The following is a 72,089-nucleotide window of genomic DNA, read 5'->3' as shown; positions in this document are numbered from 1 at the left end:
ATTTGTTAGTTTTTTACTATGTGTACCTTTAGACTTGTTCACTAACTTTACTGTATTAGGGATGATGTGGAAAGATTTTTCTTTTGTATAAATAGCCTTGTAGTAGCTATCATTTATTAACAACTTTATTCTCTGTCATTAATCTTTTGCGCCATTATTCTTTTGTCATCATCTTTATTCTTTGTGCACCAACACAACTCAATGAGAACGATTGTTCATAGACAGAGAAAGATGAGTTGCATTTAGGACTGATTCACCAGCAAGAAAACTTGAAGAATATGACTCGCATTTTTTTTAAGTCAAGAAGATGAGTTGCTTTTTTTTTTGAAGTTAAGAAGATGAGTGGCTTTAAATAGAAGAACTTGAGTTATTTTGTGGAAAAATTCATAATTGTTTTTTTAAAATTGAGTTTTTTGTTATTTGTAAAATTAATTTTAAACGCTTGTAATTAATATATATATATATATATATATATATATATATATATATATATATATATATATATATATATATATATATATATATATATATATATATATATATATATATATATATATATATATATATATATATATATATATATATATATATATATATGAGGAGGGATCAACTTACACTCGAAGAATTACACCACGAGTTACACTCGCTCATAACTTCATTTCGAATAAATATTTTTTAAAATAAACCATTGGATTAAAATATATTATCATATAGATCACACCTATAAAGTTTTAAGATTAATATATAATGATTTACTATACCATCAAGATATCCAAAGATTAACGTCAAAATGAACTTTAATATAACGTTAATTTTGATGTAATTCTTTGACATAGTAAATCATTATAGATTAATCTCAAATTTTATAAGTATGATCTATATGATAGTATGTTTCAATCCAACGGTTAATCTAAAAAAATATTTATTCAAAATGAAGTTACGAGCGAGTGTAACTCTATGGGTGTAATTTGATCCCTCCTCATATATATATATATATATATATATATATATATATATATATATATATATATATATATATATATATATATATATATATATATATATATATATATATATATATATATATATATATATATATATAAAAGAAGGGATATTCTTACTCAAAGAGTAAATTATTACAACTTACTCCACATCTTCACTATTAATTCTTTTTAATTCATTGGTTAAAAAAATAAGTAATTAAATATGGAGAGATAAAACTATTACTTATTATTTTTAACCATTAGATTGAGAAGAATTAATGGTGAGAATGTGGAGTAAGTTATAATAATTTACTTTTTGGTGAAGATATTCTTACTCCATGAGTAAGTTATTATAACTTACTATACATCCTCACCATTAATTATTTTGATTATCTATTGGTTAAAAATAATAAGTAATGATTTTCTCTCTCCATATTTAGTTACTTATTATTTTTTTATCAAAATAATTAACGGTGAAGATGTGAAGTAAGTTGTAATAACTTACTATTGGAGTAAGAATATCCTCCTCTATAAGGAATATTCTTACTCCAAGAGTAAATTATTATAACTTACTCCACATTCTCACCATTAATTCTTCTCAATCTAGTGACTTAAGCATAACCTTTAATTTTTCTCCAAGAGTATATTAGTGGAAGATTGTTTGAATAAAACTTAATAACCTATCAACGTAGTGTATGTATGTTGTGTGATAAGATGGTCGTTTCTCATAGGTCATGGATATGAGATGTCAAGTCTTCACATATGAATAAATATTAAGAATAATATTTATACTAGATGATAACACGAAAATGTATCGTATATTTGACACAATTTATATGAATTATGTCCTTATTTTATTTTAATTAAGATACTCTTTATTCGTATTATGCCGGTATTTTCTATGTTTTCAGATTTTTATCATTTACAAGGTATGTATGAAGAAAGTCGCAAAAATGAAGAAGAATCGAGTTTAAAACCACAAATAATGAAGAAATGAAAATAATATATATATATATATATATATATATATATATATATATATATATATATATATATATATATATATATATAATATGTGACATATATATAGTGACGTGAGTCACTTATATATTGGTGAAACATGGAGACGCCCATTTCCCTTTTTTACGGTGCCACGTCTCCTAGTGGGGACGCCCGTCTCCCCAATTTTCTCAACTACTACACGTTTTCAGTCTCCTCTGCGCAGCGAAGTAGTGTACCTATAATTACGGAGAAAAAAAGGGACCAGCTAGAACGAGCAGTTACCACAAAGAGCACTATATAAAGAACCAGATATTCACGTAAAAGGGGTTGGACCATGCTTTGTCTCGGCCATAGCTTTTAGTATTATTTTCATTCCAGCATTTTACTTTTCTAGTAATTGTTTTTAATTCTTGTTCATCTTTTCTCAAAATAATTTCTACACCGGAAATTGTTATGAACCTTTAACGGATCTAACCTTACGTTAGATTCAATTTTTATTTCCTTGTTTTAATTCCTGTTGAATAATAATATTTGAAGAACAATCCAACCAACCTGTGGTGGAAGTTCAAGTACTCGAAGATTTCAAGCTTTAATTAATTCAGATTTATATTATTCAGGTTTCTATTTACCACTTTAATTATTATTATTATTGGATGATATATTATATGCCAATTAATATGCCTAATATTATGAACCGAATTTATTTATGCATGTTTAACCATATTAATATGTCTGGCTAATTTATTTAGATGTCGGTATGTAAAGTAATTTAACCGTAGGGATCCGAAATAAATTGGCTTAATTATGGTTTATTAAAAATCACTCATTTATGGTTTTGTGTCTAATTTAATTTGATAAAGTTATAAAACCAACAGAGCGAGAGTTTGAGGTTTTAGAACTAATAAAGGTTAAGGTCAACAGAGCGAGAATTTGAGATCTTTAACTAGATAGTAGACATAGGACATTAGTTTTAAGGATGGCGAAAGCGCATTAAAACTGATTAGAATTTATTTACTTTCAAAAAGTATTTTTAAACCCGACACGGGATGGCGAGAGCGTACGTTAGGGAATACTAGCATGATCCGAGTCAACAGAGCGAGAGTTTGAGACTAGGAGATTTAAGTAGGTAACGTCTTCATGAAGCGAGCATTTTATTAATTATGATGTTTTCAAAAAGCATTTCTAAATCTGGTGGAATGACGAGAGCGTACATTATGAGTTAGGATCGTAGTCTGAATCAATAGAGCGAGAGTTTGAGAGGAGGACTTTTAAATAACATAGTTAGTAAAGATCTTTGATTTAATTAGAATCTGGCCAATGGAACTTCGGATCACCTAAGTTAGATGAAATACATACTGATATCTTTTTGTTATTATATTTTACCTAGATTTAAGATTTTAGTTTCCCCTTATTAACAACCTAAATATCATTAGCCTTAGCTTTACATAGTAACTTTAGATAACGGTAGGTCGATTTATAGTCCCTGTGGATTCGATATCTTTTAAAACTACACGACACGACTGTGCATTTGCAGTTATCCCAACTAATAGACACGTAAAGAGTCGATCAAGTTTTTGGCTCCGTTGCCGGGGACTATTCAAGTCGATATCGTAACTCGCTGTTACACCATAGAGACTAAGGCATTATTTTTTTTCATTTACTACTATGTATCACCCAAACTTTTTCTACAACTCCCAACAACAGTATTTCGAGGGATACCAAGAATCCCATAAATCCGACCTCGAAATACTATTGGAAAATTTCAATGCGTCACAAACTCATTCTCACCCGAATTACTTCTCCAATTACCAATTCCAACATTCCGAGGAGTCGCAAGAATTTTATAACTCCAACCAAACTTATCCTCAACCAAATTTCCTCTACGATCACCACAATCAATATTTTGAGGAACCACAAGAATTCTACAATCCAAACCTCGAAACATTAATTGGGGATTACAATTCGACACTAACTTATCCTCAACTAAATTCCCTCTACAATCACCAATCCCAACATTTTGAGGAGACACAAGAATTTTATAATTCCAACCAAACCTACCATCAACCAAATTTCCTCTATGATCACCACGCCCAACATTTTGAGGAGCCACAAGATTATCATAAATCCAACCTCGAAATCTGAATGGAGGATTTTATTGAAGAACAAAGTCTCTCTAGGGTAGAATCTATGATGACAAAGCACTTTGAGGAAACGCAAAACGCAACCCTAACTCCCTTTGAAGAACCTCAAGAATCCCATAATTTTAACTTCGAAACATCAATGGAGGATTCCGACGAGACGCTAACTCACTCTAAATTAGAAGCCATGATGAAACACTTTGTAGAGACACAAACCTTCAAAAACCAAGAGTTTATCAAACAAAATCTTCAAAATAATGAAACCCTTAGGCAACTGACCACTATGGTTGAGTCCCTCGCGATTCACAACATGGCATTAGAGACTCAAATCTCCCAACTTGAACAAAATTCGCTAGGACACTTACTTGAGGAGTATATGGAAACAACCATTAGTGAAGAACAAATTGAAATTCCTGAGGAGAGTGATAATGAGATTGGGGAGAGTGATTATGAGATTGAGGAGAGTGATAATGTGGTTGAAGAGATTTCTAGTGAGAAAAGAGTGGAGATTGAGAAAAATCCACCAACACTGTCGCCCTCGGTTTCTTATATCTCGTGAGATACGAACTGACTCTTCTTTTATTTGAGTTTTGAAAATCAGAGAGTCGCCACCGACTTTTATTTTATCCAATTAAGGAAAGGTTTATAAAAGAAACAGAAAAAGACCTTTAAGAGATTTTGAGTTTGGGGGTAGGTTATACAAAGGGAAGGTATTAGCACCCCTTTGTATCCATGGTTATCCATGGGCTCTTAATTGCTTAGCTCATTTGTTTTGAATCATTTGTCTTGCCTTGAAATGCTTGTATGTGGTTTTAAAATACCTTTGTAAATTGGCTTTGTAATGATCCTTGTGCGGATGTATACAAAGTGTTTTATCTTTAGAAAAGATGTTAAAAAAAAGATCTTTAACTTCGTAATGATCCTTGTTTGGATATATACCAAGTATCGTCTTTTTTGAAAGTTTTGTTTTGAAAAACAATGAATATGTGAGACATTTGTTGTTTTGATTTGAGCAAGCAATTAAGAGATCTACCCTAAATTTATAAGGTCTTTTCCTATTTCTTTTAGAAAATTCTCCTTTGACCGGATGTAAACAAAAGTTTGGATTTTGTATTTGAAACTGTAGATTTTGATTTTTGAAAAAAAGTAACAGAGGGGTTACCCTAAGAGGTGCAAGTGTGATTGTGTTTTGATTCAGATATTTTTATCTTTGAAGTTAGTGACCTAACACTTCAGTTATTATCTTCGACAGACACGCAGTTTAATATGTACAGAATTTAAAGTGCGGGAATGTAAAATGCGGAAAGTAAATCTACGCTATTACATCGATTGTGCGGGAAATGTAAACTACGCTATTTACATGATTTTGACAACCTATACACTTTATCTAGGAATTTAAATTGCAATAAGATAAAAAGAAATATTTTTGGATTTTTTGTATGGTTGGTTTTAATCAGAATTAATGCATAATTAATTTAATTAAAATGAGAAAAAAAGGTAGAAATAAAATTTAAACCTAAAAATTAAGTCTAAAATATGTTCATATTGCCTTTAAAATAAAAACTAATTTTTTTGGATTTTTTTGAAGTTGTTTTGGAAATTTATTAAGCTAATTAACATATAATTATATAAACAATTATACAAATAATTAAAACTTAAAGAGAAAAATATTCTAAATATGTACAAAATTAGTCTATAATATATAAACTAAATTTAATAAAAAGAACAAATTTTTTCTGATTTTTTTTTATAGGTTGAAATAATTAAAAAGCAAATATATAAATATATACTAATTAATTAAACAAAATATTTTAATTATTAAGAAAAATAATATATTTTTGTGTAAAAAATTAATAGATTATTTTATAAACCTAAAAATATTTTTATTATATTTTTTTGATTTTTAAAACTATTTTAAATTAATTTTAGAAGTTAAATCAAATAAAAATAGAAAATATTTAAATCTGTGATCCTGTGTGGTAGAGGACTGAGTGTCCATGGTGAACCTGCATGTTTGAGAGCGTTGGTTGAAACAATAATATGATCTGATGGCTGTAAGAAAGAGGGAGCATGATATGATGGTGGATGGTGTGCACCGAATTCAAGGAGAATTCATTATTCTGGCTGGGTCCCACGCGCGCAAGGTGGACCAATGGAAAAGCAGAGACTGGCCACGCAGGCAGTCAACTTTTCAACCTTACTATTCATCTTCTTCTTCATATTACCTGCGGATTTTGCTGCAGATTTACCTGCGGATTTTCCTACGCATTTTTCCTTCAAATTTTCAATCTTTTGAACGACCTACAAAATGAAAATAAAAAGAACAAGGGCCACCCAGATCACCTAATTTGACCCTTCTAAACATGATAGCGGTGTTAGTTTTTTCATTTGGAGCTTGCATCATGGAGAACGAAACCTTTACGTCTTTCAAGCTCAAAAATGGTAGAGCTTCAAAACTACGTTAGAGCTTGCATGTGATCACTCAAATCTACTCTATATCATGCCATGAGTCCATTCAAATGATTAGTTTGTATTATAGTTAAGTACACATAGGAAAACGAAAGCTACATGGTTATAAGTAGGAAGATGATTATGCATGTGTTTGAGGTTGTTTCTATCACATGCTATAGTTCAAACCTTACCTATGATGTTATACAAGAGTGATAGAATGATTATTTTGTATTGATAGTGGCTGGAAATATGAAAACGAAAATTACATATATTTGATATTTTTTTGACAATTTTATGAATTTCTTTGCTATTCTCTTGGTAGAATTTCGTGTGTGTGTTGTTGATGAAGTATCCTACTTCATTTATAAGCAAAGAAGTGCTGCAAATTGAAGCTAAGAAGCATTGATTGCTTGTTTGAACTTTTGATTTTTTTATATTAAAAATCTTTGAATTTTTGACCATGGCTTGATCTTCTTGGTCTCTCTTGCTCTAGGCCTGCTTTGTACCTTCATGCTGCAGAGTATTGATCAACTTTGGTGGCTTTAGCTTAAGAATGAAGCATGGTATCATTATCCTTCACCATTTCTTCTTTAATTTAACTTTAAATGTAATAAAATTAAACCAAAAAAGAAATAAAAATGTCATGGGCCTTAGGTTGGTCGTGGGAGGCCCTTAACGTTGTTAGAATCATGTTTGGATCATGAAGAATTGGCCCCTTTTGAAAAAAAAAACATTTTTGATCAATGTTGGTTTCATGTATTTTCCCAAAAAATAGCCAACTTCAACAAGGCATAAATCCCTCAATTTTGATCATATGAAGGAGTTCTTGTACTTTTTAGAAACCTTAAGATGTCCTCTACAAGCTACTTTGTAAACTTTTTCTTCATTTGGAGAAGTTATCTTGATGTTATGGCCTTTGACAAAAAACTACTTTTTGTTGACTTTGAAAATGACCTGTAATGTCTAAGCTCATATTTTTCAAATGGTGAAACCAATGACCATGGGATCAATTTCATTTCAAAGATAATTGAATTTCCTTCAAAACAAGCTTTGGTTGGAATTTTTTGAATGAACGAGGAGAGAGTTATGGCCGGTCAAAGTTTAGTTGACTTTTTAGGAGAAAACCCTAATTTTGAAACTTAGGGTTTTGTTGATTTATGATCTTTCCTTGATGAATTATGATCAACCAATGATCAAATGATGAATCTTTTGACAAAATATGGATGTTGACAAAAAATTTCATTTTTGACTGTCTGTTGACATTTCGGTCAAACTGGTCGTCTGTTGACTGTTTGAGCTGCTGACTGTGCGTCTGAGCGAATTGAAGTTTGAAAATTTGTATGGTGGTACTTTGAGACATATGGAGGTCCATGAAATCCATTTGAGGTCTCAAAAACTTGTTCTCCTGAAAAAAAACAAAAACCCTAGTTAGGGACTGTTTGTGTAGAAGAGAGTTAAGCGTACCTGATTTTTGTGCAGTGCTGAGTCTCTGCTGATCGTGTGATTATCAGAAGACTTCTAGAACAAAAAATCTTGGAATTTTGAAATTCAAAAGGTTGATTTGATTGATGGTACAAAACACGGAGAATTGCACTGTCAACGGGTTTGACTGTCAACTGACTGTTCAGGCATTAACGTAATAGTTAAAGTGAAAATTCAACGGTTAAAGTTAATTTTTTTTCTTTTTGTTTTTTTGTTTTGTTAATGGTGAAAATTTATTTACATGAGTTGTTAGAAAAACACAAACATAATAAATAAATAAAATATACTGTACGTGAACGAAATTACCGATAATAACCTTGAAAAATATTTAATGCACAGAAAAATAAATATTTAACTGGCAGAAAACACACAAAATATTATCTGGATAATTAAACTACAGTACGACAGATAGTACGACATTTAATACTGACAGTACAAATATTACATTATATAATGAACAGTACGACAAATAAACGGTACATTATTTGAAAGCAAAAGATACGACAAACTTTAAAAATGACGATTAAGAACCCATGCTATAAATAACAACATATAGATGATCGGGAGTGTAAGCAACCCAGGTCCGCATTTTTCAGGACTATGCAGACAGAAAAAGGACATGATCACCACCAAGACGGTGATGACCATAAGAAAACACGTATCCATCCACTTCGCCATTTTTGCCGGGGAAGAAGAGAAAATAAATATGAGGTAGAAATTTGAGAGATGAGTTGAAATTTGATGTGAGAATTTATGGAAAAAATAAGAGGTATTTATAGAGTGAAAAGAAGGATAGAGACGTTGGAGAATGAAGTGATTCCGTACAAAAAAGGAAAATTTGAGTGGTAGTAGAATTTGAAAGAAAGTGTATGGTAGGGTTTGAAAAGAGAGATGTATAGAATAAAGTTAGGATTTGATTTTGAAAGAAAGAGATTTGAAAAGAAAGGAAAGGATTTTGAAAATAATAGAATATAGTACAAAAATTAGTGGGAAACAAAAAAACTAATAATAATTTAATTGTTACCAGTACAGTCTGAATCCCGGACTCTGCGCCTGAAAAAAATTTAATTCTGTACCAATTGCGTCAGTACTATTTATCTGCAAATAAATCTCAAATAAACAGCGTGTGTGAAGTGATAAACAGTAATTGGCGTTTGTGTAAGAATAAATTCAACAGCGAACCAAAATAACGTATAATAAAAATTCTAAAAACCGAGTATTCATAAAATCAGGATATTTATGGAATAAAATCCAAGATTATATGAAACTCCCAATTTTTAGACAGAAGTCTGTTGCCTTCTTTCTGAAAAAGATGCGGGCAAATTTTGGGGTATAACAAACACCATCTGAATGGGAGGTTGTAGAAGAGGTAAAGAGGGAAACACCTATTGTTATTCCTTTTCCCTATACCCCACCGATTCTTTTCCCGCAAATTTTTGTGGAAGCTAAGGTAGACTTCAAATCCATAATGTATGTGAAGGTATTGGAAAATATCCACACTAATGCACCCTTATTTGAAGTCTTGCATAAAAAGAGAAATTTAGACGACCATGAAACTAAGTATATCATTAGTGATAAGAGGGTAAGGTTAACCTTTGAGGTGGTGGATAATATCATTGAGCCCGAACTCGAAAAACTGATACTTAGGATAGATCCAGAACCGCCACCACGATTTCAAATGAATGAACCACCCCACAGAAGAAAGAAAAGAAAAGGTGAGGGATATGTAAGATGGCTTGAGAAGTGGCCATGGAAAACGAGGTTTCCTTAAAGTTCAACCAAGGAGTCATTATCGAGAGAACCACCTTGAGTGCTTGCACTCTTAAGCCGTCGAGCTATCGACGTTAAGCGCTGCGTGGGAGGCAACCCACGAGCTTTCTCTTTAATGTTTTCCTTTTATTGTTTGAACTTGCAGAAAATAAAAATATGGATCTCTTGTTACATCTCAACCATATCTAGGTGAAAGATCTTTAGACGGTCGTCTCAAAGATGAGCAGGTCTCCGCGCACATTCCTACGAGTGTTGCTGCTGGTGGTGACACAATTGATGAGTTTGATAGGAGAAGGTATTTCCTCCGGACGCGGAGCAGATTTGGTTGTGATGGAACGCCTGTAGCATCCATATAGGTTATGTCTTTCCTTTTCCACCTTATATCAAAACATTGAGGACAATGTTTGGTTTAAGTGTGGGGGAGGAACTTTACAGTTCTCATTTGTTGCTTTATTATTTTCTAGTTATATTGTCGAGTCTTTATACGTGATTTTCTGTTGCTATTGAATTTCCCCGAAATTTTAAAATTTTAACCACCAACAAAAATTATTTGCTTCTTGATACATGGCATGCACACTCTGAAAGTATATAGGTTGTCACACTTTAGGCATTGTTAGAAAGACTTGGAGATGTTTCAACAACATTGATACCGTCCTGACACCCTAAACCCCCTCATTATGTGATATCAATTTGGATGCCCATTATGTCGAGACCTTAGGCTCAAGTTTTCAAAGTAGCTCGTAAGTAGTTTATATTAGCAGTCGGCACCATCTTAAGCACAAACTACGTAGGGAGTCGATGAATATAAGTGAATGATTATGTTTTTAATAAATAAATGATTTAATTGAAAAATAACCTTCTAAGTTAGGTGACCCTCACCCGGTCATTTAGCCCAACAGTTGTTATGCTTATAAGGATTTAATAATTAGCACCCACTGTTGGTTGGCCCAGAGGTCACTGGTACTGGACTTGGTAGGGCGGACTACGTTCCGATCCCCCGCACCAGCAGTTAGGAAAAATGGGGATGCACCAATTAAGAACCAGAACCCCGTGCTAAAGAAAAAGGATCATAGTCGCTAACCGATTTCCCCTACTATGTGAGTGTACGGATATCGGGCTTAATGTGATTGCGCTTGAATGAAAAGGAGCGAAAGAGAAACGAGAGATATAGGTTGAGTTATAATGGCATAATTTGAACTGGTTTGCATAAAGAGGGAGTCTCTGAAGCATTGTGTCATTACGGTATCCTTGGTGTTGATATCTAGTACCTATCGATGTAACATTAGCCTAGCAGCCGAATATGACTAAGAGTCGTGTCGTGCCTTTGTTTCAAAAACCATGCTTAATCATTTTATTTTACCGTGACGGTTGATTGCTTGAGGACAAGCAATGATTTAAGTGTGGGGGAATTTCATAACACGAAAATGTATCGTATATTTGACTCAATTTATATGAATTATGTCCTTATTTTATTTTAATTAAGATACTCTTTATTCGTATTATGCCGGTATTTTCTATGTTTTCAAATTTTTATCATTTACAAGGCATGTATGAAGAAAGTCGCAAAAATGGAGAAGAATCGAGCTTAAAACCACAAATAATGAAGAAATGAAAATAATATATATATATATATATATATATATATATATATATATATATATATAATGTGACATGTATATAGTGATGTGAGTCACTTATATATTGGTGAAACATGGAGACGCTCGTTTCCCTTTTTTACGGTGCCACGTCTCCTAGAGGAGACGCCCGTCTCCCCACTTTTCTCAACTACTACACGTTTTCAGTCTCCTCTGCGCAGCGAAGTAGTGTACCTATAATTACGGAGAAAAAAGGGACAAGCTAGAACGAGCAGTTACTACAAAGAGCACTATATAAAGAACCAGATATTCACGTAAAAGGGGTTGGACCATGCTTTGTCCCAGCCATAGCTTTTAGTATTATTTTCATCCATCATTTTACTCTTCCAATAATTGTTTTTAATTCTTTTTCATCTTTTCTCACAATAATTTCTACACCGGAAATTGTTGTGAACCTCTAACGGATCTAACCTTACGTTAGATTCAGTTTTTATTTCCTTGTTTTAATTCCTGCTGAATAATATTTGAAGAACAATCCAACCAACCTGTGGTGGAAGTTCAAGTACTCGAAGATTTCAAGCTTTAATTAATTCAGATTTATATTATCCAGGTTTCTATTTACCGCTTTAATTATTATTATTATTGCATGATATATTATATGCCAATTAATATGTCTAATATTATGAACCGAATTTATTTATGCATGTTTAACCATATTAATATGTCTGGCTAATTTATTTAGATGTCGGTATGTAAAGTAATTTAACCGTAGGGATTCGAAATAAATTGTCTTAATTATGGTTTATTAAAAATCACTCATTTCTGGTTTTGTGTCTAATTTAATTTGATAAAGTTATAAAACCAACATAGCGAGAGTTTGAGGTTTTAGAACTAATAAAGGTTAAGGTCAACAGAGCGAGAGTTTGAGATCTTTAACTGGATAGTAGACATAGGACATTAGTTTTAAGGATGGCGAAAGCGCATTAAAACTGATTAGAATTTATTTACTTTCAAAAAGTATTTTTAAACCCGACACGGGATGGCGAGAGCGTACGTTAGGGAATACTAGCATGATCCGAGTCAATAGAGCGAGAGTTTGAGACTAGGAGATTTAAGTAGGTAACGTCTTCATGAAGCGAGCATTTTATTAATTATGATGTTTTCAAAAAGCGTTTCTAAATCTGGTGGGATGACGAGAGCGTACATTATAAGTTAGGATCGTAGTCTGAATCAATAGAGCGAGAGTTTGAGAGGAGAACTTTTAAATAACATAGTTAGTAAAGATCTTTGATTTAATTAGAATCTGGCCAATGGAACTTCGGATCACCTAAGTTAGATGAAATACATACTGATATCTGTTTGTTATTATATTTTACCTAGATTTAAGATTTTAGTTTCCCCTTATTAACAACCCAAATATCATTAGCCTTAGCTTTACATAGTAACTTTAGATAACGGTAGGTCGATTTATAGTCTCTGTGGATTCGATATCTTTTAAAACTACACGACACGACTGTGCACTTGCAGTTATCCCAACTAATAGACACGTAAAGTCGCGATCACTAGACTGACCCACTATAAGGATACTAAATAGTATGTTATGTTATTCTCACATGAATAGTGGTGTATGTCAGCATTCAACCTGAAATCATTATGGACCCTAGATGTGGAGTCGAGTACTTTTTTTCCTTTCAAATGTTGTACATAACATAATAACCTCAAAGTTGGTATTGGATACACCACAAGTAATATTTAGAGATATGTGTGACCTAAACGACATTTTCCCCATCTACCTATATAAGAGTAATATCTACGGATCTCATGATTAAGTATGACTGTAAAATACATAATTATGCTCAAATAAGCAAATATGATATATTTTGCTTATTTGTTATTCACAAGTATTCTCGTGATATCAAGGAATATAATATTCATATAATATTTTATTTATGAACTTACAAGGTCACACCCATAGAGTATTGATGGCGGAACAAATGATTAAATTAAATAAGATTTAATTTTATTATGTGTTAATTGTATTTAAATTATTTAACACATTAACATAAATAATTTATGTAATTAAATGTGATTTAATCAAAAAAATTAGAACGGACGATTAATTAATTTAACTATCATTTTATTTTATTTTATTTTATTTAGTTAAAAGAGTTTAATTAAGTATTTCGAACCTGAGACCTTGGGTTCTGAGAGTGTGCTCCTCTCAAGATTTCAGGTTCGAAACCCGCTAGATACAAATTGTTTATTAAAAAAGTATAAATATTAATGCGGTTATTTTGAAAAAGTCCAAAATAAAAGAATTAGGGTTTTAGCACATATCTCTATAAATAGATGAGTTATTTTCCCTTTAAATCCAAAATTGACATATTTTCTTAGAAAACAATTAACATTACGTTCCATTTTGTACTCACAAGAACTTTTTAGAGACGAAAGTAATTTTCACATTTGTTATCAAAGTTAAAGCTTTCTTCAAGAGGTATTCCGAGAATAATTTTATGATAAAAGCACTTTCGAAAAGGAAGTGGAAGATAAAAGCATATCTATTCTATTGCGTGGAAATGGTATGTTGGTACTATCTCTTGTGATTTTTCTGAGTGGATTGTTAACCTTATTCTATATTTGAGCAAATATTGGTTTGAGAGTATTGACTTGCTATTTTGATTGTTGGGATCTTCAAAACAAAGTCTGAGTTGAGAGATAATTTCTTCGCATTGAAGCTGTAGATTTGAGTATTTTTTTCAGCTTCTTGTTTCTTATTTGTACGCTAGTTTGCTTTGGGATTTTGTTAATGCTAGATCTAGTTTGTAGATCACTTTGAGGCTCTCTTATACCCTTATTTAGTTATAGTGGATCTATTTCTTTGGTCTGGACGACCCATGGGTTTTTACTTCGCATTGCGGGTTTTACATTTTATAATATCGATGTTCTCGTGTGCATTTATTTGTTCTATTAGCTATCATATATTTCTTGTTGATTCTCGTAGGTTTTTACAAGTTTGGGAAATTTTATATCTACTGCGTATTGGTTTATTATTGTGTGTTAATTTCCCATCACCGCCCGTAACACCTTAATTTCCTCGACTCTTTACTTAAACAAAATCATACGATTACTTTAATTCAAAAGGGTACATACATTCTCATCAATCGTTTTTATCATCAAACAATTATTAGGCACCAGAATAAACTTCAAAAATCTCAAATAAGTCATTAATTTAACTCAACTTCAAAACTCAATGACAATAGCTCAAAATATCTCATATCATAGAATGTAACAAAATTAACTTGTATCTAGTGTTATATATTAGAGCGACGTTCTCCAAAACTAATTTAACACGAAAAATGATAAAATAAATTAATAAAAGCCTCAATGTTATCTTCTAACTCACAATACTTACTGTTCCTCCTAAGTATTTGTAGCATAGCGTACAAGACACCACAAAACAAACAAAAGAGGAGTGAGAATTCATTCATATAAGTTATTGGCGCATAAACATTGAGCATAGTACAATCAAACATGAAAATTCACTCATAACAATCATCCACAAGACATTATACACAATCCAACATCACTAAAAAATCATAGACACTATGGTATCCAAGAATGAATGCAATGTACTCTCACTTCTACTTCAATTATATATGTGGTACCAAAGTTTTTGGAAGTCAAAGATATGTTACTGAACTATCCACTCGTCATTGAACCAACGTCATACTCGTCACTAGACTGAAGTCCTACCTATCTCACTCTAGATGATGTATGAATGTAAGACAAGACATACAATATACATCTTCATTTTCATCGTCATTTCTCATCACTGGTTCCTCTTGAACCTAATACTTAGCATAATGGTCGCCAATATAAGGCTACAACACATGATTTCACCAAACCAAACCAATCACACTGTAACTCAACATAGTCATCATAATCATACAGTTTCTCATTAAGACTCGTCATTATAACACTCATATAGCCTCTATAATAACTCACCATTGCAACTCAATACATATTGACCCCAATTCATAATTACATACTTATCCCATAATCATCCATTAGATTTTCACAATTAAAACATTTCATTTGTATTTTCATGTACAAGTTTAAACTCTAAAATATTATTATAAGGAAGTATTATGCGCTAGCTACCCAATACTTCGAACCTCGTCTCAAATAGAGTCACAGAACTAAAGTTATGCACGAAAATACAGTGCTTGGTACAAAATCCAGGGAGATGCTATAATCGCTCGTAGCAACTGCTACGGCCTGTAGTGGACCCACACGCCAAACCCCCTTTGGGCACGCCTGTGGTACAAAAACCAGAGGGCTGCTATGACATGTAGCAGTGTCCAATAAACCCAAATATTTGTTTCGTGATTTTGTGTAATTGCTCATGTTTTCCAACCCTGTATGGGACCCCAAACCTCAATTTTTCACATCAAACAACTCCAAAACATATCACACATCTAGGTACACGAAAATTATGAGATTCATCATTTTCCAACATCAAAACAACATTATCTCTTCAGTTAACCATTGTTCTTCGTCGACACTTACAACACAACATTGACATCATCATCACAAACAATCTCATGGCAGTTCATCATATAATTTCACATCAATTAGCACATGACATGGTTTCACACAACTAAATTAATCAAAATACCAATTGATTATGGAGATTTTGCACAAACCTCACATAATCCACAAAACACATCAATGGAGGACAAGGGAGAAAGGAAGAAGATAGGGGTAAGGATCCCATCTATCCTCCAAGAGTAAGCACCCTTATAAGGAAAATCTCTCTCTTACCTTGATTATGCAATAAAGCTTCAACCTTGGCAATGAAATCCTTTCTTCTCACTCAAGGATTTTTTTCTCCTCTCTTCCAGTTTCAAGTATATGAGTTTTTCTATCCCTCCCTTCTAATTATATCATTTCTTATTTTTTTATTTTATTCCAATAATTCTCTTAATTCACTCATCACTTCTCTATTATCACATTCATCTCGCTACTTTTCTCAAAACTATAAATTACTACCCTAAAACTCAACTCCTCTTATTTTTCTATTATTCTAATTAATTAAATGATTCTACTAAACCCAAATAAATTCCCAACAAATACCATATAAATTAGTAAACACTCCAACATCAAAATAAACAAATAAAAAACATTTTAAATTCAATTATAAAATAAATGCTCGAAATTTTTGGGGCATTACACCACCGACTAAAATGAAAGAGTTACCACAACCGTTGAAAAAATACCATAACTCCAAAACAGACACAACCCATTGTCGATTTGCCTGCAACAAGCGACAATTAAGAATCAGTTTAACCAACCGACGCTGAAACTCAACCTCCGATGAAACGAAACAAGCAGAAGAACAATGAAAACGCTTCAGGAGAAAGTGGTTTCGAAAGGGGCCATCGCCGTAGCGCCAACAACACTCCAACTCTAGAGGGGTTGAATGGTAAAGCGGTCTGAGAGGCGTCGCACCACCATTGAATAAGGCTATATCTTGAAGGTTGAGTTTGAATTGGCTGGAGAAAGAGAGAAAGAAAATTCGGTAATGGTGTTAGAGAAAAGATGAAAGTTAACACTAACCAAAATATAATTAAGACATCGGACTAGGATTATAATTTAATATGATAATTAAATTAAATATTTATTATAAAATATCTCCACTTTTTTTTTCTTTTTCGAACGTTGTTATGTAACATTGTAACTTATTGATGTAATCGATGAATTTGACAATCCACTAGTACATTGTTAGCACATAATATCGTTATTCCCTTGTAGTTTCCTGGTTTGTCTCACCAATTAATTTTACACACATGCAAATATGAAAGTAGTCCATTTAAGAAAACATGATCTCTTTTTAATTTTATTTATTAAACATTACATAAGATAATGAAATGTTGAGCAACCTAGCTAGTTTACACAAATGAATCCAAAATATTTGCTGCTATGGTTACTACAAGATCCATCTCATTGTTCTCGTCAGTGAGGGGTGTGCGTATGCCACCACCAGCTCTCCCATGAAAGAACATCTCACATCTACGGACTTTCCCTAACACATCATTTGCAATATCTAATGAAACTTTAGGATCACCTCTGAGTAAACTTTCACGGATTCTTCTAAAATTAGATGTTGCAATTTCATTGTAGGAAGTAGCACATAGCTGAAGTCCTTGGTATTCACGAGTGCCAGGACGAGCTTTAGGAAGAAGATTCCTGCTTTTTGTTGAGGTAGTCATTGCTTTGTCTCTCATTATATAAACCATGATTATTACTACGTCAACGGGTTTTGCTGGATTAGGATAATTAGGATAGGATTTCACGTACTTAACGCATTCCAAAAAATAATGAGGAGCCCTATTGCAAGTTTTCTCTATTATACCTTCACCATTGTTTGGTTGGATAGTGCACAAGATGAGAACAAATAATACAGATGGTTTCAACATTCTCATGTTTTTTCAGAAGAATACAATACAAGACAAAGGTTGCAAGATGAAAAGGGGATGGATGGGTTCTTACCAAGAACCCACTTATATACTACGTCATTAATTCGCTTTAAATTAGACATTTATTTTAGTCAAACCCATTTTTTTAATTGAAAAATTTGTTATATAATATAATATAATAAAAATAAGGATTACAAGAAAAGTAAGAAAAAAAAGGCATTAAAAACTCACAAAAAAAAATGCTATAAAATATAGTCGACAACTCAAAAAAAAATTATAAAGCCAACAAAAAGCCAAATAAATCATAATAAAGCTAACAAAATAACCACTGCCTAAAAAAATATAAGCCATCATTTGTTGGCTTGAACTTTTATAGTTTAATAGACATAAATTATTTTAAATAACACTATTAATATATTGTACCTTTTTGCAGTCCTCTAATAAAAAAAAGTTACAATTTTAAATAACACTACTTTAAATAACATTTTTAATTGTACCTATATATATATATATATATATATATATATATATATATATATATATATATATATATATATATATATATATATATATATATATATATATATATATATATATATATATATATATATATATATATATATATATATATATAGAGGAGGGTTATATTGACTCCAAGAGTAAGTTATAATAACTTACTCCACATCTTGACCATTAATTATTTTCAATCTAATGGTTAAAATTAATAAGTCATTAAATGTGGAAAGAGAAATTTCTCTTCCTTATTAATTTTAACCATTAGATTGAAAATAATTAATGGTCAAGATGTGGAGAAAGTTATTATAACTTACTCTTGGAGTCAATATAACCCTCCTCATATATATATATATATATATATATATATATATATATATATATATATATATATATATATATAGGCTATGTTTGCGAGTTTGGAGGAGAGAGGAGGGAAAGGCTTCCGAAAACGAAATTTTAAAAGAATACAGAAAAATATTTGACATATTTTGAATAAAAGATTTTGTTTAGAATGATAAAAGAGTCATTGTTATTACTAAATTTTTAAGTTTCATAATAGTATAACAACGTAAAAGATATTTGGAAAATTTATGTAAGCCCTCCAAAACCCTTCAAAATCCTCCTTCAATACAATTTTTTAGTTCCCAATTTTATAGAATTTTTTATGTTATAAAGAAAATCAAACCCTCCTAACTAAAATCTTTTTATTCTTTTCACTCAATTCTTTCTATTTTTCAAAGTCTTTCTCTCCCTTCCCCTCCAAACTCGCAAACAAAGTCTTAAAAAAAATTGGCGGTAAGTTTAATATTGTTAACTCTTAAAACATATTTTAGTCATCTATCTCTTGGTCATATTTACAATCAAAATAAGAAATATAGAGAAAAACTCAAATAATACCACTGTTGAGTTTGCTGCATCAACAATATGTACATGAAAAGTTCAATAACTAAAATGGTCCCTCTTGCCTTCAATGTACAAACCGTAGTAACTATGATGGTAAGTAACAACATGATACATTTTGCATATGTATCATTCCTTTCAGAATATGCACCTTCATTGAACTAACTCCTCGCCTCTTTCCTTAGGGACCTTACATCCATATAGTAATCACCTCCACGTCCCTTCTTTTGGTGAAAGATTTTGACGTTTTCATGATATTCCCGCTAATGATTTTTGACTCAGTTTTGATACCATAGTAGTCCATCATATTTCCCAAATTCTAGTCATAATTGGTTTTGAGATAGAAGGCATCATCGACATAATCCATAAAGTCGTCAAATTCCATGTTAGGATCATATGACTTTTTAGCCACTTCAAGTGTGAAGGATGTAATAGATCCATCTCTGGTTGAAACTCTTTGAATTTCCCTAAAAAAATTTCCTATTACATTATCTGATGTGTAGCTTTTTTGTCATGCATTTCCATAAAGTTGAGATATTATTTGGCGAAACGTTCCCGGGATATTTTTGCTGAAATACTAGTTTTTGGGAAGTCAAGTGCTAATGAGAATAATTTTTCAACTCTAATACATGGCTCAGACATTGCATTTTCGGGCTCTCTATCAGCATGGACAATGAGTGCACTGGCAATTATTCCAAGTAATTTGCAAAATACTCTTCCACTTCCTCCACCATGAAACCAGATAATTTTATAGGGAAAAAAGTCGATATATTTTTTATAGAGATTAAAAATTAAAATTGAGATATTTATAGGGACAAAAACATATTTAATTTATATATATATATATATATATATATATATATATATATATATATATATATATATATATATATATATATATATATATATATATATATATATATATATATATATATAGGATAAGATCAAATGACACCAAGGTGTCAAAGTTTAATTTGACACTAAATCTCAACCGTTAAAATAATTGAACAAACAGTGATATTAAATGAAATAAAATAATAATAATAAAATATATAGCATATTTTTCTCCTAAAAAATAGGCTATATGTATCACCGTTTGATCAATTATTTTAAGGGTTGAGATTTAATGTCAAATTAAACTTTGACACTTTGGTGTCATTTGATTCATTTGATCCTATATATATATATATATATATATATATATATATATATATATATATATATATATATATATATATATATATATATATATATATATATATATATATATATATATATATATATATATATATATATATATATATATATATACGAGGAGGCATATTCTTACTCCAAATGTAAGTTATCAACACTTACTCTACATCTTGACCATTAATTTTGTTCAATCTAATGGCTAAAAATAATAAGCAATTAAATATTGAGAGAGAAAAGCATATTCATTCATTTTAACCATTAGATCGAAAAGAATTAAAGGTCAAGATTTGGAGTAAGTCTTGATAACTTACTCTTGGAAATGACTAAAAATAAGAGAGAAAATCATATTGATTCATTTTAACCAGATTGAAAAGAATTAATGGTCAATTTTGGAGTAAGTCTTGATAACTTACTCTTGGAGAAAGAATATCCCTCCCATATATATATATATATATAGAGAGAGAGAGAGAGGAGGGATCAAATTACACCCGAAGAGTTACACCACGAGTTACACTCGTTCAATAACTACATCTCGAATTAATATTTTTTAAATTCAACCGTTGGATTGAAATATAATATCATATAGATCATACCTATAAAGTTTGAGCTTAATCTATAATGATTTACAATATCATCAAGATATCTAAAGATTAACGTCAAAATGAGCTTTCATATGACGTTAATTTTGATGTAATTCAATGACATAGTAAATCATTATAGATTAAGCTCAAACTTTATAGGTATGATTTATATGATATTATGTTTCAATCCAACGGTTGAATTTAAAAAATATTAATTCGAGATGTAGTTATTGAACGAGTGTAACTCGTGGTGTAACTCTTCGGGTGTAATTTGATCCCTCCTCATATATATATATATATATATATATATATATATATATATATATATATATATATATATATATATATATATATATATATATATATATATATATATATATATATATATATATATGAGACGACTCAAGTGAGAACACTTGGTTATTATGAGAAATGAGAACAATGAATCACGACAATTAAATTTTTGATTTTGTTGATTTTAATGGACTGGATTGATTTCTCTTTCTATGTTGATTTAAAATAAATACTAAAGATCATAGAAAGAGAAACCAATCAAGTCCATTAAAATCAACAAAATCAAAATTTAATGGTTGTGATTCATTGTTCTCATTTCTCATAATCACTAAGTGTTCTCACTTGAGTCGTCCCCATATATATATATATATATATATATATATATATATATATATATATATATATATATATATATATATGGGTTAGCTAAAATAGACTCACTTGATTTTATAAAGGTCTATTTTAGCAACATATACCTCAGGGTGCATTTAACTATTTTTTAGTTAAAGCTTGCTAAAATACACCTTCATAAAAATAAGTGGGTGTATTTTAGCAAACCCCTGAGTGATTTATTAAAATACACCCACTTATTTTTATGAAGGTATGTTTTAGCATCATGTACCTTAAGGTGCATATAACCATTTTTTAGTTAATGCTTGCTAAATTAGATTTTCATAAAAACAAGTGGGTCTACATTAGCAAATCTCATATATATATATATATATATATATATATATATATATATATATATATATATATATATATATATATATATATATATATATATATATATATATATATATATATATATATATATATATATATATATATATATATATATATATATATATATATATATATATATATATATATATATATATATATATGGTTAAATATGTTTGTAGTCTCTATAAAATTATTAAAAATGATTTTTAGTCCCTATAAAATAAACATTGACTTTTAGACCTTTTAAAATTACTTTACACTCAGTTTAAGTCCCTATAAAAAAACATCGACTTTTAAACGCTTTAAAATTACTTTTGCACGCAGTTTTAGTCCCTCCACAGGAACTAAAACTGAGTGCAAAAGTAATTTTATAAGGACTAAAAGTCGATATAATTTTATAGGGATTAAAAACTAAAACTGAGATATTTATAGTGACAATATATATATATTACCCCAAAATTTGTCCACACTTTTCAAAAATTCGAAACTATTTCAAAAAATTGGATTTTATAAAATCTCGGGTTCATTTATATTGACATCCTGAATTTTATAAATATTCAATTTAAAGTCTATTTTAAAATATAGTAGTTTACTCTTAAATTGCTTATATTTTAATAAATAGAAATGATGGCTGATACTTCATACACTTTCAATTGGCTTTTTACTTCAAATAAATAACATAGCACAATTGGTAAGAAGGAAAGACTTTCAAACAAAAGGTCATGGGTATTCTTAATCTTGGCGAACAAAGAAGGTCCATGGGCCTTTGGTTGGATCTTTTCCATTTTTAGGATTGCTTTGACCTAAATTTTCAAAACACTCATAGTTTTACAAACCCTTTTGTATTATTTCTACACTTTCTCAAAAAAATCTTTTTTGGCCAATAATTATTATATGAGGCCATTTAATTATTTTCTTTTTTTACACGTGATGATCTTCTGATGGTAATTCACATTTAAATATATATTTTTATATTAATAATTCTTTTAGGCCAATATTCACAAATAATTCTTTTTATACATATAAAAAAAATTACAACAAATGTCACACTTTCCCACGTATAAAAACCAGTTTGTCAAAGTCAAACCGTTTTGTATGTTTGGAGTTTAACCTTTTTTGTTCTACCATCGAATAGTTCTTTTTTTTAGACAAAACCTTGATAATAAGTCTATTTACAAAAGATACATGTATTGTCATTTGTCTATGCATTTGGACCGGATACCTAATTTATCGAACAATGGCTATTTCGAATCTCACCACTGTCAGCCTATTTGCAGAAATATCAGTAGTATGGAATATGGATGCCACTGTAATGGAATACACACCAGATAGTTCGCTCGAAGCCTTCTAATAGAAAGCATTAGCAAGCAAAAATGTCATTGATGAAAGTGCAATCAAAACTGAATCTGAAAAGCACAATTAGCCATGGATTTGAAGAACAAACTCAGATCTTAGACAAATTCAATACAACCCACCATTATCATAAATCAAAACCTACACTAAGGGTGTGTTTGGTTCAAATGAGGGGGGAGGGGAGGGATTTTAATGGAGGGAATGGAAGGGGAGGGGAGGGGAGGGGAGGGGAGAGATTTTTTGTAATTATATATATGTTTGGTTCAAACGAGGGGAAGGGAGGGGAGGGAAGGGATTTTGTTTAAAAAATGTTTGGTTCACGAGGGGAAGAGAGGGGTTTTAATAATAATTTACAATTTTATCCTTATAATTTTATATAAGTGATATGATATTCAATTCTAAAAATTTAATAAATATTTTTTTGGAAATAATATTTGTATAACTAAGTGATTAAAAAGTCATAACTTATCGCATAATATTAAAAAAATTGAGTACACTTGATTCGTATTATAACTCTCGACACAAAATAAACTATGCGTTGATAACAACTTTTGAATATATAAAATAAATTATAATAAAAAACAAAAAATTATAGTAATTATAATTTTTATTAAATAAAAAAATAAAAAATAATTTAAAGGTGAAGGTGAAGAATAATTATAATAAGTTGATAGAAGCAATAGAGAAAAAATCACAAAAAGAAAAGTAGGAACATGAAAGAAAATAATATTTTTAAAATAATAAAATAAAATTGAGGATATTTTAGTAAATATATTAATTAAATTAATATTAAAACTCAGATCTCCTCCCCTCCCCTCCAAATCCCCCCGATTCGGGGGAACGCTAAGGGTGTGTTTGGTTCGAGGTAAAGCGAGAGGAGGGGAGGGAGGGAATATTTAAAATGAAATGTGTTTGGTTCAATTTTTAGGAGGGGAGAGGAGGGGAGGGGAGCAAAATCCCTCCAAATGACACTTTTTGCGTTCCCCCGAATCGGGGGGATTCGGAGGGGAGGGGATATGAGTTTTAATATTAATTAAATTAATATATTTACTAAAATATCCTCAATTTTATTTTATTATTTTAAAAATATTATTTTCTTTCATGTTCCTACTTTTCTTTTTGTAATTTTTTCTCTACTGCTTCCAAGCCTTCCATCAACTTATTATAATTATTCTTCACCTTCAAATTTTTTTTTTATTTTTTTATTTAATAAAAATTATAACTACTATAGTTTTTTTGTTTTTTATTATAATTTATTTTATGCATTCAGGAGTTGTTATCAACGCATAGTTTATTTTGTGTCGATAGTTATAATATGAATCAAATCAAGTGCACTCAATTTTTTTAATATTATGGTATAAGTTATGACTTTTTAATCACTCAGTTATACAAATATTATTTCCAAGAAAATATTTATGAAATTTTTACAATTGAATATCATATCACTTATATAAAATTACAAGGATAAAATTGTAAATTATTATTAAAATCCCTCCCTCCCCTCGTGAACCAAACATATTTTTAAACGAAATCCCTTCCCTCCCCTCCCCTCCCCTCGTTTGAACCAAACATATATATAATTACAAAAAATCCCTCCCCTCCCCTCCCCTTTCCTGCCCTCCATTAAAATCCCTCTTCTCCCCTCCCCCTCATTTGAACCAAACAGACCCTAAAAGTGTGATTTGGAGGGATTTTGCTCCCCTCCCCTCCTCTCCCCTCCTAAAAATTGAACCAAACACATTTCATTTTAAATATTCCCTTCCCTCCCCTCCCCTCCCCTCTTTCTACCTCGAACCAAACACACCCTAACAGCATCTTAGCATGTTGTTTTTGCAGGAGGTCTCAATCCAGAAGCAACAGTCCCAACCTTTTACCAAAGTCCCAAATTTTGCAAGAAATTCTTCAAGTTTCCAAGTGAAGCTTCAAGGTTTTCGGACCCAGCCCATGCAAAGCAATTGAGCTTCAAAGATATCGGAACCCCGCCGCGAAACAATTTCATTTCGGTTGACTATGTTGGCTTTGGAATAACTTCATTACAATAATTATCCTTCATGTTTGTGTGTTGCTGAGATGTTGAGATGTGAACATATACAATTGGATGAGGCAGATTGAAAAAAAAGAACAGAGTCAGTCTGAGAGCGTGAATTTGAGAGAGGGAAGGGTTTGAATCTGAAATCATAGAAGCAAAGAGAGATACGTGAAAAGAGAGAGGGATGGTTTTTTTTGTTATAACTTGACCTGGGCCAAGATGGGTTGTTAAGCCCAACAGATTTTACTTATGTTCACCCCTATCTAAGTCCAAACGCCCCGTTTTTGCTATAGAAAATGCTATATACAAAAAAATCTTGGGCCTTTCCCCTCTCTTATGAGAGTTTATGTTTCATGTTGGCCATGCCAAATTGGGCTTTAGCGCCCAGTCTCTTCTTTGCACCCTATATTTGCTGTTTATAACCCATTTTATGATTTCATTAGTTGTTGTTATTATTATTATTATTATTGTTATTATTATTATTGTTATTGTAGTGGTTCTGTTTTGGGTTGTGAGTACCCCTAGTACTCACCTCATTTATATATCTAATTAATCTTGTTTATCAAATAAAAAAAAGTTTCTCTTAATTAAAATATATTAATATAACAAAAATACAAAAAATATTAGAATTAGATTTTTATTTTTAGTTTAAAAAATACCAAAAATATGTCATTAATTTTAATTTTCTTTTAATATTTTCTTAGTTAGTTTTCATCATCATTTATTTATATCTTATCATTTTCATCCGTACTAACATTTTGTGTTTACGCGAGGAACTGTTGAGCTGTTGGATTACTTCATAGGGACCAATCCCATCGTCCACTAGCGGGGGGCCCATCGTCCACTAGCGAGGGCCCCGTTTAAAGCTAGAACTTTGTTCTGTATGGACTGGCCCACACAAGGACTGATAGCACCTAGCAGGATTCGAACTCAGGACCTTGAGAGGAGCACACCGCTCGGCCAGAGATGGATGGGTTCTTACCAAGAATTCACTTATATACTACATCATTAATTCGCTTTAAAATTAGACATTTATTTTAGTCAAACCCATTTTTTTAATTGAAAATTTTGTTATATAATATAATAAAAATAAGGATTACAAGGAAAGAAAAAAAAAAGCATTACAAACTCACAAAAAATGCTATATAATATAGTCGACAACTCAAAAAAATTATAAAGCCAACAAAAAGCCAAATAAATCATAATAAAGCTAAAAAATAACCACCACCCAAAAAAAAAATATATAGGCATCATTGGTTGGCTTGAACTTATGCATTTATTTTAATCAACTATTATTTAATGAAAAATTTATATATATATATATATATATATATATATATATATATATATATATATATATATATATATATATATATATATTATATATATATATATATATATATATATATATATATATATATATCATGGATTCGACACCCAACAACCACAATTTAATTAGAAAAAAAATTAACATTTCACCACGATTATAAAAGATAACCGTTGTGGTATGTATACATGAGTTTATTAAAACATATGTTGACTACTTGTTTTTTCTTACATCTCACTGAACAAATACAACCATTTAAATTTATGTAGCAGATAATAATCTAAAAAAATTAAATTATTCTTGAAAAACAACTTAAACGAACCACTGTTTGTCAAATATTATGCATCTCGTAACTCATCTCTCGTTCTTTAACATAGACAATTTGATTTAATTATCTAAGTTCTTCATAGCAACGGTTCCTTCTCTTCTAATGTATTTTGAAAAGTATTAATTTGTTGAATAATTCAAATTGATTGATTTGGGAACTGAGGGGAGCAAGAAAGAAATCAAAGTCGGCGCTTCCCTAGAAGAAAGCATAAAAGATAAGTTGGTCAAACTGTTGTGGGAATATGTGTACATGTTTGCTTGGTCATATCAAGATATGTCAGGTCTAGACACATACATAGTTGTGCATAAACTGCCACTCAAACCAGAATTCACGCTAGTGAAACACAAGTTGAGGAGAACTCGACCACACATGTCTCTCAAGATTAAAGAAGAGGTCAAGAAACAGTTTGATGTCGACTTCTTAGTAGTTTCAAAGTACCCACAATAGGTTTTCAACATTGTGCAAGTCCCAAAGAAGGATAATAAGATGCAAAATGTGTGTGGATTACCGATTTAAATAGAGTAAGTCCAAAGGATGATTTCCCTTTACCTCACACTGAAGTATTGATGGATAATACGACTTAATTCTCAGTATTTTCTTTCATGGATTGTTTCTACGAATTTAACCAGATTAAAATGGCTCTCGATGACATGGAGAAAATCACATTTATAACCCTATGGGGGACCTTCTGCTATAAGCTAATGCCTTTCGGCTTGAAGAATGTTAGGGCAACTTCTTAAAGAGAAATGATAACTCTCTTTCATCATACTATGCATAAAGAGATTGAAGTCTATGTGGATGACATGATTGCCTAGTCTCAGACAAAGGAAGAGCACATCACCCATTTGCATAAGTTGCTTGCATGCTTGAGAAAGTACAAACTACGCCTACACCCAACCAAGTGCACTTTCAACGTCAGATCTAGAAAGATGCTAAGGTTCATTGCTAGTCAACGAGGAATAGAACTAGATCTTGCAAGGTCAAGGCCATATAGAATATGTCAACAACCAGTACAGAAAAAGAAGTTTGTGGTTTCTTTTCCAGATTGAACTATATTTCTAGATTCATCTCGCATCTGACAGATACTTGTGAACCGATTCAAGTTGTTATAAAAAGATCAAGCTATCAAGTGGAATGAATATTTTCAAGGGGAATTCAATAAAATCAAACAATACTTGCAAAAAAACATTGATCCTGATTCCACCTGTGCTAGGGAAACCCTTCATTATATACTTGACAATACTCGATGAATCTATGGAATGTGTGTTGGGGAAACACGATGAGACAGGAAGAAAAGAGCATGCAATATATTATTTTAGTAAGAAGTTCACATATTGCAAAACCAAATATTCAAAGTTAGAAAAAACTTGTTGTGCATTAGCATGGGCCACTCATCTCTTAAGAAAGTACATGATATCCATACAACATGGATGATATTAAAAATGGATCCCAACAAGTACATGGATGATGGTGATGATAACTTGATGTTTAGACCACTCCTATCCAGCTTCACTTCTAAGGATTCAATAATTCCAACATGCAAGGACAATTTCCAAGGATGATCAAAATTTTCTCTCTCTTCTTTGTTTCACTTCTTACTCTCCTCCTCCACCTCTTTTCTCTTCTCTCAACTCATCTTTTATGAAAAGAAGAATGAATGGAGATAATGTGGTTTCTTTCTAAGTCTCTTGCTTATAAACTCGCTAGGTGAAGTTACCAATTAGGCCTTGCAATCTTGGCTAAATTATTATTGATGCCATCAATGGCTTAGGCCTAGGAATTTTGGAGTAATTAGATATTAATCCCCTCAAAACTCTCATGGATCTCTTCCAATTACAATTAAGGTAAATGAGGGATATTATACATTGGGCCACTTTTCTCATAAGAATGGTTTTAAGAAGTCAAAGCACCACCAAATACCATACCTTTTCTAGTCTTTGGAATGGTTTGGGGATATATCAAAACTTATAAAAGCTTAAAGATGTTGGGAGTTTAAAAATGCTCAGAATATTAATGATTGGAAATATAATTTGATGGGAATCCCTATTGCCGAGATCTAAAAAATTCTTGCCCATATCGGAGATTCCTTGCAAGCCAAGTTATTTAACTTCATTAGTTCAAATGTCAAGTACTTGCAAATGTCAGATATGCTTGAGCCTTTTCTCCTTTATTCTAGATATAGTCAATGATATTACCATTCCCATAGACAAACATATATTTTGGTGAGCTAACCATGAAAGAAGAATATAACTTCTTAGTGCCTACAAGTCAATCTATTTCCCAGGGAAAAGATATTTGGAACATGACCATTCTTCCATCTAAGCCACTTTTGATATGGAAAATCATGCAAAATTACGTTGTTATAAAACTTAACAACATACAATTCTAGAAAGTGATAGAAACCTAAAATCATACAGGGATAGCGAGAGATAAAACCTATGAACATGGAACCTATACAAAAGTTTTTTAAACAAGGGGATAAAGAGAATTGTGCACTGTTATTTATAATTGTTCAATGTGTAGTCCTTGCTTGTACCTAATCTAGTATCCAATAGTGAACCATTGAAGTTTTGTTAGTCTTCCATTATTTTGAGAATCATAAGTCTTTTAGATACAATAGGTGATCATAGACAAACTATAACTTAATTCAACTACTAAGCAATTGAGATCTAAATCTTGATTTTTCTATTGTTGAACACAACTCACTATGCTACAAATTTCCTATGATATTCTCTCAACTTTGATTCACCATTTCAGAAGAAAAGAAATCCAAGATTTTTTTCTCCATCGATCTCCATTCGATCCTATCAAAATATCCCTTGTATGCATGTTTAAGCTGCTGAATAAACCATAAACTCCCAAATTTCGTCCACTACAATCTTCACTTGATCTTACCAAAATTTTCCTTTGGAGAAGAAGCTATTATTTTTCTTTCACGAGTATAAATCTCTAAAACAAGCAAAAACACCTTGAATCTTCAATATGAAAGCAAAACTCCACGAGACGTTATAACACTAATGAACCCCTTTACACTAAATAGTCACATTATCTCTTAAAGTTAAAATCAAAATATGCAATAGGTTTTTGGCTAGAGTTTGAATATAATGATTTTAGAAAAGAATCTCAAACACACACACACATGTCAGAACACTCACAAATTCAACAAAGATAATGTTTTTCTTCAAGTTTCATTTGGGACAGAAAGTTGTGTTTAAAAAATGTTGATGGGTATGCAAAAATCTCTTTGCAAGTAATGATTAAGATTTTCCAAGATGATTTTTATGAGAGATAAAATTTTAGGTTTATAAATGTGCAAGAGAAATGCACTAGAGATGAGTAAAATGTGATATTTTGGTTTGAGTCATCACTACTACAAAAAATAACTATCATAATGCTGAAGGAGTGAAAAACACTTAGAAAGGGGGGATTGAATAAGGGTTTCTTCAAAAAAAAAGATAGATAAAAATAAATCACACAGTTATTTTTATCCTGGTTCGTTGTTAACTAAACTACTCCAGTCCACCCGTGGCAATGTGATTTACCTCATCTGAGGATTTAATCCACTAATCAAACTGATTACAATGGTTCTCCACTTAGATACCCTTTAAGTCTTCTAGAGTATTCTGATCACAACTTGATCACTCTAGGAATTCCTTTTACAATCAATATAAAAAATAAATATTACAAGAGATTCAAATTCTTCTTAATAAGCTATAATCACAAAGTGATTTTTGTCTTAAGTTTAAGTTCTAACACTCACTAAGATATTACAAAGTTGTGAGGTTGAAGATGGAGTTCTTCTTTGCTTTTGTGTGATTTTAGTTTGGCAGCATTTTGGTTCTTTTGCGCAAGAGTTGTTCTTCTGCTTCTGAATCAGAACTTCTATATATAGGCGTTGAGGAAATATGACAGTTGGGAGCATTTAATGCTTTGCGTGAATAGTACACTGCTGCATTTAATGTTTCACTCTTTTGTCAACTACCTCGAGCCATGCTTCCACTGCTTTTACTGACTTTGCCTTTTGTAGCTTCTAACGTTCTTTTTGTCAGTCAGAGATTTGACATTATAGCCTTTTCATCTTGTACTTTCTTCTGGACTCAAATTATATAGAATGAACGTTTGAATATCAGAGTCTTCAGCTTTGGTGCAGATGCAACTTCTGTCTTCAGACTTTGAAGTGCTTTAAGCGTGATACCATCAGAGCTTTAGATCTTTGCTTTTAACTTCCATCTTCTGATGCTTTCCAGATCGTGTTCTGAATTCTGCAGGACCATCTTCTGATGTCTGCCAGTCCATGTTCTGATGAAGCCATCCAGATCTTCTGGGTCAGAGCTTCTGAACGCTGATTTTATGCATACTCTTTTATACTTTTCCTGAAATGGAAAACGTGAATAATTAGAGTACCACATTCTCTTATACAAAATTCATATATAATGTTATCATCAAAACTAAGAATATTGATTAGAACATTTCTTGTTCTAACAAATGCCACCGAATTTTATTTTAACATGACCAAAAGATCCACTCTGGTAGAATCTATTCAATTAGTCGCTTTTCTTTTATTTTCATTTTTAAGTCCACTTTTCACCATGGTTGGAACTTCAGACCGTGGTGAAAAATGGCGTTTGGTCATGAGTTCAAATCTTGTTGTTGTTATACTGTTGCATTTTTATATTTTATTAAAAGACATACAACAACGGTTGTTTAATATAACCATTGTTGTATGTAGCGCATTGTCATGAGTTCGAATATGTTGTTGTTGTTGTTCTACTACTGTATTTTTTATATTATATTAAAAGACATACAAAAATATTTATTTAATACAACTATTGTTGTATGTAGCGCGTTGTTGAAGTGGTAAAGCGGCAAGCAACAAAAGTTTTGGAAATATTTATCCGGGAAATTATCGTCTCCACATGGATTAGTGTATTGAACTGCCATTCAAGAGTTTCCCAAGTAATGAGTTTGGATTGAATAGCTAAAACATAAAAACTGAAAAGTAAATATCAACACAAAAAAAATTCATTTTTCAGAAAGAAGAGGCTTATCGGGCATTACATATAATCTACTTTTCACAAACTTAAACTTATCGATCAGTTATACTCAACCTACAATACTCATCAATATCATCAAGCATCGCTCACACCCTAAGTCATTTCTAACCCAAAGTAGAGAGAACTGCTATATCATCTCAGCGACGATCTCTTAGCCAACGTCAACAACACAACAGACAACCGTATTGCTCGCATCGATGATCTCTCAACCAACACAAACAACACATAGGCATTAAGCTTCGATACCCACAGTGAATATTAGCTCCATAAACTATCTCTAGAGTCTAGAGCTAATATATATATATATCCCTAATCAAGATTTGTGAGGTATATGTCTATAACAACCCAAATCCAAACATAAAGCAAAAAGATTAAGGAAGACATCAATAATGATTTGTAAAGCAAACTTTATACAACACCATGGTCAATAAATATACATGAGTTCAAAGTAAAATCATATACAAAACCCAACCAAAGAGAAATACACAAAGAAGAAGAGAAATGAACCGAAAATCTTCCAGTTTGTCAGCTCCGATTGATGATCAATCCACCTCCGATCATCCAAATGCAAGCTCCATAGTTGTTTCCTAAGCTAATCTACTTAAAAAATGTTTGGTGATGGAGTGGGAGCAAAAAATACTCAAACCATAACCTAAAAAAAGTGTTTTTGGCCCTTAAAACGTGTTTCTGTCCAGACCGCTTCGCCCGACGGTTAAACGGCTAGCTCGGCTGCTCAAAACAGCAAATTTTTCATGTTTTTTGGTCAGTCAGGCTTGCCCGTCGAGCCCAAAATTCGCCCAGGCGAATTACACCAAAGACAGCATAAAATTATGCACTGTTTCGGCCATAAATTGAGAACCGTAACTCCTATTTGCGCTCGGTTAGAAGCATTGGAAAGCTTATTCAATGCTCTATATAACAATGACAAAATGGAAACCAAATTGATGATTTTTATCATCCTTATTTTGAGCCTTATTCTTTGATGAATTGGTTCTGTTGCTCAAAATCGCGCGTTTGAAGCTGTGTCTTCGCCACTTTATTGCTCATGCTTCAAATACGCAAGAATACCTACAAAAAGACACAAAAAAATAAAACGGTATAAAAGTATATGAAAATACAACTATTTACAAAGTATACGTATTTATACACAAAACGGGGAATTATTCAACGAATATCAACAAAAGTCTCGATACGTGCCACAAAACATATATACAAAAGCACTAAAAATTGGCACTTATCACTCACTTATTGAATATCTTCATTGTCCTTAAACAAATCTTGACCGTCTATTTAGTGATTATCAACTCTCAAGACACCATTATTAGTGAATAGCGTGAAACAGAAAACTTAGATGAACTTCCAACTTAGACGAACTTCATCTTCTACCTCCAAACGTCATCTTTCATTTACGAAACTCTATTTCTCCACTAAACCAAACTCGAAAACATTATTTCTTTTATAAACAAAACTCAAAAATATCATTTCTTTCATTAACAAATTTCATAACACCCTCATCTCTTCTCCAACTTGAATGAAATAAGGAAAATATGGGTTCGAGTTAGCAATATTAGTTGTTGTTGTTCTTGTTGTTATTTTTTTTTGTTATTGTTGTTCTTGTTGTTATTATTGTTGTTGTTGTTGTTATTTTGTTGTTGTTGTTGTTGTTGTTGTTCTTCTTCTTCTTCTTGTTTTTGTTGTTCTTATTGTTGTTGTTCTTGTTGTTCTTGCTGTTGTTGTTTTCTAATGCTACATTTTTTTTAATTTTATTAAAAGACATACAACAATGGATGTTTAACATAATCGTGGTTATATGTAGCGTGTTATCCAGTTTACTACCACGGTCAATAGACCGTGACTGTAAATAACCTACTTACAACCACACTCTACCTAACAACGGTTGTTCAACCGTTATTATAGGTCTTTCGCGACCGTTGTTATATGTGTTTTTCGTAGTAGTGCATGATCAAGAATTGTGATTCAAGTCAAATAAGAAATGACCTAAGTCTAGAACATAAAAATCTTATTTTGCACCCTTGATTCGAGTCATGATTCATGTTAAGAAATTTTATGATTTGACTCAAATTACCTGAAACGATTTCCAAAATGACAAGTTTAGTCATTATTCAAATCATATTGTTATGTCTTTTGAATCAAGCTCTTATCTTATTCGAATCAAAATATTTTATGATTCAAATCACAATACCACTAGCAAATTCAAATTTTCGTATTAAGGTATTGGTTTGAGTCACCAAATCATTGAATCGAATCATGATTGTAGAAGTGAAATTTTGTGAAAGTAAAATGATTATGATCGAATCTAAAATTTGTTTAACTTGAACCATGCTTTTGAGTTTCTTAATTCATGTTTTAGGATTATTGGCCTAAATCACTTTGCATTGACTTTAGGTCAAAGGTTTGCTCATAAGAAAATGTGATTTACTAAAAAAATTCAAATCTTAGAGGTGTATAGATACCAAATGGCGAGAGGGGACAATGATCAAAATAACAAGTAAACATATAAGACAAACAACAAAATCCTATGAAAGTTTTTAATTAGAACCTTATTGATTTTGATTAACGTAAGTCCTTTTCCTTCATTTGATGATGCTTGTGATATTTTTTCTTTATTCCCTTTTTCATCATCAAAACTATATATATGTTAAGAGCCTAAAGCCACATTATGGACTTGGCTAAGGATTTTCTTCATTGTAATCAAGAAACACTGTCGTTCAAAACCTTGCTTACCAGTTATGCCTCCTATTTATGACACTTGGGAACCACTCATAAATCTTCTATTTATGATGCTATATTTTTGGAAACATTGGTATGTTAGTATTAGTAGGGAAGAGTAATCATGCTCAACTAGATTTTTAATTCCATACAAATTTCCTTATATCCTTTCTCTTAAGAGGCATGTTATATTTTTTGCCATGATTAAATTGATTAGGGTTCAAAATCGAATTTCATAGTTATATATTTATAAATATTCAATTTTAATTTTAACAACATTTGCAATAATATTCATAAATACCGACAATAAAAATTATTTTGTATTAAAAATCAAATTTATTTAAGGTATATTTGAATATACAATCCTTTAAGTATAAGTGTTAAGAAGTGTGGTTGGGCCTAACTCAACCCTACAAAACCGGCTTGTAGGGTGAGGATTGCTCCCACTTATAAGGACATGTTTAGGCCATATATTGTTCGATGTGGGACTCTTAACACACCCCCCTCACGCCCAGGACTAGACAACTGGAGCGTGGAAATAAATGGTGGGTGGCCCGATAGCGGAAACCATAGAAGGTGGCCCACCGGATCTTAAACGAGGCTCATGATACCATGTTAAGAAGTGTGGTTGGGCCTAACTCAACCCTACAAAAACGGCTTGTAGGGTGAGGATTGCTCCCACTTATAAGGACATGTTTAGGCCATATATTGTCCGATGTGGGACTCTTAACAATAAGGGCTTGTAAAGGGTCAAGTGTTTTACCTTTTCTTCCTTTATTGAGACACTTTTGATGGGCCCTTAAATGAAATATATTAACAGGTCCGAGTTGGGTTCTTATGACAAGACCTTAGTCGAATTCCTCATATGAAACTTTAGTTTAGTCTCTCATGCGTTACTTTAGTTGAGTCTCTTAAACGAGATTTAGTTGTGTTATGGTGGCATTTACGCTACTCCTTTTTAACACAACAATGATCTCTTTGGGAAAATCTAGCATTCATATTGCTTTTTTTTTAAGGCGGTAAGGATCTTTCAATGGAAGTCCAACACTCGTATTGCCCCATTTTAAAGCGGCAAGGATCTTCTAGTAGAAGTCCGATATTCATATTGCCCTTTTTAAGAATGCAAGGATATTTCAATGATATTCGAACATTCGTATTTACTTTTTAAGGCGGCAAAGATTATTCAGTGGTAGTTTGGCATTCATATTTCTTTTCTAAAGCCGCAAAAGTCTTCCGGTGAAAGTCCTAACACTCATATTTTTATTTTCATTAAGGTTTCTAGGATTTTTAAGAATATGTTTACACTATTTTCATTTAAAGTTTTCTAGAAAGTATTTTTTACCAAAAATATGCAAGGCTCATATTTAAAATAAAATAAAAAACTCTAGAAATATTTATCGTGCAAATATAAATATTTTAAAAATATTACAATAATATTTCATATAACTATTTCTATAACAATATTTCCTATTTATGAAAAAGTTAAATCTCGACTCTAGTTAAAAAAATCTATAACACTTTAAAAATGAGCATATATTGAGGATTCCTTACTTATATATGTTTTTTCAAATATAATTTTTATAGATTTATATGTTTGGTAAAAAAAAAATAAAAGAAAATACTTTTTTTGAAAATAACTTCAAATAAAAAAAATCTAAATTTTAGAAAAAAAATTGAATTATATATTTTATAATTTTACATGGTGAATCACATATTTGGTAGTATATTTTAATATGAGGAGGGATCAAATTACACTCAAAGAGTTACACTACGAATTACATTCGCTCGTAACTTCATTTCAAAAAAATATTTTTTAAAATCAATCGTTGAATTGAAACATACTATCATATAGATCAAACCTATAAACTTTGAGATTAATCTATAATGATTTACTATACCATCAAGATATCCAAAGATTAAAGGCAAAATGAACTTTCATAATATAACGTTAATTTTGATTTAGCTTATTAATGACATAGTAAATCATTATAGATTAATCTCAAACTTAATAGGTATGATCAATATGATAGTATGTTTCAATCCAACGGGTTGATTTTAAAAAATATTTATTCAAAATAAAATCACGAGCGAGTGTAACTCATGGTGTAACTCTTCGGGTGTAATTTGATCTCTCCTTTTTTAATATTATCCTTTTAATAGTATATACATTTAGCAAAAATACTATTTTTCTAAAATTCCTTAATATGTGTGTGTGTGTGTTAGTTATATATTCAAAATACTTAGAATAAAAATGTTTAAATAGATTCTTATCAAAATTATATTAAAATATATTTTATTCTTTTTTTTACTATATTAGAATTGAAAAAATCATAAAAGTATATTTCGACAAATATATTTATTTGATTAAATAGATAGTATAATTGTCATATCAAAGAAGCTGTCAATTTTATCACAATTTTTTAATTAATATTAAGTTTTGAGAACAATGAATCAAATATAACTTTTAGTCGCATATTTATTAAATAAGATAAAATCTAAATCATAAATATAAAATAATAGTAGTATATTATAATAGTTTTAATTGATTGTTGTTATCTCATATCATAAACAAAAATTATTTTTATTAATTTATTAAACATTAAATAGGATAATGAATTGTTGAGTAAACTAGCCACTTTATCTGAACAATTTAACAATATCTCCTGCAATGGTTGCTACAAGAATGATTTCATTGTTGTCATCAGTGACAGGCGTCCGCTGGTCGTCGGATTTTCTCCCATAAAAGTTAACCTCACATTGATTGGCTTTCGTCACAACATCATTTGCAGCCTCTATCGCAACTTCAGGATCTTGTCCCACCACAGAACCTTGTGCACCTCTTTGAACATTAGATGTTGAAATTTCTTTGTATAAATTATCACATATCTTAAGTGAATTATATTCACGAGGGCGACTAGGGATATCCTTGCTTGCGAGAAGTTTATCGATTTTGGTTATGGTGTTCAATGCTTTGTTTTTCATGATATTGTTGAACATGATCACTGCTAAGTCGTTGAGAGATGCAGCGGGGCTTTTGGGATCGGATTTGAGGTATTGGAGGCATTGGTTGTTGTTTGAAGTTCTTTTGCAAGTTTCTTCTATTAAGTTATAGGCATTGTTTGATTGGATAGTGCAAAAGATGAAAATGAACAATGCTAATGGTTTCAGCATTGTCATGTGTGGTTTATAAATTAAAAAGAAGAAGAAGAAGAAAAGAAATAATGCAAGTTTTTAAGAATAAGAGGGGACGAATGGAATTAATTGTTACTAGGAATCCAGTTATATACTGCATCATTATTTGATTTAAATTGTATATTTATTTCAGTCAAACTCTTTCTTTTTTTTTTAATCGAAAAAAATACTCATTCCTATCTATAATAATAAGTAAAATGGACTGTTTTGGTTAATTTAACCACCCTATTTGACTCTATATAGATAAAATTTATTTTTTTCTTTGTCACAAATTAAATGTTACATTTTAAAAAATATATTTTTTTAAAAAATATTTGTCACTTTATATTACCGATGTAATTTTATTTTAAATTTTTCAATTATATCTTCTATTAAATATTCTGAATTTATTGTTTTGTCATTTAATATTAATGCTAATTTGAATACACCAATAGTTAATAAAAATAATTTAGTAAAATAATTATTTTTTCTTTCACTTATAATAATTTCTCAATGTGTATGAAAGTGTCCACTATTGTACTTATTTTTAGTCAAATCCACTGACGATTGAAGCTTGAAACTTTTTAGAAGAGGTTGGATTGTTGTCACCACTTTTTCCTTCAAAAGTGGACGAATCTTGCAAATTCATAGACACATACTCATCATATAACTCACTCTTCTAATGAATTTTTCACCTTGTTTATATTTTCTTTTGCAATTTCTTCGGGCTTATATATATAATGGGGAAAAGATATATTCACAATAAGAAATGTGCACTTAAAATCTAAAACACTATAGCTATAGCCATCAACCAGTTACATTCCTCCAATATTTGTCTAACTTTCTTTTCATTGGAGCAACCATCTCTATCATGAATCGGTATTCATCTTCACTTGTATTATCAATCATTTGTCTCATCCATTAAACTTCAGTAAAATATAAATTAGAGAGATCACATGAGTAGCTAGATTAAACACTTCTAAAAATTTGCACTTAGATATATAATTTTCTTTCAATCTTCAAACATATGTGCATAATCATAATGTGATTCTCTTTTCTTGTAATCTTTGAAGACAATCTTAAATTTTGAAGCAGTTAGCAACATAAGATACGTTAAATTCTATCTTGACGAAGAATCAACAATAAACTTCATATCTTTCAAACATTTTTCTCAATAATATCATAATAAGCCTTTAATCGTGCATCATATTGGTTAACATCTAGAAGCCAGTTTTATAGGGTTGAGGTAGGCCCAACCACATTTCTTAATAATAATCATCGTTAATGCGGCTTCTCCGTATAACATAATCATCGAAAGGTCGACTTTCAACGCCCTGGAGGCCATACTATCTACGATGTACCTAACCATGAAGTATCCCCTCGGCAGTGGGAAGGTCGGCGTGGTCAAGGGCGACCAAGGCCTGGCCTGCAAATGCTAAAAGGACAATTTGAAACTGAAAGAGAAGACTTTGGATTCCCTAGGGGAGGTCAATTTGCTGAATGTCGACATGATTGATCTCGATCCTAGGAAAGACCCAGCACCAGACAGCCTCATGCCCATTGGAGAGGTAAAAACCATATAGATCGGTCCAGAGGCGTTTGGGAAAACGCATATAGGATCCGGCCTGGACCCTGATAAAGAGCTCGGAATCATACAGACCCTCAGGAAAAATCTAAATATGTTTGCATGGAAACCCTCTGATATGTCGGGCATTGACCCTGAAGTCATGTGTCTTCAATTGGCCATTAACCCAACGTATTAAACGATCGCACAAAGAAAACGGAAGATAGGTGGAGAAAAGGAGCAAGCTATCGCGGAGGAGGTAGGAAAGTTGCTCAAAGACAAATCCATCAAGGAGATCAAGAACTCAACTTGGCTCTCCAATGTAGTGATCGTCAAGAAAAAGACAGGCAAGTGGTGCATGTGTGTGGATTTTACGAATCTCAATAAGGCCTGCCTCAAAGACTCTTACCATTTTCCATGCATCGACCGATTAATCGACAACTCATAAGGATTCAGACTACTCAACTTCATGGACGCATACACCAGGTACAACCAAATATGGATGAGCCCGGTGGACACTCCCAAAACAACCTTTATGACAAGTTGCAACAATTAATATTATGAGGTCATGCCAGTTGGCCTCAAAAACACCGGTGCCACCTATCAGCGTTTGATGGATATGGTATTCGCATCAAAGATCGGAAGAAAGCTGGAAGTTTATGTTAGAACAAGATTTGTTCTGATCAATTATCTTAGTTTTGATGATAACAATAATATGAATTTTGCTTAAGATTATATGGTACTCTAATCCAATGCAATTTCCTTTTCAGGAAATATATAAAGAGTATGCATAATTCAGCGCTCAGAAGCTTTGTCTCAAAGGGTTCAGCATGCAACATCAGAACATGGTCTGGCAAGACATCAGAAGATGGTCGAAGCAGAATCAGAACATGGGTCTATGGAAGCATCAGAAGAACAAGAGAACAGAAGCACTGAAGTTCTGATGGTATCACGCTCAGAAGCACTTCAAGGTCAGAAGATCAGAAGATGCTTTGCACCAAGCTGTTTGACTCTGATGATATTCAAACGTTGTATTCACAAACATCAGATCAGAAGGAAGTACAAGTGGCAAGCTACGCTGACTGACAAAAGGAACGTTAAAAGCTATTAAAGGCTACGTCAGTAGACACAGCGTGAACAAGGCTCGAGGTAGTTGACAAAAGCGTATAACATTAAATGCGATGCTGTACGGAACACGCAAAGCATTAAATGCACTCAACGGTCATCTTCTCCAACGCCTATAAATATGAAGTTCTGATGAGAAGCAAGGTTAACGATTCTGAACAAAACAACTCTTATCAACTTGCTGAAACTCTGTTCAAATTCAAAGCTCAGAATCTTCATCTTCATCAAAGCTCACTACATTGCTGTTGTAATATATTAGTGAGATTAAGCTTAAACGTTAAGAGAAATATCACAGTTTGTGATTATAGCTTTTTAAGAAGCAATTGTAATACTCTTAGAATTGATTACATTAAGTTGTAAGGAACTAGAGTGATCGTGTGGATCAGAATACTCTAGGAAGTCTTAGAGGTTATCTAAGCAGGTTGTAACTAGAGTGATCGTGTGGATCAGTATACTCTAGAAAAGTCTTAGAGGGTATCTAAGCAGTTGTTCCTGGAGTGATCAGTGTGTGATCAGAAGACTCTGGAAGACTTAGTTGCTGACTAAGTGGAAAACCATTGTAATCCGTGCGATTAGTGGATTAAATCCTCAGTTGAGGTAAATCATCTCTGCGGGGGTGGACTGGAGTAGTTTAGTTAACAACGAACCAGGATAAAAATAACTGTGCAATTTATTTTTATCTGTCAAGTTTTTAAAGCTACACTTATTCAAACCCCCCCTTTCTAAGTGTTTTTCTATCCTTCAATTGGCATCAGAGCGCCGGTTCTAAGGTGCAAGCACTTAACCGTGTTTAGAAAAGATTCAGGAAGAGAAAAATGCTTCAGTAAAAGATGGTTGATGAAAGTGAAAAGTCTACACCTGCATCTACATCTGGCTCTGCTGAGCAATACAACGGTAACAATGGTTATACTAGACCGCCGGTATTTGATGGTGAAAACTTTGAATACTGGAAAGATAAACTGGAAAGTTACTTTCTTGGTCTAGATGGTGATCTATGGGATCTTCTGATGGATGGTTACAAACATCCAGTAAATGCCAGTGGCGTAAAGCTGACAAGGCAAGAAATGAATGATGATCAGAAAAAGCTTTTCAGGAATCATCATAAATGCAGAACTGTTTTGCTGAATGCTATCTCTCATGCTGAGTATGAGAAGATATCTAACAGGGAAACGGCCTATGACATATATGAGTCCTTGAAAATGACTCATGAAGGAAATGCTCAAGTCAAGGAGACTAAAGCTCTCGCCTTAATCCAGAAATATGAAGCCTTCAAGATGGAGGATGATGAAGACATTGAAAAGATGTTTTCAATATTTCAAACTCTTACTGCTGGATTGAGAGTTCTTGACAAGGGATACACCAAGGCTGATCACGTAAAGAAGATCATCAGAAGCTTACCCAGAAGATGGGGTCCTATGGTGACTGCATTCAAGATTGCAAAGAATCTGAATGAAGTTTCTCTGGAAGAGCTTATCAGTGCCTTGAGAAGTCATGAAATAGAGCTGGATGCAAATGAGCCTCAAAAGAAAGGTAAGTCTATTGCATTAAAATCCAATATCAAGAAATGCACTAACGCTTTTCAGGCTAGAGAAGAAGATCCTGAAGAATCAGAATCTGAAGAAGAAGATGAACTGTCTTTGATCTCCAGAAGGCTAAATCAACTCTGGAAGACCAAGCAAAGGAAGTTCAGAGGCTTCAGAAGTTCAAAGAAATTTGAACGTGGAGAATCTTCTGATGACAGAAGATTTGACAAGAAGAAGGTCATGTGCTATGAATGCAATGAGCCTGGACACTTCAAGAATGAATGTCCAAATCTTCAGAAGGAAAATCCCAAGAAGAAGTTTCATAAGAAGAAAGGTCTTATGGCAACCTGGGATGAGTCAGAAGATGCTTCAGACTCTGAAGATGAGCAGGCTAACTGTGCGCTGATGGCGACAGAAGATGACAGATCAGAATCTACATCAGAATCAGATTCTGAAGAGGTATTTTCTGAACTTACTAGAGATGAGTTAGTTTCCGGTCTAACTGAACTTCTGGAATTCAAGTCTCAGATGAGTCTCAAATACAAAAAGCTGAAAAAGCTATTTGAATTTGAAACAAAGAAGCTTGAGTTGGAGAATTCTGAATTAAAAGAAAAACTTTTAAAATTATCCAATAATGTTGGATCTCCTTCTGATTCAGAAAAATCCACTCCTAGTCTAAACCATATTCTGAAAGAATATGATTTAAGTTTCAGGAAGTTCTTATCTAGAAGTATTGGCAGAAGTCAGCTAGCTTCTATGATATATGCTGTGTCTGGAAACAAAAGAGTCGGCATTGGTTTTGAGGGTGAAACCCCATACAAACTTGAACCTGTTGATGAAATGAAATTCACATACAAGCCATTGTATGATCAGTTCAAGTATGGCCACTCCCATGATATTAGGCACACTTCACATGCTCAAAGTTTTCACATAACACACACTAAGAAGCATGTGACACAACCTAGGAAATATCATGAAACTCACATTAAAAATTATCATGCTGTTCCTCCTATTGCTTACAATGTTAAACCCAAGTTCAATCAAAACTTGAGAAAATCTAACAAGAAAGGACCCAAGAAAATGTGGGTACCAAAGAAAAAGACTATTTCTTTTGCAGATTCTCTTGGCGACAAAGAAGATAAAATTCAACATGTCATGTCACCTGGACTCAAGTTGGTCTCAACACTTGAAGGGAAGAAAGACTGTCTTCCAAGTTCTGGTACTTAAATCTGTTGAAGAAACTATGTTCGAAGGAGTTCAGAAAAGATAGCTTATTAGTCTTGGAACCATCTGTTTTGTTTGTTTCTAGAGCAATGATGTTTCGTTCTTGATTATTCTGAATGCTCTAAATGCTACAGAATATACAAAATTGAAACATTGATTGTGGACGAATCAATAAATATCTGGTTTGATGATAAACTTGTTTCTAATGAAACAAAGCGCTTAAGAATTTCTGCAGATACAGTTTTGTCTTATCAGAAGCTGCAGAACAAAGAAGTGAACCTCCAGAAGCTGTGTATATCAGAAGTAATGGATCAGAAGATCATTCAGATTTATATCAGCACACTTCAGAAGGAGTGTTTCCAGAAGAGAAAGTTGATCAGATCAGAAGCAGTGATCTAAATCTGAAGGTGTAAAGTCTACTCTGAAATTCACAGCTGTCATCTATTATCTGATGGTGAACACGTGTCTGTACGGTTAGTACAAAGCGTGCAGTTGAAAAGACGCCGACCTAGGTAACTGTATTAAATCATTTCATTTACTGTGATTCTCTCTCCTAATGTCATTTCTCATTAAATGCATAATGATTTCTTTTTAAATCCTTTAAATAACTCGCTTCATTTTCATTCCCTCTTTTTCTCTCTCTCTCTCTCTCTCTCTTTTGTGCATTCACTTCGTTGCATTTCTCTTCAAACCCTAGTTTTTGATTTGATCTCAAAGCATTATCATCATGAACTCATCTTCTTGTTCATCAAATTCAAAAGAAAGGCTCACTTCTACACAGATCCTTTTAAACAAATATGAGCATGCTCCATTGAAAACATGCTTAATACCCACGAAAGAACTGGAAGTTCTATGTGAATCTGCTGTGGACATCAACAACCTTAAAGCTAATGGCTTTCAGTGTGACGCAAGAATCCTTGAGCAAGGATGGTCTAAATATCTTGATAGATTGGTTGGTCCAATTTATCCTGATCTTGTGAAGGATTTTTGGATACATGCAACGGTTACTCCAACTGCCATCATTTCATTCGTGCTAGGGCATGAAGTGGTTATCACTGAGAAGCTCATCAGGAAGCTGTACAATCTTGATGATGAAGAAGGTTGGTCTGGTCTTCAACCCAATACAGTTGACTGGACTCCAGTTGAAAAACAAATCTCTACGGTTTTTGGAATTGATTCTCATAACACGGGCACCTTAAGGCCTTTTTATAAAGTATGGGCTGAGATTATTCTGGGTTCTCTTCACCATAGAAAAAGGATGCTCTCCTCCTCCTACATCAGTCCGACTCACAAGTATACTCTTTTCTGCGTTGGCAAAAAGATAGAGATCAACATCTCTCATATTCTGTTTGAGAATCTGAAAACTTCTATCTTTGAGTCAAGAGAAGATGAAAGGGCGAAGTACCCTCATATTCCAAGAACAACCATTCCATTCGGAAGGATGATTTCAGACATTCTGATTGAAAGCAAAGTGGTGGACTCCATCAGAAATCTCAATGCATCGCATTTTCTTGGAGTAATTCAAGGTCCCATCTTCAATGGTGTTGATTTGTTCAGACTGGAACTCATTAAGAATGTACCTTTTGTGTGCACAAGCTTTCCTGACATTCTGTCAAGAAGAATTGCTGTTGAAGGATTCATCTCCTTGTTTCATAAAGAACTTGATCATGTTGTCAAGCTTTACTTGGAAGATTGTGTTAGGAAGCAATCAGATGTTGATCCTGCTTGGATCCGTGGCAGAGTACTCCCGTCCAAAGATGATATTCTGAAGAAGGATAAGAAGGAACGACAGGCAAGGCTAAAAAGAAAGGCACAAGAAGATGAGGCTGAGAGAGCCAAGAAGTTAAGGGTCACCTATGATCCTGACAAGGTAGGCTCTTCTGAACGAAGGAATAAAAGGATCAGAGACTCCTTTCACAAAACCAGATCTTCACATGCTTCTTCTGAACACTCCTCCAGGCAGTTTTTTACTCCACCTCCTTCTATCCCTAAACCTTCTCCCCAATCACCTCCTTCTGAACCAAAAGTAAACTTCACCTTACCAAATCCTTCTCCATCATCCTTCTCCTCTCCCATTCTAAACCCCACTCCTTTAAGTATTCTTCTCCCAACTCCTTCTGATAAATCCTTCTCACCAATTCCCTTTTCAAATACTTCACCCTCTTCTCAATCCATCCCTTCTGATATTCCACCCTCATCAATCATTCTCTCAGATATCCCTTCTTCCTCATCCACTGCACCTCCACCTTCTATATCCCATCCCTTACCTACCAGAAAATCCAAACCTTACTGTCTTCTCTACCCTGACTACAAACTCACCTTCAATCCGCCTGAACCTGAACCCTATACCTATCTGGAACTTTTCAGACATAAGGTGATTAGCAGTCTAGACCTTCTGAAGGATGCGTTTCTAAATGGTCTGGATGATGTTTCTACAAGAAAACTCTGGAGAAGATTTCGCAAGGATTTTCAAGTAGAAGCAATGGGAGTACAGAGAAGACTAGTGGCTGCTGCCCCTGGTTACCCTGGTTACCTTCTGGAAGAAGATAATGGTATATACTACCATCCTCTCAGAAATTGTGTTGCTGCTGAGGAGAAGCCCTTTGTGGATGAATTGGAAGTAGCAAGACTGGCTGCTGAAATGGAAGCAAATCCATGCAGGGATATTGTTATCTTTGTTCCTGATTATCCTGTTCTGCTCGGAGATTTCAAGACTCTCTTTGACTTTCTGAGGGAAAACCCATCTAAGGAAGACCCAAGCTTGGTCATTCCAGAAGTTGTTGACCCACCAGAAGTTGAAGGTCCTTCTGCTCCCAGGAATCTAGCTGCCATTCTTCAGGCACTTGAGAATGGAGACTCGGAAATTCCTGATGCAGAATATGGAGATGCTTCTATGCAAGAAGCAGATGCTGAAGATCATGTTGCTAAAACAGTTCCTGTTGAGGAAATCCCTGCAAATGATCTATCTATGGAAGCTGCAGATCAACATGTCATCCCTGTGGATAGAAGCTGTGAAGCTTCTTCTGATGAATCTTCTCGTCTTGCAAGGACTCTGGAAGAAATTCAGAAGAGACAGGATGAGCAAAGCTCACTCAATGATAAGTATAACGCTTTCATGGTGAGGCAAGAAGGACACAACAATGAGGTTAAAGAGATGCTGGCCAAGATCTTGTCAAGGCTAGGGCCATCTTAGATTGAGTCTGTGTCGTTTCCTTCTTTTCGTTGCATCTGTCTTTGTGCATCTGATCTTTCTTATCTTCATGTACTTCTGTACCTGCTGTTTGAACTTCAATGAAATCATCTTCTTCCTCCGTGTGTTTCGTTTTGTTTGTCTCTGAACCTTTTTTGCTTTTTGATGATATGACAAAAAGGGGGAGAAATATGTGATAAATGATAAATGATTTGATTTAATCAGTTGCATTTACTAACAAGAACTGCAAGTTCTATATGGTTTAAGTGTTTTGCAGGTATAAAGAAGTGAAGAGAATCTTCAAAGCAAACACAAGAAGCAAAACCATAAGAAGTGTTATTCTGTAAAAAGAATAAGCTCATGGAAACTGAAGCAAGCTGAGTGCTGTCAAGCTTCAGAAATCAGAAGCAAGAAAGAAGAATGAATCAGAAGCACTGATAATAGAATTTGATCCATATTTGTTTATTTGATCTGACAAAATTCTATTTGCTCTGATACATTATTTTAGCCTATATGGCTCTGATACATATCATGTGTTCTAATATACATTTTATGTTCTGACTCGTTCATGCTGACTTTTGTCGTTTAGTTTTTGTTCTGTAACATTTCAGGATGTAGAGATGCTCTGATGATGCTCTGGTACATTCAACAATGTTCTGATACAAATCTAGCATGAAGTGATGTTGGTAGAAATTCAAAGCTCTGAAGCTATCCGAGGGAAGCAGAAATCAGAAGCTGTGAATGTTCTAAAGATCCAGAAAACTCAAGTTCTGAAGCTGTCCTAAATGGAAGCAGAAATCAGAAGCTGTGAATGTTCAGAAGATCAAAGAAATTCAAGTTCTGAAGCTGTCCTAGATGGAAGCAGAAGTCAGAAGCTGTGAATGTTCAGAAGATCAAAGAAATTCAAGTTCTGAAGCTGTCCTAGATGGAAGCAGGAATCAGAAGCTGTGAGTGTTCTAGGGATCTAAAGAAATTCTAGTTCTGAAGCTGTCCTATGGAAGCAGAAGTCAGAAGCTATGAATTCTCTAAAGACAGAAGCTTATGTGATCGTCTCTACCGAAATAATCAGGGAAGTCTTTTATTAAAGTTCTTCGAGTATTTATTTCAGGGGGAGATTATTTATCTCAGGGGGAGATTGTTAATCTCAGGGGGAGACATATTCATATGCTTATGCTATAGCTGTGTAATTTGTCTTTTGCCGTCTGTTCTTTCTGATCGCAAATTCATATCATTTATATATGTTTTTGTCATCATCAAAAAGGGGGAGATTGTTAGAACAAGATTTGTTCTGATCAATTATCTTAGTTTTGATGATAACAATAATATGAATTTTGCTTAAGATTATATGGTACTCTAATCCAATGCAATTTCCTTTTCAGGAAATATATAAAGAGTATGCATAATTCAGCGCTCAGAAGCTTTGTCTCAAAGGGTTCAGCATGCAACATCAGAACATGGTCTGGCAAGACATCAGAAGATGGTCGAAGCAGAATCAGAACATGGGTCTATGGAAGCATCAGAAGAACAAGAGAACAGAAGCACTGAAGTTCTGATGGTATCACGCTCAGAAGCACTTCAAGGTCAGAAGATCAGAAGATGCTTTGCACCAAGCTGTTTGACTCTGATGATATTCAAACGTTGTATTCACAAACATCAGATCAGAAGGAAGTACAAGTGGCAAGCTACGCTGACTGACAAAAGGAACGTTAAAAGCTATTAAAGGCTACGTCAGTAGACACAGCGTGAACAAGGCTCGAGGTAGTTGACAAAAGCGTATAACATTAAATGCGATGCTGTACGGAACACGCAAAGCATTAAATGCACTCAACGGTCATCTTCTCCAACGCCTATAAATATGAAGTTCTGATGAGAAGCAAGGTTAACGATTCTGAACAAAACAACTCTTATCAACTTGCTGAAACTCTGTTCAAATTCAAAGCTCAGAATCTTCATCTTCATCAAAGCTCACTACATTGCTGTTGTAATATATTAGTGAGATTAAGCTTAAACGTTAAGAGAAATATCACAGTTTGTGATTATAGCTTTTTAAGAAGCAATTGTAATACTCTTAGAATTGATTACATTAAGTTGTAAGGAACTAGAGTGATCGTGTGGATCAGAATACTCTAGGAAGTCTTAGAGGTTATCTAAGCAGGTTGTAACTAGAGTGATCGTGTGGATCAGTATACTCTAGAAAAGTCTTAGAGGGTATCTAAGCAGTTGTTCCTGGAGTGATCAGTGTGTGATCAGAAGACTCTGGAAGACTTAGTTGCTGACTAAGTGGAAAACCATTGTAATCCGTGCGATTAGTGGATTAAATCCTCAGTTGAGGTAAATCATCTCTGCGGGGGTGGACTGGAGTAGTTTAGTTAACAACGAACCAGGATAAAAATAACTGTGCAATTTATTTTTATCTGTCAAGTTTTTAAAGCTACACTTATTCAAACCCCCCCCCCCCTTTCTAAGTGTTTTTCTATCCTTCAGTTTACGTAGACGACATGGTAATCAAAACGCCCTAAGGTCGGGGTCACGTTATCGATTTGGCGGAAACGCTCAAGTCGGTCAGGCAATTCAACATGAGGCTCAATTTGGAAAAATGTACCTTCGGCGCTCTCGAGGGAAAATTCTTGGGTTTCATGTGAACTCACAGAGGAATCGAGGTGAACCCCGACAAATGTCAAGCGATCTTATATATGAAAAGTCTGACGTCTAAGAAAGAGGTCAAGCGGCTGACCGAAAGGCTCTCAGCTATATCCCGATTCCTGTCGTGCACAGGAGATAAAGCCATACACTTCTTCTCAGCAATACGGAAATCTGGAAACTTCACATTGACAGAGGAATGTGAAAGGTAATTCGTAGAAGTCAAGGAGTTCTTGTCCGTGCCACACATCTTGGCATGACCGGAAGCAAATTCACCTTTCACCCTTTGTCTGTCGGTCTCCAAGAAGGACGGAGAGAAAGGCGAAAGGCCAGTTTATTTTCTAAGCAAGGTGTTGAAGGGAACAGAGTTACGTTACCAGAAGATAGAAAAGCTGGCATTAGCAATGGTTATCAGTGCCAGGAAGCTACGCCACTACTTTCAAGGACACAAGGACACCCGGTCGTGATCAAAATAAATTATCCGATAAAACAAATACTTAAGAAGCCCGACCTCGCCAGAAGAATGGTATCCGGGGCTATTGAGATATCGGAGTATAATATCACGTTCGAAGCAAGAAGCAATAAAATCGCAGCTTCTGGCCGACTTCCTCGTAGAATTTACATCATTGGGCTAAGAACCCACAGCCAGGTGGATTATGTCAGTAGACGAGTCGACAAACCTTAAAGGCAGTGGAGCAAGCGTCGTGTTAGAGGGACCTGGAGATGTTATCCTGGAGCAATCCTTATGTTTCAATTTTCAAGAAAGCAATAATCAAGCAGAATATGAAGCCGTCATAGCTGGCCTAAGACTAGCCAGGGAGGTCGGGGCTTCCCATTTGCTGGTGCGAACCGACTCACAATTGGTGGCTAGTCAGATTAGGGGGGATTATCAGACGAAGGATCCGATCCTATCGAGGTATTTGCAGCATACCTTACGCATGACCCAAGTTTTTCTCACATTTGAGGTATTGCATGTGCCAAGAGAAAACAACGCAAGGGCCGACTTATAAGCACAGTTGGCTAGCACGAAGGGATAGGGGCTTAACAGGACGGTTATTCAAGAAACAATCGAGACTCCAAGCTTTGAGGTAGGAGAGGTCATGACCATAGTCAATAAAAGAAGTTTGGAAAGATCCTATTGAAAGATACTTGACCAAGACCTATTACCCGATGATCAATTGGAGGCTCGCAAGATCAAGATAAGAGCGGAACATTTCTTGATGGTCGATCGGAAAAATAGCAACTGTGCTATTTTCACCGATGTAGTAATAAAAAGGGTTAATTCCAAGTATCGATCTCGAGGACTGCGTAGGAAATATGAGTTATTATAACGATTCATTAAACACCGTTTTGCCATGGCTGCACCTCCAGATCCCAGATTTCGATTCCAAATAGCCCCACATACAACAAGTTATAATTTACATCAACCATATAACATTTAGAATATAAAAAAACACACAGATTTGTCAAATATATCATCAAATAGCCACAAACTCATCATCATTTTTGTCATATCAAAGCATATATTTATATACATAAAAAATAAGAATTATGCACATAGATCCACAAGAAAATTCAGCAATTAACAAAGCACGAAAACAAAATCACATCACAACAATACAAAGAGTTTTTGTACAAACTATTTTTAAGATTCGAATCATTTATCAAAGGATAAAAAGAAAAAATGAAAGGGGTTAAGAATTCCTCTCTATCCTTCATGCTTAAAACACTCATATAATTAACAATTCCGCCTACCTTGTATTCGCTGAAAAGCTTGATGCTTTGGCAATGGAGACTCTTCTCCTACTCTTGCTCTGCTAGAGTTTCCTTTCTACTCAGCTGACATATTGTTTCACCAAAACTCCCTATCTCTATTCTCTCTCTCAATTTAAATAAATTTTTATTTTTATTTTATTAATTTAACTAATTCTCCTAAATTCTTTATAATTCTTCTCACTTCCCTAATTTTAATTAAATTCTATTTTTTTCGCACATCACAATTTCTCATATTATCTATTGTTCTAAATATAAATAAAAATATTGTAGTTTCTCTTAAAACACAACAATATCCATAATACTAATTAATTTAAATTAAGGACACTCGCAACTCAATTGAAAATACTATAATCAAACCCAAGATGTTACAAGGTCGTCCATATCTCAATACATACTCGTCCGGTTGGGCTTAGTCCAACCAAACTCTTTCCCACTTGCCTAGTAAACGTGGAATATGACGTGTCACATTATAACAGACTAGATAAATGGAACAAATGAAGAATACCTCCTTCCTCCCATGATTTAGTAGTGGCACAAAATAACCACCCTCTCTTGGCCCATTGGCCTATATAAATACTTCTCTCTAAGGGGAGAATGTACATATACTCTAATTCATACACACCCTCAACAACTCAAGAGCACCATACTCAACATAGTCTTAACATAAGACAGACCTAATTGCACGGTTACTATCAAGCATCACCGATCATCTACAGGGTCTCTCACCTCGCGTAAATTGGTCCCTTAAACCACCTCAAAACACCACTGCACAAGGATACCCGCTGTCGCGGGCAAGCCTTTACCTTCAAAACATGTTATACACATACTAAAGCCTCTGAGTCTCTCTTTCCTTGCAGGGGGATGCACACTTGTACTTTTTAACAAGTAAAAAAAGATTTTTTAAAACATGATTTTATGAAAAGCTATTCAAAATAATTTTAATTTTACTTATTAAAAAAATTTAGAGTGAGTGGGGTAGATCACCTTATATGTGGTAGTTGAGTTAAATGAATGTAACCTGTTATCTAAAGATTAATTCCTGACGACCACAATTATTTATATTTATGCATTAATATAAATAAATTATTGACTTCTGTTAATCAACAACTTTCTTTAAAAAAAATCTATTTTTTAACTTTTAAAATTTTGCTTAGCAAAAAGTTAAAATAGTTAAATCAAATATTAATAAGAATATATTTACAATATTTTTTTAAGAAAGTATTTCTTACCAAATATATGCACTGCTCGTATATATATATATATATATATATATATATATATATATATATATATATATATATATATATATATATATATATATATATATATATATATATATATATATATATATATATATATATATATATATATATATATATATATATATATATATATATATATATATATATATATATATATATATTCCATTTATAAAAAATGAAATCTCAACTCTTGTTAAAATAATGTATAACACTATAAAAAAAAATTACTCCCTCCGTTTTTTATTATAAGTCGTTTTGGAAAAAAAAATTGTATTTAAATATAAGTCGTTTTACAATTCCAATGAATAATTAATCCTACTTTTCCTATTATATCCTTAAATATTTATTATCCTCTCTCCTTTCAATTATATAAATTTATCTTCCATATGTCATTAATGAAGGATAATTTTGTAAAAACCTTCATAATTTCTCATTTTCATACAACAATTATTATTTTTCTTAAACTGTGTGAAAAGTCTAAAACGACTTATAATAAAAAACGGAGGGAGTAGCATATATTAAGGATTCGTTATTTATACCTTTTTTAGGAATTTATTTTTTTATAGTATAAAATATATTTGGTAAAAAGAATTAAAAATTATAATTTTGTATAAATATTTTCAAATAAAAACTATTTTATCTTTTTGTTATCTCTATTTTAAATCATTATTAAAATTACAGCTTTGAAATAAATAAAAAAATCTAGAGTCATAATATAAATATTATCAAGGAGGTGATGAATCAAGAATTTGATAGTATTTAAATAATATAAATTTACTTAATTATAAAATTTTCAAAATATGGAGAAATTCAATTGTTATACCTTTTTATAATATTATACATATTTTCTAAAACTAATTTTTTTCTTAAGAAGTAATTTATAATATTATACATTGATTCTAAAACTAATATTATACATATTATTATACATACGGACTTGCCCACCTCACTCATTTTTTGACGAGCATTAGGCGGGAGGGATGACCTAGTTTGCCACCTCCTAGTAACTCCCATTTTTTTAGTGATGCTATCTCTCTGAGAAACGTATTTGGTGATTTTGACCGGTGACGTGTTTGGTGAATTTGACTATTAATCAATACACTATTGACCTATAATGTCCTTATTCTCACTGTAGTCTTGTGATTTATAAATCATAATTGATAAAAAAAAATTGAAAAACAAATAGAACTATATATAAATAAAGAGGCATCAAAGGTCTTAAAATGCAACATAACACCAAAAATCACCACAAGAATTATATTGTTCTAGAGACATAAGTTTTTCAACACATATTATAAAAGACAAAACAAAAACAAGAATATTACTTTCATTAATTTATTAACCATTAAATTGGATAATGAAACGTTGAGTAAACTAATCATTACGTCGCAATAATTCAGCAATAGATGCTGATATAGTTGCTACATTCTCCATATCCTTGTTATCATCCGTGACTGGTGTACGTGTATCCTCTGATATTCTCCCAACAAAGTAAGCCTCACATTGATTAGCTTTCCTCACAACATCATTTGCAGCTTCTATCGCAGCTTCAGGATCTCCTGCTGGCAAAGTTTCAAGAGCTCTTCTAGCGTTAGATGTTGCAATTTCTTTGTATATAGTAGCACACATCTCAAGTGAATTATATTCACGTGTGCCAGGAAGAAAATTATTCCCTGCAAGAAGGTCATCGATTTTGATTATGGTATTTGTGGCTTTGTCTCTCATTAGGTTAAACATGATTAGTGCAAACTCATGGACATCTGCATTAGGGCTTCTAGGGCTAGATTCTAGATACTGAATGCAAAGGGTTTTGTTTGGAGTGAGGTTGCATGTTTGTTCTAATGAGTTTTGGGCATTGTTTGGTTGGATAGTGCACAAGATGATGAGAATGAATAATGCTAGTGGTTTCAACATTGTGATGACTACTTGAATGAAGAGGAAAAAAAATACAATATAACAAAGAGTTTGCAAGATTAAGAGGGGATGAATGCATGGAATGGATCCTTACAAAGAATCCACTTTTATATTGAATTATTAATTGGTTTGAAATTTTGTATTTATTTCAGTCAACTTTTTTTTATTTAATATTAGTAATTTACTATTTATTATTAGTAATATATTGTCAAAAAATGGACGGATTATATTTTTAGTAAAAAAGAACTGACTGGTGATAACTTTAAATATTTTTACTAAAATTATTGAATTCATGAATGTGTTCAGTTGAATATTTAAGGTTTAAATATATTTATTGAAAAATAATAAAACTAGATAACCTTATCTCCTTTTACTCTTAATTTATTGAATAAAAGTAAAAGTTATTTAATGTGTATTTTATTATTATTATTATTATTATTATTATTATTATTATTATTATTATAATTATTATAATAATAATAATAATAATAATAATAATAATAATAATAATTATTATTATTATTATTATTATTATTATTATTATTATTATTATTATTATTAGGGTTAAATAAGTTTCTACTCCTTATAAATAAGACACCCTTCAATTTTAGTCCCTACAAAAATTTTCGTCGAACTTTGGTCCTCCCAAAATTTTCCGTCACGATTTTTGGTCACTCTCGTTAGATTGCACGCCACGTATGACGCCACGTCAGATAAAGTCAAAACCAAAAACAAAAAAAAAAAAAAAAAGAAAGATTGCGGGGGTTTTTAACCCCCTGTAAATAACTTTAAAACAATAAATTAAAAGCACCAATTCCCAGCCAAATAGAAAATTATCTCAATCTCAATATTTTCATCAAATGATTCTTCTTAGTATTTCAATTCATTTGCACACTAAGTAGACATGTCTTCTAAAATTTAAGCCATTGAATTCATCTACACACTTGAATCATATTTTTTAAAAAACACAATACATAAACATGCTTTCAAGTACATATAAAATCTCATGACTTGTGAAAATTAAATATGCTCAATGAAAAAGAGCTTTAATGAGTCTGCATTTAAAGCACGCAAAATCAACCTCTTGTTTTGTGTCTGCAATGTCACTAAAATTTCCATTTGATGCTTGAATAAGAGTATTAAATATTAATATATTATGGAGGGTTCACAAGTTAAAGTCATCCATGTCATGATAAAGTTTAATTTACCATGATAATCCAAATTGCTAGAGCAAAGCTATGATAAACAATAATGACTGTGTGGTTTGTTTAGCTTTGAAATTTTATAAATGTTCATGCTTTTGATTTTTATTACCATTTTGGGTGGCTTTTATACTTAATAAGTAAGTGCTTATTCTAATGACAAATCTTTCTTATAGAGGCTAGCAGAAACTAATAAAAATTTAGAACAAACAAACACATTATCCAAATAATGGCCAACAAACACATTATCCAAAAAAGTAATAAAAAAAAAACAGCAATATAATAGTAACTAGGAGCTAACTATTTTTGTTTTTTGTTCTCTTAATATACTAGCTTCATGGCTGCTTCGCAGGAAAATTTAAAAAATAGAAAAGGATTATCACATTCTATTCTTCATCCTAATATTCCTATCTCCATATTAACAATTGCTAATCATTGTGGAAAGTCTGCAGAAGCTGTTCAGATTCAATAGAAACTACAAGTTGTAACACAAAATGTAAGAATTATAAATGATTAAATAGAAATTAAATCGAACCTCCGAGTAGGTTGGGTGAGAAGAAGGGCTTAGTGGTTTGGAAGCGTTCTTGGTTTTCTCTGTTTGAGCCTTTGGTTCTTCTTTCTCCGAGGCTGAAGTTTGTTGAGTTCAAAAACAATGATAACACTCAGAACTAAGAATGCTCACAAGGTGTTTGATGAAATGCACTAGAGAATGTAGGGATTTAGGGAGGTTTGTAACCCCCTCAATCTAAGTATTTTTTTACTTTTGAATTTAAGTGACGTGGCGTGTCACATGGCGTGCCACGTCAGCTTCCGTTAAAGCAAATAGACGGCAGAGACCAAAATTAGAGACGGAAAATTTTAGGAGGACCATTCTTTGAAGAAAAATTTTAGAGGGACTAAAACTGAAAGTTGAGATATTTATAGGGACCACAAACATATTTAACCCTTATTATTATTATTATTATTATTATTATTATTATTATTATTATTATTATTATTATTATTATTATTATTATTATTATTATTATTATTATTATTATTATTATTATTATTAGGATAGAATAGAAGAAGAAAAATCACTTTATCTTAGATTTTTAAAAGAATCAAAATTTTGAAAAAAGAAGTTTAAAAAATAATTTGTGGTTTGTCTTAGTAAGAACGTGGGATCGGGCCTTCAAACCTTCTTTTGGAAGGACGTGTGGGTTGGACTCTCCGTCTTGGATGTTAAGTTTTCTAGGTTTTTTGTATTTTTGACACGCAGGATTCGGCAATAGGTCAGGTTTGAGAATATCAAAAGTCTTTTAGTTACAAAAGATAATCACAAGCAAGCTGAAAACTTAATTCAACTTTTAAGAAAGTCAAATTTATATCTTGATTCTTTTTCTTAAGAAGACAACTCGCTTGGCTGCAAACTTTTCAAGATCTTCAATCGACCTTAAATCAGTTCACCCTCTCAACCAAAGCACTCCAAGATTTCACCCATGGAAGTTTCCATTGTCTGAGTCATTGAACTACCACAGGATCCAAAAACACCCAAATTTCATCTGCAGTGATCTATAGTATCCTACGAAAATTTCCCTTTGGAGAATGGGCTCTTCTTTTCCTTTAAAAAGATCAGTCTCTAGAACAACCAAGCACACATTTAATCTTCAATCTTAAAAAAAACTCCACAAGACATTAGAAGACTAATGAATCTCCTTACACTAGGTCTTGATACTCTCTTTTAGAGTTGAGATTAAAACACACAATGAAATTTTTGGTAGAGGTTGAAGATGATGATTTTCACACACACTTGTTCGAAACTCGCAAATTTAACAAAAAAAAAATTCTTCAAGTTTAAATTGAGATAGAAATTTGTGTTACATAAATGTGTGAATGGGTATGCGAAAATCTATTTGCAAACTATTCACAAAATTTTGCAGGTTGTTGCTGTCTTTGTTGTATGGAGAATGGTGATTCTAGTTCAATAAGAAAATTACTGGATTCAAGAACATAAAATTCATATTTTTCATCCTTGACTCAAGTCATGATTTAAGTCAATTAAATCTTTGATTTGAGTCACATCACCCAAAATGAAATCCAAAATGAGAGGTATAGTCATGATTCGAATCAGACTGTTGTGTCATTCAAATCAAGCTTTTCCACGATTCGAATAAGGAGATCTTGTGAGTTGAATCACGCTTCCATTGGAAATTTCAAATTTACTCATTAAGCTCATGATTCAAGTCACCCAATTAATTTATTTAAATCATGATTCCAGAATATGGAGTTTTGAGAAAATAATATTTCCATTTTCAAATTGAGAATTTGTCAGATTTCAACCTTGCTTATTATCGTGCCGCAAAAAATACTCGAGCGTAAGGAATGCTCGAAATACAACAGAATCGCCACCGATCTTTATTTATTCCAAAAAGAAAGAGAAAATATCGAATAAAACCCATGAAAGAAAAGAGAATAGTCGTCACAAACAAGAGCGGATCTGGGAGTCGGTTATGTCAGGGGAAGTTGTTAGCACCCCTCACATCCGTTGTACTAAGCGAAACCCATTTAGTTAGTTTTGCAAATGAGTGTTAGCATGATAGTTTGTGATCTTCTACTTATTATGTGAGAAAACAAAAGAGAAAGGATTTTAGGTTTTTTTATTATTGTGCTCGCTTTGGTTTCGTAAACCTGTGCCTACGTATCCTTATAATGCAAGGAAGAAATCAAAGCTTTGTAGTTCCTGGTAGAAAACCATGTGTTTGTTGATTGTTTTTAGAGAAATATGCGTTAGACATTTCGAGCGTTTAAACCTTTAATTGGTGCTCACTCTTGGAGGATGAATCTTTTGTTTATTTCACTTTGAAATGGCTAAAACACACTCATTTTCTAAAAAGGACATTTTTTAAGAGATGCACAAGGGCGAATAAGAAGTTTGACTGGTTAAGTTAATTTTATAGGATACGGGTGTCAAATATTAGAGTTCTACATCTCATATTCAACACTTAGGTAAAGATTGGAACCACTTTCATCCTGCCCATTTAATCCTTTTACTGAAAAGAATGAAACGAGTCTAATCTTAACTCGTGAGAAAGGTAGGAACTACTTAATTTCCACTTGCTCGTTTGTCGTTTGTTGAGTCGAACTAAACTTGTTTATTAAAAGTAATTTATTTGGATTGTAATTATTCGAATGACCGAGTCAAGAGACTCGCATCCAATTAATTAAGGAAGAGATATGAACTACTTTCCGCCCGTCCATTCAATCCTATTTGCTTGGGAAAATATTTTTGCATATGGAAAACGACTTAACGTTGGAACAAACGTTAAATTTATTATGAAAGTTTTGAGGTGAACAGAAGAAAGACTTGACGTTGGATCAAGCTTCGCGTTGCATTCATATTTTAGTTTGATTTGGAAAAAGACTCGACGCTGGATCGAGTGTAGTTTTTTGTCCTTTTTGAAAATGATTGATTTTATTCTAACTTAATCTTGATTAACAAGCATACAAAATAATAAACAAAGATAAAGGATGTGCGGTAAAATTATTACAATATCATCGGAATGGGAATACACTTTGTCGAATGGGGATAGAATAAAATGATTAAATTACAAGCCCAATAACAAAAAAACAAGTGAATTGAACCATTTAATCAATTAATTAAAAATTCTTTAAATCAATTAACTAAGTTAATAAAAATTTATTAGCAAAACTAATTAACTTTAATTAACAAAATTAATTAACTGAAGCAAAATTTAATTAATTGATTAAAGTTCATCGTAAAAAGACCCCAAGAGAAATCAAATTTAATTAATTGATTAAAGTTCATCGTAAAAGGACCCCAAGAGACCAGAAAGCAATAAAAATTGAGAATCAAATTTAGCGTTATGTCAAGCATGATGTGGGACACACGATGTGGGATTTGTTCATTACTTCACTACTTTATATATATATATATATATATAATCCAATTAATTAGAATCCACACGATGTGGGATTTGTTCATTACTAAACCACTACTTTAATCTTCTATACACATCTTCTCTTTCTTCACAACTTCTCCAGATTCATATTCAATTGATTTTGTAGCTTCCAATCATAACTTTAACATAGACAATTTGTGTTGACAATCATTTCCTAGTAATAAATACATGTAAACACATGTAGAGTGTCAGTTTGTGTAATTGGTGAGATTTGGATTCTACACAGTTATTAAAATGGAGCTGAAATCTTTCTCTTACAATTATGTTTCCACATTTTAGATTGCAAAATTGTGTTCGACATTGCTCTCCAATTTTAGACACAAATTTTGAGTCAAATACTCTAACAAATTCATAAGTGGCAGTGATAACAACCTATTTACATTCTCATTCACTCTTCTTTCTTTCTTTGTCTGTGTTTTTTTCTATAAAGTTTAAAAACATGAGTAGATTGATCTTTTTCATCTTTTATTTTCAGGGTTATTTCTCAAGATTTATAATGCTTCATATGAGTCTTATTTAGCAGCAGTAACATAGTTTTGATGGAATTAATGGCTCAAAGTTTGACTTGTTGGAAATTATTATACTATGTGAATGACATGTAAGGACAATTATTATAAAACACATGGGCATGTTGCAGAGTGATTATCTCCGGCATTCATTTTTATCAACTGAATAAGGAGGAGAATCTATAAAAAAAATGCGATTTTGACTAAGTTTTGGTCTTCAATAATGTGTGATTATGTTATAGGATGTCAAAATTAGTGTTTCATTTAAAAAAAACGAATATAAAAAACTTGTAATATTTTGAAAAAACGATTTTGGAAAATCTATTTTTAAAAATAAAAAAAAAAATCCATTTTTTTAAAGGTGAAACAAATAGGCCCTAAATCATATGTAGATATAAAAGAGAGGAAGAAAACTGACTTTTCAGAAATCAAAAGACCAATCTCTAATTGACAAATGGTATGTAATTTATTAGTAAATATAAAAAAAAATTAAAATAAAAACCACATTATGAGGCAAATGAATCTATTGTTTCCTTCAAAATTTCTCTTCCTTATTTCAAATCTAAGAAAAACAATAACAGTAAAAATTGATCCAAGCTCTAACTCTTTCTAAGCAATCGCTCATCTCTCTTGATCGAAAGGGTAGTTGTTTGTGTGAGAAGGTGGTATTGTTGTGAGTTATCGGACGTCGGAAACGGAAGAGTGAGTATACATGTGAACATGGGCGACTAAGGTTGTGAATCGTGGTTGGTTTGGCAACGAAGAAAATGACAATAATGCCCTTGGTCCGTGTATTTAACAAAGTGAAAACGTCTCGTACACTAAAATTGAAAGAATTTAATTGGAATACACTGACAGCCTAAAGAAATTTCACACCATCACTTAATCATAACCGTTTATTTATTAGAAGTGTTTGACATTTATTTTAATGTTTTTTTGAAGTAATATAATTGAATGGTTATGATGTATTGATAGTGTAAAAAAATTTACATTGACAGTGCATAGCAATTTAACTCAAATTGAAAACAAGAAAACTATTTTTTTAATTAAAAACAATAAATAAAATGGACCGAAACAAATAACAATCGTGAACGTTATTTGATCGAAAACTAACATTGAACGCATCAAAATAATCTAAGTGTAACGAAGTTTAATAAAAAAGTTCAGAAATGCAAATAAAAATACCCGATTAAACATACTCTGACAGGTAAAAATGCGACCCTAAACAACATCGAAAAATAAAATGAGCGCACCAAATTAAATTACGCGCAACTTAGTTTCATAAAACAGTTAATTAAAGATCAAATTTTAAAATATTTTGTCCACTAATTTTCCTCACATTATCGAATCGCTTTTACCGGTTTGACTATAGAACCAAAATTTTATTCTGATAACCGTTGATTGGGTCAAAAAGATGCATGAGGTCATGAAAATACATGAAATGCGATTTTTCAGTTATTTTTAACTTATAAATGATGCAAACGCTGACTTAAGGTTGACTTTTGGTCAACCTAATGCATGCATGACCGACTAATAATGAAAATGCGGTTAATGAAAGACCCTGGAGAAAATTGAGGTATGACAGCTACCCCTATTTAAATATCTTTAAATGGTGGATTTGAAGAGCTTGCCTTCGAATCGTCATGGTGAAAGATAGTTTAAATACCACATACTCGAATGTTACGCTGAGATGCAATGGGTATGAGGTGAATGAAATGAACCCAGAACTAGATGCAAAGTAGTCAACCTCTGGACTATTTTACTTCTAATCATCAATTATGAATGGGAATTGAGATTTTCAGAGATACAAGAATAAAATAATGGTATGACTGTTATCTTTCTGTATCTCTAATCCAATAATGTTGATGATATTGTGATTAAAGAATCAATAGATGAGTTAATCAAATGGGATAAGATGAGATTAAGAATCACTCCTAACTTCCTAATCAAAAAATGATAATCGGACTGAATGAAATTTAAGAAGATGCAATGAGTTAAGAAATACACTGATTTCTCAATAGTGCAAATAAATGAATGCAAAAGAAAATATATGGACCAACTTTAGTAGCTTGTGAGTGGAAGTAGACTCCTCTGGGGATTAAAAAATCATATTCAATGCTCAAAACTGGCATGGACATTTTCAAAGTTAACAAATCCTCCCCCCGTTGCGAATTGTAGATAATGGATCACCACAAACGAGCTTAATGTTGACAGGTCCTCGCTTTGCCAGCATCCGCTGACAATAGATTGCAATAAGTAAATAACTTCAATGGGGAAATCATATTCAGTACACTTGAGTGATATGGATGTTTCTAAAGTTGATAAATCCTCGCCCCACTGGCCTTATGCTGACAGTAGATTGCCATAAACATGTAGACATGTTAAAGAGTTTTAGTGTTGACACATCATCGCCCCGATCCACTTTGCAAACAATAGATTACAACATAACAAGTAGCTTCGATGTAAGTAAATTCTCGCCCCGTCGGCATCATGCAGATAGTGAATCATTACAAGCAAACAAATAAAAATAGTAACAGGTCATCACCCCAATAGCAATTAACAGTGGATTGTAACAAACATGTAACAACATGTTAAATATCTTTAATGTCGACAAATCCTTTCCCCGCTGCGAATTGCAGAAGTGGAATGTAACAAAAGCAAACTTTGATATTGATATATTCTCACGCCATCAGCGAATTAATTGTAGATAGTGAATCATAACAAACAAATAAACACTAACAGATTCTCACCCCATTAGCAATTAACAGTGGATAGTAACAAACATGTAACAACATGTTAAATAGCTTTAACATTGACAAATTCTCGTCCCGCTGCAAATTGCAAAAGTGGAATGTAACAAAAGCAAACTTCGATGTTGATAGATTCTCACGCCATCAGTTAATTGCCAATAGAGAATCATAACAAACGAACAAATAATCAGTAACAGAACCTCGTCCCGCTAGCAATTAACAGTGGACTATAACAAACATGTAACAACATGTTAAATAACTTTAACATTGACAAATCCCCGCCCTGCTGCAAATCGCAGAAGTGGAATGTAACAAAAGAAAACTTTGATGTTGATAGATTCTCACACCATCGACGAATTGCATATAGTGAATTACAACAACGAACATAGAGAAATTGATAGATCCTCGTTAGTGGCGGAGCCAGAACAAAATTTTTGGGATGGCCGCTAAGGTAAACTAAAAATTATAAATAAATATAAAAAGTATAATATATAAAACATTTAAATTAAAATTAAATTTAATAATATATTTAATAAACATAACTATATATTAAGACTGATTTGAGACAAATTTCAATTATAGAGACTTTTAAGATAGATTTTAGAGAAAATACATAATTGTTTATTAGTTTTTTAAGAAATTTTATCTAAAATTTGTGTAAAATATTGAGACGGATTTTAAACGGAATCCCATTGTATATATAGAATTTGAAATGAATTTTAGACATAATGCAAAATTGTTATTTATTTTACTATTTTTTTATTTCTTCTCAAATCTGTGTAAAATATTAAGACGAATTTGAGACAAAATTACAAAGAGTCTTTAAAACGTTAATTCACAAAGTACACAATGATTATTTATTTTAGTTATTTTCATGAAAATATTGTCTCAATTTCTTATCAAATATTTAGACGAATTTAAATTCTTTATATAATCATTAAAATGTATTTTAAACATAATACACAACTATTATTATAATAAGTATTATTATTATTATTATTATTATTATTATTATTATTATTATTATTATTATTATTATTTTGTAATTTCCGTTACAAAACCATGTGAAATATTTGAAAAAAAATTCAATTATATAGAGCATTTGAAATAGATTTTAGACAAAATATAGAGTATAGTTTATAAAAAATAATGCAAAATATTAATAATAATTCAAATAATTAATTCAGTTGAATAATTAATAATGATAATAATAGTTAGTTTTGACATGGGGAGTAGAGTTGTAGCTTATAGAGTCAAATATAGATATAAAGCTATATAGTTGAGTGTGAGTATAGTGTATGATATGGGACCATAACGCCTAACTAGAACTGATAGTACATCTTTACTAATACTTTTAATATACCACTTGTGTAAACTTAATGCATTATATTTTTCAGCTAATGGAGGATATGAATTTTACTTTCAAAAAAGAACAATAGGGTGGCCGTGGCCTTCGTTTGCCACCCCTAGCTCCGCCACTAATCCTCGTCCTACTTGCAATTAACTAACCGTGAATCACAACAAACAAGTCTAACATTGGCAGATCATTGCCCCGCCAGCGACTAGTGATAGTAGATCGCAACTACACATGTAGGCAAAACGTGTTGAACAACTCAGTAACATCGTATTCAGATGTGCTTTGTTGAAGATAACATTCTTTGATTGTCATCATCTAAAACTCCCTATCTTTGGAGATAAATTTTTGTTGGATGAAGCGAGAAAATCATTGGAGAAATAAACACGCCAAAGAGGGCTCCTGCCACTAAGACCTACATGGAGAGATTGTTATCTGAAAGATTCTGATAAGATCTTGTTGAGAATAACAATGTTGAGGATACCGCTTTGGTAATCTTGTTGAACTAGGGTCACTTGGGGAGCACTTGAAACTTATTGGAGAAAACTTCAAAAGAAACTCTGTGCGGAAATATCTACTAGGGTAATCGAGCATAAATTACATTGACACTAGAGCTTGCTTGGGGAATACTAGTCATTTCGCTGGAAAGAAACTCGTCTTGAGGATCAACACCAATGTTGGTTGATTTCTAGACAACCATTCAACTTGCATTGGAGAAAGAAACTCGTATTTTGCCTTTCATGCAAAGCACCAAGTGTTACTTGCAAAGCATGCACCATAACAAGTGTTATTCATGCACTACATCATGTGCACACCATAAATCTTTCTACTTATCATCGGATGCAATCTTCCATTTTGTCAAATATATATTGGTTACGTGACAATGGTTAGACCCACACATATATTCAAATATCACTTTTAAAAATAAATAAATAAATTATACAAGCTACATCCCTAACAAAAATTTTAATGCCCAAATATCACTTTTTAAAAATAAATAAATAAATTATACAAGCTACATCCCTAACAAAAATTTTAATGCCCATAGAAGCCAAAGTGAAATTAAGCTTCTTCAGGTGAAGTGTCACTTTACAATGAATCTACATCTATCTATACCAATACCAACAATAATAAAAGCAACTAATCTATATACAACAATGATCATAAAGGACAAGACAATGAATAGATTATATGGTTCATCAACCTTATCGTTCATGGCCCACATTTAGTAAAGAAGAATGGGACAAGCAATACTAAAGTGGGATAAAGAGAAGGCAAAGATAGACATCATCTCAACTCAACAATGATAGGCTCATACCTATCCACAGTTTAGCAACTCCTAATAATTGAAAGAAACTAATACGTGTGTGTTTTGATACAATGTAGGTAATCTGAAAATGATTAGTTTCTTTTTTTGTAAGCATGATTTTGATGTACGTAATTACTATATATGAGAACTTAATTGACCTTTTAATCTCTTGAATTGATAGTTTTTCAAAAAAGTTATACTAAAATTCACATCAATACACGTTTCATTTTGCCTGGGCGCGCACGGGGGTATGCTTTTTTTTTTTTTTTATATGTATTTTTAGGGTGATTTAGAAATATATTTTTGAGAATAATGCCTACGGAATTGCAATATTCTCATGTTTGATTTAAGGTTTAAAAAAAATATTTTAAGGTTTTTTTATTTTTAGGAATTTTATTTATATATTAGTTTTATGTTATTTTAAAGTTTAAAGGGTGGAAATATAAGATTCCTATAAGAAAAAGTCTAATCAACTCTAACTTTCACGTTCAGTATTTTTTATTTTTTATAATTTAAAATTAAACAAAATTTAAAATTATTCCTAAAAATCTAAATTTTTACCAAACACATAGGCTGAAATCAGAAACAGATGCAGACATTATATATTGGTGTCGCTAAATATAAATGAAATTATGAATTAAATTAATATTAAGAATAAGCAATAATATTATTTATAGCAATATATTTATAATGAAAATCGGCGTTCAAACATGAGGGATTAACATATAAAAGGGGGAGAAAAACTTGAAAGGTGGTGATAGTGTTTCAAAAACTAGACTATATCTAGTGAATCGAGAATCGGAAGGATCATTGGTCTGATTTGATTGCTAAATTGAATAAGTTATTAAACCAATGAGAGCAGACAAAAACAAACCAATATCGGTAAAAATCGGCGAACAAACAATTTTGAAAAACTGACGGATTAAATGCTTGTTTGTAGACTTTGTTTAAAAATATTTTGTAACAACCTACCCTCTTTAGAATTAAATTTAGGAAAAATACTCGGTTTAGCGACAAATTTAATATTTTTCGTGCCTTAATTTATTTTCGTGTCACTTTGGTCCCTCAACGTTCAAAATGTTTCATTTTAGTATTTTTGTCTAACTAGCGACATATTTAGTGACCGATTTCAAAGTTTTTTCGTCGCTAATTAGATAAAAAAGACTAAAATGAAATATTTTTTAAAGTTAAGGGGTCACGGAGACACGAAAAAAAATTAAGGGACCAACCTTAACCCAATGGTATAATTAAGGGACCAAAATTTTGCTTTAAATTTATTAGACATTGCAATTATTTTGTTATATAGTTTATGTTGAGGTTAGTCTTTGTTCACAAGTTATTTTGATTTGCATTTTGTACTATTTTGTTTGTGTGATTATTATGTTTATATTCTGAATTTAAAGAATGAACTAGTAAAATTATAATATTTTGAAATTTGGTAGATGTCGTGATTGTGTTAGAGATCGAGTCATCTAAATCAATCGGTTTAATGAATATATAGTTTTTTATAGAGACTGGTTTATTCAATTGAGTTATATGATTTGTTCTACTGAATCATCTGATTTAGTCATGCGGTTTGATCGGTGACCTAATAATTTGATCAATAAACTAGTAATTTGTTCTCATCAATTTAATGACCTATGCAAATTTTAAAACATGCCATTTAGCAGGATGCTCTACTAACTTTTCCATATGATGAATTGTAAGCTTAATGCATTGACTCTAAGATGGTCTGAATAATAATGTTTACAATTAGTGTATTGTCTAAAAGATCCAGAGAAGAACCAGAGAACAAGATAAAATCACACGAGGAGAAAGGGAATCACGACATACCTCACACAAAACCTGTCATCTTCTTTCTTCGATTATAGCGGAATGGGTTGAATGCCGCTCATGTCGTTACCGTTCCTTGCGTCTTGAACTTCGAAAAGGGTTTCTGGGTTCTTCGATTGAAGGATGAGAGTTCAAAACAACGTTTCTGGGTTTGAGAGACTTAGGGTTGAGACGTGTTAGGGTTAACGTTTTTGGGTTTGATTGAAGGTGATAGAACGAAGTTGAGGAACGGAGCACAAGAGAGAATTAGGGTAGAAGAGGAATATAACACGTTACAGAAATTATTTTTTTGAAATTTAAGATTTTTTGAAACTATTTTTTAATTACAAATAATTACATAAAATATTTATATTACGTGGCACCAAGGTCTTTGAAACAAGTCAACATTTACAATATGTCACATGCAATTTTGGTGGGGGACTAAAATATTGCCAAAAAATAGTATATTTGGAGACTAAAAAGCTAAATTTTGTAATTGAGAGATCAAAATTTAAAAATAATGTAAATAGAATGGTCAAAACTCCATTTAAGCCAGTAAAATAATATAGAAATACATTTAACTCAAAATATATATATATATATATATATATATATATATATATATATATATATATATATATATATATATATATATATATATATATATATATATATATATATATATAGTTACATTGCAGCATTAAATTATCTATTCCATATAAATATTAACTTATTTTCTAAATCATTGAACAAAGAGAGACAATATACTTCTTTAAATGAGCCCTACTAAAGTTACATATTTGATTATAACTGAATCTCTTCATTGAAGATGCACTAACTTTATTAGATTAGAAGACACTTACATAATTAACACTACTAATCAAGTTCCATACACATAACATATAGTAATTAACTTATAGACAATAATTTAAAGTAACTTAAAGTAATTGTCTAACCATAGCTGCAGTAACAGCTGAAACATCACGCATAGCATTATTCTGTATAGTAAGTGGTGATTTTCCATTAAACTCACTCTCACAATAACTTGCTTCATTTGCAGCATCATTCGCACCATCTTCTGCAAATTTTGGATCTCCTTTCTCCAAAGCTTCAACAGCTTGAGGTATATCAGCTACTAAAATTGCTCTGTATTTGTCACCACAAGAACTCAAAACTTTCCTAGCTCCACCATTTCTCACCCTTTGTAACTGATGGATCTTATCCAATCCTTCATTTGCTTTTGCTTTCATCACTCTCACCATTATTTGTGCTAGCCCTGTGATATCAGCTGCAGAACTACCAGAATTCTGTTTGAGAGATTGAATACAAATGTTGTAGTTTGGTGTTTTTCTGCAAGTGTTTTCTATAAGTGAGAGTTTTTCATCTTTTGATGGGAAAGTGCTTCTAGAGTAAGTTGTTGGTATTGAGATTATGAGAAAAATAGCTTGGAGGAATAAGAAAAGAGTTAGAGGCTTCAAATTTGTCATTGTTTGTTAACTTGATTGATTGTAGGTAGAAAGCACTATGGTAAGCCATTTTATAGTGTTGGAAAAAGTTATTAGAGATTCATTCCTGTACGCAATTTTCCACTTATGTGATGCTTTTCTTAATCAACTTTTTCTATAAGAATTAAAAATATACAACTAAATATCATCTTTTCATGTTTCAAATCTCTTATAATATAAGCAAATCTCAGACATATTGAGGTATTTTGCTTTATGTATCCAAGTGTGTGTAAAAATATTACAAGTTGCTAACTTTGTACGTTTGTACCTTTTTTTTTATAATTCTGTTTTCATTGTATTTTCTAGTCATTTCAAATTACATTTTTATATATTTCAATAAGTTACATTTTACATCCTTTATTTTGGGTATTCACGGAATGTGTTCTTATTTTAAATTTAGGCATGTTGGTTATTCTTTCACATATTTCTGTTAAAACTGTCAACTAGTGCATTGATGTTGTGTCACTTATATTGTAGACCTACCATGTTCAACAAAAAAAATTTATATGATGAATTGTCACACTCTCCAAGTGACGCGTCAATAAAAAAAATAGAAATATCATCAAATTTTAGTGCAAATATGTGAGAAATTGATCAAAATTGTTTAAGTTGAAATAAAATGACTATTTTGGTGAGTGATATAAATTAGAGAAATTAAAATTTTAATTATGTTAACTGTGGTGTAAAGTTCAATCAATGCATCATGGTTCTGCTTGTCAACCATGATAAAAAGTTTTTTTTATATAGGGTTAATACCTATTTCCCCCTGCCATATAGGCGTCATTTGAAAAATCCCCCTCCAAAAAAAAAAAAGTTGCAAGAATTTCCCTAATATTTGAAGATTCTCTCATTTTTTACCTTCATCTCATCCAGTCAGCAAAAAAAGCTTACGTGGCTTGTATTTTTTTATTTTTTTCGTTGACTGGATAGCCCATGTGACTTTTTTTATATTATTTATTTATTATTTTTATTGCCAAGTAAGCATTTTTTATTATATAAATTTTTAGTTTAGATTAGAAAGCATGTTAATGCCCAAAAATTTGTTTTGAGTGGGAGTTGAACCCACACCATTAGTTTCCCAACACAAGGGCTGAAACCACTAGGCCACATGATACCATTTGTCGTATTCATGCTTGGAATAAGTTATATAATATGTGATACCATTTGATTACTTGTATTAACATTTTATTACTTGATTTCAATTATCTTTTTAATAAGTTTATATATTAGATAAAAAATATTTAAATACATTTTTATTTAATAATTAAAACGTATGTTTTTACTTAATATTTAAATACATTTTATTTAATTTAATACATTTTAATTGTATTTGTTTAATAAGTTTAAATATTAAATAAAAAATATTTTAATACATTTTTATTTAATAATTAAAACACATGTTTTTATTTAATATTTAAATACATTTTATTTAATTTAATACGTTTTAATTGTATTTGTTTAATTACTTTAAATATTAAATAAAAAATATTTTAATACATTTTTATTTATAATTAAAACGCATGTTTTTATTTAATATTTAAATATATTTTATTTAATTTAATACGTTTTAATTATTTATTTACATATTTAAACGAATACAATTTAAAACTATAATTAAAAAAAAATATTTTTGTAAATATTAAAATCAAATAATAAATATTAAAAAAAATACATTTTTGTAAACTAAATCATTATAAACTAAAAATATTTTTATTTGGTTCAGTTAGTATAAACTAAAATAATTATATTTAATTATATTAATTAATTTAAAACTAGTTTAATTAATCTAGTTAAATTAAAACTAGTTAAAATTATTTAAATTAAAAATAAATTAATTTAGTTTATAATAATTTAATTTAGTTGATAATAATTTCATTTAGTTTATATTTTATAATTTATTTAACTTTAACAGTAAAATAAATATTAATTACTATTTTATAATTTAACTAATATTAATTAATAACGTTAACTATTAACTAATAATTATTAATTTAAATATTAACTATTAACTAATATATTACTTTATATGTACATTATTTTTAAATAGTAATTTAAATTAAAACAAATCAATTTAGTTTATAATGATTTAATTTATAATGATTTAGTGAGAATTAATATAATTAATGATTTAGTTTATAAATTAATTAATATAATTAAATATAATTATTTTAGTTTATACTAACTGAACCAAATAAAAATATTTTTAGTTTATAATGATTTAGTTTATATTAACTGGTTCAGTATCTAATAAGTATTACCAAAGGCACCTATGAGTCAACCAAAAACGTGCAGCCTAGTGGTTATACTGATTTTGTGTAAGCTTTGGGTCTTGGGTTCAAGTCCCATTGAGACCATCTTTTTAAGCTTTGATATTTACCATTTTAACAACCTAATAATAAAATAATAATGAAAATTGCCACGTGGAATTAAAATTAATAAAAAAAAATAAAAATGCCACATACTCCGACCACTACATTAAAAATAATAATAATAAATAAATAATAAATAAAAATAAATTGCCACGTCAATATTTCTGGTGACTGGATTCCTCGAGGGGGTAAAATAGGAGAATCTTCGTATGTTAGGGGACAAATTGCAACTTTTTTTTTCGCAGGGGGGTTTTTCAAATAGACCCTATATGGCAGGGGGCAAAATAGGTATTAACCCTTTTATATATAAGCGAAAGTGTCTGTCGCTCAATACATAACAACAGTTCCTCTCTAAAGAAAATTCTAACATATTTCACTATTCTCTCTTAAATATATAACCCTAACATTCATGCCACTCTTCATACATACTGCAACCTTCAAATTCGTCTTCACCAATCGCTATTTTGAAGTTCGTTCATGAAACTTATTCTGCAATTTCGTTTGTGTTTCTCTTGTTAAAAATGGGTTTTGACTTTTTTTCATATGGTGAATGTTCTCATTGTTTTCAGATTCGTCTTCACCACCTTAACAAAGCGCATACTTTTGCTATGGTACATAAGATTTGTGTTGCTATGAAAAAATAAAAGAAGTATGAAGCTATTGTGGAAACTTCATCCACCTTGTATTTCTTTTTCATAGCATTATAAACTAGATGAACTTTATAATTTGTTTCAATTCCATGATTAGTTTCAACAAAAGGTGTGTTCTTGAAATATTTTATTATATCTTGTGTTGTTGTATACTGTTAGTGTTTTGTTGCTAAAAGGTATGTTTTTTTATTTTGTTGTATGTATTTGTTGTGTTGTTGTATGTTGTTGTTGTTGATAAATATTCTCAGAACAAGAACAAAATATTGCTAAGTAACAAGAAAAAGGCTTCTTGTGACTTAACAATGTTTTGTTCTTTAAATTCTTATGTAGGTTGACAGTAGAAGATGTT

The 72,089-nt window shown here is 31.7% G+C and overlaps 4 protein-coding genes and 1 pseudogene across 4 annotated transcripts; all 5 read right to left on the bottom strand.

Annotated features, from left to right (window-relative positions):
• Positions 1-17,372: 17,372 nt before the first annotated feature.
• LOC131659443 (uncharacterized) lies at positions 17,373-17,906 on the bottom strand. Its single transcript, XM_058928654.1, has one exon. It carries the CDS (start codon positions 17,904-17,906, stop codon positions 17,373-17,375), a length of 534 nt encoding a protein of 177 aa, XP_058784637.1.
• Positions 17,907-19,355: 1,449 nt separating this feature from the next.
• On the bottom strand, positions 19,356-34,322 carry LOC131659383 (RNA-dependent RNA polymerase 1-like; annotated as a pseudogene).
• A 3,167-nt stretch (positions 34,323-37,489) lies between these two features.
• LOC131602241 (cell wall / vacuolar inhibitor of fructosidase 1-like) lies at positions 37,490-38,134 on the bottom strand. The gene has a single exon (XM_058874309.1). It carries the CDS (start codon positions 38,107-38,109, stop codon positions 37,570-37,572), a length of 540 nt encoding a protein of 179 aa, XP_058730292.1. The 5' UTR covers positions 38,110-38,134; the 3' UTR covers positions 37,490-37,569.
• A 15,647-nt stretch (positions 38,135-53,781) lies between these two features.
• On the bottom strand, positions 53,782-54,321 carry LOC131659313 (uncharacterized). Its single transcript, XM_058928535.1, has one exon. It carries the CDS (start codon positions 54,319-54,321, stop codon positions 53,782-53,784), a length of 540 nt encoding a protein of 179 aa, XP_058784518.1.
• Positions 54,322-67,961: 13,640 nt separating this feature from the next.
• Positions 67,962-68,738, bottom strand: LOC131602236 (cell wall / vacuolar inhibitor of fructosidase 1-like). Its single transcript, XM_058874299.1, has one exon. The coding sequence runs from the start codon at positions 68,701-68,703 to the stop codon at positions 68,155-68,157; it is 549 nt and encodes a 182-aa protein (XP_058730282.1). The 5' UTR covers positions 68,704-68,738; the 3' UTR covers positions 67,962-68,154.
• Positions 68,739-72,089: the final 3,351 nt, after the last annotated feature.

This window comes from Vicia villosa, linkage group LG1, assembly GCF_029867415.1.
Source record: "Vicia villosa cultivar HV-30 ecotype Madison, WI linkage group LG1, Vvil1.0, whole genome shotgun sequence".
Classification (NCBI taxonomy): domain Eukaryota; kingdom Viridiplantae; phylum Streptophyta; class Magnoliopsida; order Fabales; family Fabaceae; genus Vicia; species Vicia villosa.
This window is presented reverse-complemented; position numbering and strand designations above follow the sequence as displayed.

What these genes read in the sequence shown, in the direction of transcription:
- LOC131659443 (XM_058928654.1), bottom strand. Translation starts at nt 17,906, where the DNA reads ATGAGAATGTTGAAACCATCTGTATTATTTGTTCTCATCTTGTGCACT.
- LOC131602241 (XM_058874309.1), bottom strand. Translation starts at nt 38,109, where the DNA reads ATGACAATGCTGAAACCATTAGCATTGTTCATTTTCATCTTTTGCACT.
- LOC131659313 (XM_058928535.1), bottom strand. Translation starts at nt 54,321, where the DNA reads ATGTTGAAACCACTAGCATTATTCATTCTCATCATCTTGTGCACTATC.
- LOC131602236 (XM_058874299.1), bottom strand. Translation starts at nt 68,703, where the DNA reads ATGACAAATTTGAAGCCTCTAACTCTTTTCTTATTCCTCCAAGCTATT.